Source organism: Delphinus delphis, chromosome 9, assembly GCF_949987515.2.
Source record: "Delphinus delphis chromosome 9, mDelDel1.2, whole genome shotgun sequence".
In the NCBI taxonomy this organism is placed as follows: Eukaryota; Metazoa; Chordata; class Mammalia; order Artiodactyla; family Delphinidae; genus Delphinus; species Delphinus delphis.
The window spans coordinates 35,497,558-35,569,646 of NC_082691.1; the positions used below are offsets into that span (position 1 = coordinate 35,497,558).

General features: G+C 37.5%; 1 protein-coding gene across 1 annotated transcript; it reads left to right on the forward strand.

Moving 5' to 3' along the window:
• Window positions 1-2,111: 2,111 nt before the first annotated feature.
• Window positions 2,112-24,525, forward strand: POLR1F (RNA polymerase I subunit F). The gene is made up of 4 exons (XM_060020405.1): window positions 2,112-2,379; window positions 7,472-7,613; window positions 20,297-20,505; window positions 21,809-24,525. Exons 1-4 carry the CDS (start codon window positions 2,126-2,128, stop codon window positions 22,194-22,196), a joined length of 993 nt encoding a protein of 330 aa, XP_059876388.1. The 5' UTR covers window positions 2,112-2,125; the 3' UTR covers window positions 22,197-24,525.
• Window positions 24,526-72,089: the final 47,564 nt, after the last annotated feature.

The window sequence follows — 72,089 nt, forward strand, 5'->3', positions numbered from 1 at the left end:
GTTACATTTCCCATTTATGGACTTAACAGGTTCACCATTGGGCTTTGGGAGCGGTTTCTTCCAATTCTCATCTCTTGCTAAATTTGAAGTCAATTAAAGAATACTAAAGAAGATGCTTTTTACTTATTTGAACCTTTTATCATCTCTGTAGTAGGCAGGGCAAGTATTATTATCCCTATTTTACAAGTGGAAAACAGCTATAGAGAGAGTTTTTTCACAGTACCTAGGGGACGTGGGAGGGTGTTAGTACTCATACCACTAATTGATATACATTTCTCTTGGCACTTATGCAGTCTAATACATGTTACATATTTATGTCTAGATACTACTTCCTAACTTAGACTCAAAGCTCTTTATCACCTGTTATTTTATTCATTCATTTAAGATGCATTGTTTTGACAAAAAATTTAATCAATTGTTGATCTAAGCAAGAAATGGAAAATTTTATTCGAGCCAACCTGAGGTTTATAACCTGGGAGATGGCTTTTCAGAAAGTTTTGAGAACTGTTCTGCCCGTTAGATGGCAAAGCACACTTATACAAGTTTTTGAGACAAAGCGTTATACATCACATGAGGCATCAGCAGATTATACAATCCAGATAGGCACTTAACAAAGTGAGTAGTGATCATCTTGACCCCTTACAGGATGAAGAAGGAAGGTTATCTCCTAAGGAGGTCTGCAGATGCACAATACACAGTAACGGGGAGGGAGGAGGCCCAAATCAGCAGAGAAAATTCTTACATTTAAATTTTTCTTGTCTTGCCATAAAATGTGAATTTTATTTCATCTTTATTTTATTTTTGAGTCATATGGGGGTTGCAGTGGTGAACTAGACTGATATCATGGTCCCAGCCTTAGTGACCTTGGAGTTTAGGTAAGGAAGGGGGGGAGGGGAGACAAACAGGCAATTAACATAAAATTAATATAAAACCAGTGTTTGATGGTGGTAATTTACAAAGATGGGGGAACTACCTTATCATTAGATGGGGAAGAGAAGTAGGGTGGTAGTAAACTACTCAGAGGAAAAGGGTATATATCTGAGCTAAAATTTGACACAGGAGTAGAATTTTCCCATGTGAGAGAAGCTGCCCTATTCCCAGATAGAAGGAATAGCATAAGACTGAAGAGAAAGGGAGAGGAAGATTTGGGGGGTGGGGGGAAGGGAGGGGAGGGGAGAGGGAGTGGGGAGGGGCAGAAGGTGGGCTGAGTGGCTCACTGAGCATGCTGGGGCTAGCAGCTAGTGTAAAGTGAGGAGTGGTAAATGAAAATACTGGGCGCAAATTTTAAAATGGTTTGGTAATTTAAGAGCCGGATTAAGGAGTCTGTGTCGTCCTGAGGGAAATGGGGTGCCCGTGTGAGGCTTTAAACAGGGCAAGTTCATGGAGACATGGCTGCTCCAGAGTATCTTCACCATAAAACTAAGCTTCCACAGGCAATACTGAAGTTTCGGATGCAAGGCCGGAAAGAAATGTACGAACAGAGTGATGTTTCGGCTTTGTGTCCCACAGGCCTTGGGGCTGGTGTGACGTTTGGGGGTACAAGAGAGGCCCTTGGGATGACAGACCGAGCCATTTGGAAAGTGGTGGTATGATTTCCTGAATTAGTGATACAGAATGAGAAGAGAAGCCGGGCTGGAGAGGGATGATGGTTTCGTTTTAAGAAGTGTTGGCGTCTGAGGCATCTGGGCTGTTTTTTAGGATTGGGTTCTCTGCACAAAATATATTCCATAAATATTTTAAAATTTATTTGTTGTACCGTCCAAGCTTGTAAACCTACCAAACCACCGTACTACTGGATATGATCAAAGTGTGAACGCCGAATAAATCTACATTCTAAATCCGATGAGGACGTAGCGAAAATACGGGTTTGCGGTCTCTTGAGCGACGGGTTAATGGTTGGCCTTTGAGCATGCTCAATGCTTAACCACAGGTTCCTAGCTCCACAGGCGTCCAAGTGCGAAAAAGCGGTTGCCCCCTGCTGGTCAGAATTGAGTACTTCAGCGCCAGGAGAGGAAATTTCCTAGGGGCGTGGTAGCTGGTGGATGACGTAGAAACCCGGCGTCCAGAGAGAGGCGGTTATTGACTGCGTAAGCAAGTGCGCGCCGTGGGAAACCTGACCAGCCGCATGGCTGCGGGTTGCTCAGCGTCTCCGCGGCCGAAGGCGGCCTCAGAAGGGCCGGTGGTGGGACCGGCCGGCGTCTTGCCTTGCCTAGAATTGCCTACCTACGCGGCCGCCTGTGCGCTCGTGAATAGCCGCTACTCCTGCCTGGTGGCGGGGCCGCACCGAAGACACATCGCACTGTCGCCGCGCTACCTTAACAGGAAACGCACCGGTATCCGAGAACAGCTCGATGCCGAGCTCCTGCGCTATTCCGAGAGGTACCAGTCTCTTACACTTCTCTTTCCCAGAGCGGAAAACATCATAACGTTGCTTACTGCTCCTTCTTTGGGGCACGGGAGGGGGCAGCGGGTGTACGTCTTAATGGCGCAGCAGAAAAGGGGCGAATGGGAGGTCTCACCGGCCTCAGCGAGCTTACCCCGAGGCATTCTGGAGTGGCAGTCCACCTCGAGAGGCTAGTGCCTCCCTGGTCAAGATCTGTACAGAGTCCCTTTCATAGGCAAGAAAGAAAACGTTAAGGTGACATGAATTGTGTCGGCGGAAGGGGTGAAGAAGCTCGCTCCACGAGAGGAAGAGGTAAGAATAGACCAGGGGTTTGGAGACCGGTTAGTTTTGTATGTTTTCTCATTTGATAATGAAAGTTTGGAATGCAGTACTTCAAAAGATTCTCACTTTATAGAAAATTATACATGAAGCATTAATACTTCGTTCAATCGTTTATTTATAAACCACGAAGGGCGGTTTTTATTGTTTTGGCCCTGGTACTCTCCCTGGTTTCTCTTCTCTTGGATCTGATCAGGGATGAGAGAAATACTATTACTTTGTTTCCTTTTTAAGAGTGGGAAAAGGAAAGCCTATTGCTCTTGAAGGTGAACAAAACCCTTTTGCTGCATTTAAAGTAAGATATTTGAAAATAACTTGAAAACGCTTAGAATTACAAGGGTGGAGGGTCAGGGGGAGGGGGCAGATATACCTTACTAATCCTCTAGACCACTTGGCTGGAAAGTAAGGGTTATAAAACTAGAGTGAGTGGATTCCCTGGGGATTCGTTATTGCCCTTCAGGAATTTAATGAACCCATGGAAATTGCAGTTTTCCTATGTCAGTTTTCTTGGGTAAAGCATCCAAGGTTTTCACTACTTTCTCAAGGGATCCTGAACACTACACAGGTTAAGCATCTAGAATTTGCAGCTTCCTTCAAGCACCAGCACACACTTGTGTGTCTATTTTGTATACTAGAGACTTGGGATATAAAAAAAAAAAACAAGATCCCTGTTTCAAGAAGCTTTAAGCACTAGTAAAGATACAGATGTAAGCCAGATAAATCAATGAAATGTTAAAATTTGACAGAAATCTAAATTAAGTTAAGAAGAAGTGGTGAATTGGATCTTAGGACCTTTGAGAACAACTTGGTAGGAGGAGGGTACTTTTGTATATGTGCTGCCGAAGCGAGCACGAGGAGGGTACTTTTGAGATATCAGCATTCTGGGCAAAAAGAGTGGCATAAACAAATGGATAGTAGTTGTGAAGTAGAACATTTTGCCCAGATAATTGTAAGTACTTTATAACTGAAGTAAAGTTTATATCAGGGGAAAGACATTGGGTACAGCTGGGGAGGAGGGCAGTGGCTCAAAGATGGGGTGGAGGATAATTCAGAAAGGATGGCCATTTTGCTCTTCCCCACCTGCCTTTGCCAGGTGTTTTTTGTTTGTTTGTTCTGTTTGCTTAAGCAGGAAGCAGGGTTACCACTTTGTCCTCTCAATAACCTCCAACTCTGAAACTTGGCACACTTTTGAGACAGTGGTACCTGTGATGTCTGGGACATAAGCCGATTTTGCAGTTTAAGAAACCACTTGATAGCATTATGTGATGGTTTAAGGAGGATGAGACAGTAAATATGAAGAAAAATTAAGAGCTTGTTATACCTGTCCAAGAGAAAATTGATTAGAGAGGATGCATTTGGGAGATTTAAGGATATGTAAGGTGGTCATAAAATCTGGAAACATAGATGTTTGATCTGTAACTAATTAATGCCTACACTTTGACAGGCTAGAAGAATAGGAACCATTACACCAGAGAGATGAGGAACTGACTGGATAATGATAATTTCTGTAACTGAATTGGACAGTGTGACCATGTGGCCTAAGTTGCACTCTGAACAGATCTGAACTCCCCACCCTACCCCCCATTATTTTTGGGGTGTGCTAAAAACTCCAGTTTATTCTGTGCAAAAGGGGCACCATACATTAAACTGTGCATTAATAATGAGGGACAAAACATTGAATATATCAAGAATTGTAATACTCATCCACCATTTATCATATATAGTTTATGTTTCCAGACTTTGGGGCCATCCTATACAATCAGGAGGACATGCTGCTCTTTGTTTAAGAAGTAAGGAAAAGGGGAGAATTGAGAATGGCTCTCATGTTAGTTATCTCAACAGCATCCTCTACATGACACACTGTCCACCTTTTTTTCCCCAGTGACAGAATTTTTTAAAGATAATACCATTTCAGTTTTGAAAAGTCTGCTTAGAGAAAATGAGTAGGTTTCCAAAACCACATTATAATTTCTAAGTTATATCTTTGAGAGATCATTTTCTTATCCCTTTTGTATATGACAGCTCTTGAGTTATTTGAAGGTGGCAAATGTTACCTCCCAGTAGTTCCAGAAAAGTCTTAAGTGTGCGTGCAGTCTAATCATCCCTTAAACTTGATTTAATTGTTTTCTAAGTATCTCAAGTGAGGCTGTCACTCGGCCCTGAAACCTACTTAGGATGGTTTCAGAAAAGCAAAGGTAAAAGAGGGAAAGGTATAATGTTGAGGTGTCTGTCTCTGTCTGATGATTTCTAGTAAATATTATGCAGTGAGTTGCTTCTGAAAAGGTTTGCTGGATTTACACAAATTCTTTTGGGTTTAGGCTCTATGGTCACATTCCCTAGTCAGCAGTTCTGAAACCTGCAGAGCTCAGTACGCCCTCTTATAAGAAATATTTTGCAGTACTACCTTTACTGTCATTGGAAACACACTTTAGTGTACTGAAATGAAACTTAAAGATAGTATAATCTACCTACAGAATTGAAAAAACATTCATATAGTGCTCTAATACAATATAGTAAAATGTACTTCAGCGTGATGATGCTCAAGCATGACTACCTGGACAGAATAAAGCCTCCTTAACCTTGAATCATTGTGAATGTATCAGTTGCAAATGTAGATTGGTGCAGGGATCTTGGGTTGACAGCTCACATAACATACAGTGTCTATAGTGCTAAAATGCTATCCTGAAATAATGTGTATATTCTCAGTAAAGCTCCATGCAAAACAAGCTACTCTTGAATTTATATATTAGTTACATTCCTGGAAATTTTAACTTATATTGAAACCATGCAAAGATTTTATGTTCATACACACACACACGCATATATGCATATATTTTTAGGTATTATGACCGACTGTTTATAAATGTTTATAAAATGAGGTTTGTCCACTTATTTAACTCATGTAGAGCTAGGGACAATTTTCATTGTGTAGGACTGTTTTGTACGTGGCAGAATGTTTCCCATCCCTGGCCTTTGCAGTGTGACAACTATGATTAGTACCACAAACTCCCAAATGCCCCTTAGGGGACAACAGTTTTCCCCCACTTGAAACTCTTTAATTGTTGATTAGGGGAAACAAAGTGTTAATTTTGTTTTCTTTCTCATGTGGCGGTTACTTTTTTTTTAAAACCCTCCTTTCTCTCTGTTTTCTGGGCCCCTAATATTCTCTTTGTGATGGTATAGTTCCTGCTTAGGAAAGCCACATGCAGAAATTAGTAATTCAAAAGGGTGCTTTCTGGAGTAAGTCTCTGAGTTTATGGATTTCCTAATTTGGTATTTAATTAAGTTCTGTTCCAGTGACTCCTGGCTGTTTTAAACAACTGCTACTAGGTATAAATTCTTACTTTTATTCTCTGTGAACCATTCTAGAAGTTTGAGTTCACCAAAAATATTCTCTGCTCTCAAAGGCCTTAGACTCCTGTCTGGAATCCAAACATGTAAACAAAGAGATTAGGTAAATAAGAACAGTGCTCAGAGTCCTATAGGAGTAGAGGCAGCATGATTTAAGCCTTGCCTGGGGTAGTCAGGAAAGTTTTCGGAAACATGTAGGTAGTGGCTGTGGCAGTGAAGTCACCAGCTCAGACTCCTTAGTAGCTGTAATGTTTTTTTTTTTTTTTTTTGCCTCTCACTGCTGTGGTCTCTCCCGTTGCGGAGCACAGGCTCCAGACGTGCAGGCTCAGCGGCCATGGCTCACGGGTCCAGCCGCTTCGTGGCATGTGAGATCTTCCCGGACCAGGGCACGAACCCGTGTCCCCTACATCAGCAGGCGGACTCTCAACCACTGCGCCACCAGGGAATCCCCAGTAGCTGTAATTTTTTAAGAACTTGGAAATGACATTTGGAAATAGTAGTTGTCCCCTAATCCTGTATGTTTAATCAACATACAGTTTGTTTATTTATTTATTTAGGCTGTGTTGGGTCTTCGTTTCTGTGCGTGGGCTTTCTCTAGTTGCAGTGAGCGGGGGCCACTCTTCATCGCGGTGTGCGGGCCTCTCACTGTCGCGGTCTCGTTGGGGAGCACAGGCTCCAGACGCACAGGCTCAGCAGTTGTGGCTCACGGGCCTAGTTGCTCCGCGGCATGTGGCATCTTCCCAGACCAGGGTTCACCGTGTCCCCTGCATTGGCAGGCAGATTCTCAATCACTGTGCCACCAGGGAAGCCCCGAACATACAGATTAAAGTGTCAGAATCAGTTCTCAAAAAATGAAATAGTTGTATTTGTTATCATTTTGTTATACTAGCAACAGTTGCAGTTTGGGGATTTTTCTCCATTAAGTCATTGGCTTTAATATTCAGGGGCTTCAGCTTTGACCCCAATACTTCTCTTGCTATATATGCCATCTAGTACAGAAATTCGGTAATGGTGGATAATACCAAAATTGCCTCGATTCAGTAATATTCACAGAAATAGACATTTTTCTTGCGAAGTCCCATTTTTTCTCTCATTCTAGCATGACTAGAATTCAGATGAATAGGAAATAGGGAAGAAGTGTCAACTTATTGCTCTTGCATACTTGGACATTTTGTTTCTGGCTACCTATCTTGAATAATTATTTTTAACTTAGCCATTATTTTGGAACGCTTTGACGAAATTGAACTTCTAAAGTTCTTGCAGACTAATCATATACTATTGTGCTTTTGTCATGGGTGATTATATTAGGAGATGTATACTCTGGACTCAGAATATCTAATCAATTAAAAGGGGATAAATATCATTTTTCTTTTCTTTTTTTTTTTTTTTTTTTTACAGCCTTTTAGGTGTACCCATTGCTTATGATAACATCAAAGTAGTGGGTGAATTAGGAGATATTTATGATGATCAGGGACACATTCATCTTAACATTGAAGCAGATTTTGTTATTTTCTGCCCTGAACCAGGGCAAAAACTTATGGTATGTATCTTTTTTTTCTATCTTTCTTTATATAGTTATTTAATTATGTAATTAGGAAAATTTTAAGAGACTGTACACCTTGGAATTCACAAGGATTGCTTTTGTAGGTAACAAAATCATTTTTAAGGAAACAATAAAAATTATTTTCCATCAGTTTAATCTAGGTAAGTTTTTTAATTTTTATTGAAGTATAGTTGATTTACAATGTTCTGTTAGTTTCAAGTGTACAGCAAAGTGATTCAAGTGATATATATTCATATATACATATATATATATTCTTTTTCAGACTCTTTTCCATTATAGATTATTACAAGACATTGAATATAGTTCCCTGTGCTATACAGTAGGTTCTTGTTGTTTATCTATTTTATATATAATAGTGTGTATCTGTTAACCCAACCTCCTAATTTATCCTCCTTCCCCTTCCCCTTTGGTAACCATAAGTTTGTCCTTTATGTTTGTGAATCTACTTCTGTTCTGTACATAAGTTTATTTGTATCATTTTTTAAAATTCCACGTATAATTGGTATCATATGATACTTGTTCTTCTCTGACTTACTTCACTTAGTATGATAATCTCTAGGTCCATCCATGTTGCTGCAAATGGCATTATTTCATCCTTTTTATGGCTGAGTAATATTCCATCATGAGTGTGTGTGTGTGTGTGTGTGTGTGTGTGTGTGTGTGTGTACCACATCTTCTTTATCCATTCTTCTGTCCATGGACACTTAGGTTCCTTCCATGTCTTGGCTATTGTAAATAGTGCACCTGTGAACATTGGAAGCATGTATCTTTTAGAATTAGTTTTTGTCTTTTCTGGATATATGCCCAGGAGTGCAATTGCTGGATCATACGGTGACTCTATTTAAAATTTTTTTTTTTTTTTTTGCCGTACGCGGGCCTCTCACTGTTGTGGCCTCTCCCATTGCAGAGCACAGACTCCGGACGTGCAGCCTTAGCGGCCATGGCTCACGGGCCTAGCCGCTCCGCTGCATGTGGGATCTTCCCAGACCGGGGCACGAACCCGTGTCCCCTGCATCGGCAGGCGGACTCTCAACCACTGAGCCACCAGGGAAGCCCTATTTTTAATTTTTTAAGGAACCTCCATACTGTTCTCCATAGTGGCTGCATCAGTTTACATTCCCACCAACAGTGTAGGAGGGTTCCATTTTCTCCACACCCTCTCCAGTATTTATTGTTTGTAGACTTTTTGATGATGGCTGTTCTGAAAGGTGAGGTGATACCTCATTGTGGTTCTGATGTGCATTTCTCTGGTAATTAGTGATGTTGAGTATCTTTTCATCTGTATGTCTTCTTTGGGAAAATGTCTGTTTAGGTCTTCTGCCCATTTTTTGATTGGGTTGTTTGTTTTTTTTGATGCTGAGCTCTATGAGTTCTTTGTATATATTGCAAATTAATCCCTTGTCAGTCACATTGTTTGCAAATATTTTCTCCCGGTCCATAGGTGGTCTTTTCATTTTGTTTACGGTTTCCTTTGCTGTGCAAAATATTTTAAATTTAATTAGATCCCATTTTTTTATTTTTGCTTTTATTTCCATTACTCTAGGAGATGGATTCAAAAAAATATTGCTGTGATTTATGTCAAAGAGTGTTCTGCCTATGTTTTACTCCAGGAGTTTGAGTATCTGGTCTTACATTTAGGTTTTTAATCCATTTTTAGTTTATTTTTGTATGTGGCATTAGAAAATGTGCTAATTTCATTCTTTTACATGTAGCTGTCCAGTTTTCCCAGCACTGCTTATTGAAGAGATTGTCTTTTCTCCATTGAATATTCTTGCCTCCTTTGTCGTAGATTAATTGACTGTTAAGTGCATGGGTTTATTTCTGGGCTTTCTATCCTGTTCCACTCATCTATGTGTCCATTTTTGTGCCAGTACCATGCTGTTTTGATGACTGTAGCTTTGTAGTATAGTCCGAAGTCAGGGAGCTTAATTGCTCCAGCTCCCGTATTCTTCCTGAAGATTGTTTTTGCCATTTGGGGGTTTTTGTGTTTCCATACAAATTTTAAAATTATTTGTTTTAGTTCTCTGAAACTGCCATTGGTAATTTGATAGTGATTGCATTGAATCTGTAGATTGCCTTGGGTAGTATGGTTATCTTAACAATACTGATTTTTCCAATCCAGGAACACGGTATATCTTTCCATCTGTTTATGTTGTCTTCAATTTCTTTTCAGTTTTTGGAGTGCAGGTCTTTTGCCCCCTTTGGTAGGTTTATTTGCAGGTGTTTAATTATTTTTGACAATTATTTTTGACATGATGGTTAATGGGATTGTTTCCTTAATTTCTCTTTCTGATAGTTTGTTTTTAGCGTGTAGAAATACAACTGATTTCTATATACAGTAAGTCCCCTACACATGAACCTTCAAGTTGCAAACTTTCAAAGATGGAAAGTGCCTTCCATCAACGTCAGGTGTGAGTGAAATCACAGCTTGCCTTCTGTCTCCTATTGCTGACTATCCTTCAGCTCTGCCATCTCCCACCTCCTCTCCATCCTCAAGTCAGTAACTCTTCTTGCCTCTTCACTTGATGTCAGCCCTGGTATGCCAGCTGTTGTACTGTACTACTGTACTTTTTAAGGTATTGTACTGTAAGATTAACAATGTTTTATCTTTTTGTGTTTTTTATGTATTATTTGTGTGAAAAGTATTATATACCTATTACAGTACAGTACTGTACAGCCAATTATGTTAGTTGGGTACCTAGGCTAACTTTGTTGGACTTACAAACAAATTGGACTTATAATGTGCTCTCAGAATGGAACTCGTTCATATGTAGGGGACTAACTATTAATTTTGAATCCTGCAACTTTACCAAATTCATTGATCTCTACTTGGTTTTTGGTGGCGTCTTTAGGATTTTCTATGTATAGTATCATGATCCGCAAACAGTGACAGTTTTACTTCTTCCTTTCCAATTTGGATTCCGTTTATTTCTTTTTCTTTTATAATTGCTGTGCTAAGACTTCCAAAACTGTGTTGAATAAAAGTGCTGAAAGTGCTCATCTTTGCCTTGTTCCTGAACTTAGAATACTTTCAGGTTTTCACCACTGAGCTTGATATTAGCTGTCGGTTTGTCATATATGGCCTTTACTGTGTTAACGTATGTTTCCTCTGTGCCCACTTTTCTGGAGCGTTTTTATTGTAAATAGATGTTAAATTTTATCAAAATCTTTTTCTCTTTCTATTGAGATGATCATATGGTTTTTACTCTTCACTTTGTTAATGTGTTGTATCACATTGATTGATTTCGTATTTTGAAGAATCCTTGCGTCCCTGGGATAAATCCCACTTGATCATGGTGTATGATCATTTTAATGTATTTTTGGATTTTGTTTGCTAGTATTTTGTTGAGTATTTTTGCATCTATGTTCATCAGTGATATTGGCCTGTAATTTTTCTTTTTTGGTATCTTTGTCTGGCTTTGGTATCAGGGTGATGGTGGCCTTATAGAATGAGCTTGGGAGTGTTACTTCCTCTGCAATTTTTTAGAATAGTTTCAGAAGGATAGGTGTTAACTGTTCTTTAAATGTTTGATAGAATTCACCTGTGAAGCCATCTGGTCCTGGACTTTTGTTTGGGGGAAGTTTTTAAATCACTGTTTCAATTTCAGTACTTCTGATTAGTCTGTTCATATTTTCTTTTCTTCCTGGTTCAGTTGTATCTTTCTAAGAATTTCTCCATTTCTTCTAGGTTGTCCATTTTATTGGTATATAGTTGTTTTGTTGTAGTCTCTTATTATCCTTTGTATTTCTGTGGTGTCAGTTGCAACTTCTCTTTCATTTCTAACTTTACTGATTTGAGTACTCTGCTTTTTTTCTTGATGAATCTGTCTAAACTTTTATCAATTTTCTTTATCTTTTCAAAGAAATAACTTTTAGTTTCATTGATCTTTTCAATTGTTTGTTTTTGTTTATTTCATTTATTTCTGCTCTGATCTTTTGATTTCTTTCCTTCTACTAACTTTGGGTTTTGTTTGTTATTCTTTCTTTCATTGTTTTAGGTGTAAGGTTAAGTTGTTTATTTGGGATTGTTCTTGTTTCCTGAGGTAAGATTGTATGCTGTAAACTTCCCTGTTAGAACTGCTTTTGCTGCGTCCCAAAGGTTTTGGACCATCGTGTTCTTGTTGTCATTTGTCTTTAGTTGTTTTTTGATTTCCTCTTAGATTTCCTCAGTGTTCCATTGGTTTAGTAATATATTGTTTAGCATCCATGTGTTTGTGTTTTTTACAGTTTATTTCCTGTGGTTGATTTTTAATCACATAGCGTTGTGGTCAGAAAAGATGCTTGATATGATTTCAGTTTTCTGAAATTGACCAAGGCGTTTATTGTGGCCCCAGATGTGATCTATCCTGGAGAATGTTCCATGTGCACTTGAGAAGAAAGTGTATTTTGGTGCTTTCAGATGGAATGTTCTAAAAATATCAATTAAGTCCATCTTTGTGTCATTTAAGGCCTGTGTTTCCATATTGATTTTCTGTCTGAATGATCTGCCCATTGATGAAAATGGATGATAAAGTCCCCCACTGTTATTGTGTTAATGCTGGTTTCTCCTTTTATGTCTGTTAGCATTTTGCCGTATATATTTTTTGTTGTTGTTTTTTCCGGTACCTGGGCCTCTCACTGTTGCAGCCCCTCCCGTTGCGAAGCACAGGCTGTGGACGCGCAGGCCCAGCGGCCATGGCTCATGAGCCTAGCCGCTCCACGGCATGTGGGATCTTCCTGGACCGGGGCACGAACCCGTGTCCCTTGCATCGCAGGTGGACTCTCAACCACTGCGCCACCAGGGAAGCCCTGCCTTATATATTGAGGTGCTCCTATGTTGAGTGCGTATATATTTACAATTGTTATATCTTCTTTGATTGTTCCCTTGATCATTATGTAGTTTCTTTGTCTCGTGTAACATTCTTTATTTTAAAGTCTATTTTGTTTGATATAAGTATTGCTACTCCAGCTTTATTTTGATTTCCATTTGCGTGGAATACCTTTCTCCATCCCCTCACATTCAGTCTGTATGTGTCCCTAGATGTGAAGTGGATCTCTTGTAGACAGCATATATACGGGTCTTGTTTTTGTATCCATTGAGCAAGTCTGTGTCTTTTGTCGGGAGTGTTTATTTACATTTAAGGGAATTATCGATATGAATGTTTTTATTGCCATTTTGTTAATTGTTTTGGATTTGTTTTTTAAGGTCTTTTTTCTTCCCTTCCTCTTTTGTTCTCTACTCTGGTGATTTGATGTCTATCTTTAATGACGTGTTTGGATTGCCTTTTTTATGTATCTATTATAGATTATTGGTTTGTGGTTCCCAGGAGGTTTTGATATAGAAGTCTGTATATGTACAAGATTGTTTGAAGTTGCTGATCTTTTAATTTCAAAAGCAGTTCCAATATCCTGCATTTGTACTTTCCTCTTCTCACGATTGCTGATTTGTGTGTGGACGATTTCCTGCCTTTACTTTATGTTTGCCTTTACTGGTGAGCTTCCCCATTCGTAATTTTCTTGATTCTAGTTGTGGCCTTTTCTTTTCCACCTAGAGAAGTTCCTTCAGGATTTGTTGTAACGCTGGTTTGGTGGTACTGAAATCTCTTAGTTTTTGCTTGTCTATAGTACTTGATTTCTCTGTCAAATGTGAACAAGAGCCTTGCTGGGTAGAGTATTCCTTGTTTTAAACTTTTCCTTTTCGTTAGTTTAAATGTATTGTGCCTCTCCCTTCTGGTCTGCAGAGTTTCTGTTGAAAAATCAGCTGATAAACTTATGGGGGTTCCCTTATATGTTATTTGTTACTTTTCCCTTGTTTTAATATTTTTTCTTTAATTTTTGTCAGTCTGGTTTTGGTGTGTTCCTCCTTGGGTTTATCTTGTATGGGACTCTGTGCTTCCTGGACTTGAGTGAGTGTTTCCTTCCTCACGTTAGAGAAGTTTTCAGCTATAATCTCTTCAGATATTTTCTCAGGCCCTTTCTCTCTCTTCTCCTTCTGGGACCCATATAATGCGAATGGTGGTGCATTTAATGTTGCCTCAGAGGTCTCTGAGACTGTCCTCGTTTCTTTTCATTCTTTTTTCTTTAGTCTGTTCCATGGCAGTGATTTCCACCATTCTGTCTTTGAGCTAACTTATTTGTTCTTCTGCCTCAGTTATTCTGCTATTAATTCTTTTACTGTATTTTTCATTCCAGTTATTGTATTGTTCATCTGTTTGTTCTTTAAAAACACCTCATGCAACTTCTTGGTCTGTGCTGCCAATTTTTCCCCCAAGATCTTAGATTATCTTTATTCTCATTACTTTAAATTATTTTTCAGGTAAGTTGCCTATCTCCACTTCATTTAGTTTTTGTAGGTTTTTATCTTGTTCCTTCATCTGGAACGTATTTCTTTGCCATCTCATTTTGTCTAACTTTCTGCGTTTGTGGTCTCCTTTCTGCTGGCTGGAGGATCGTAGCTCCTCTTGCTTCAGGTGTCTGCCCTCTTGTTGGTGATGCTGGTCCTGAGGCTTGTGCGGGCTTCTTGGTGGAAGGTACCAGTGCTTGCCCCCTGGTGGGTGGAGCTGGGTCTTGTCCCTCTGGTGGGCAGGGCCATGTCAAGGGGTGTGTTTTTAGGTGGCTGTGAGCTCAGTGTGGCTTTAAGTACCTTGTCTGCTGATGGGTGGGGCTGTTTTCCTATCCTGCTGGTTGTTTGGCCTGAGGCTTTTCATCACTGGAGCCTGCAGGCTGTTGGGTAGGGCCAGGTCTTGATGTCAAAATGGCAACCTTTAGGGGAGCTCACACTGATCAGTATTCTCTGGGGCCTCTGCCACCAGTGTTCTTGCCCCTGCCATGAGCCACAGCTGACCCCCACCTCCCCCCCCAGAAATCCTCCAAGACCCATAGGTAGTCCGGCCCCGGCTCCTATGGAGTTACTGCATTATGCTGGGTCCCAGTGTATGTGAAGCCTTGTGTGCACCCTCCATGAGTGGAGTCTGTGTTTCCCCCAGTCCTGTGGAGCTCCTACACTCAAGCCCCGCTGGCTTTGAAAGCCAAGTGCTTCCAAGTGCTTTTAGGGATTCCTTCTCCTGATGCCAGACCCTCTGGCTGGGGAGCCTGACATGGGGCTCACTCTTGTGGGGAGAACCTCTGCAATATAATTAATTTTCCAGTTTGTGGGTTGCCCATCTGGTGGGTATGGGATTTGATTATGTTGCGAAAATGCCCCTCCTGCCGTCTCACTTTCTTTTTTGTCTTTGAATGTAAAAATATCTCTCGGTGGGTTCCAGTCTTCTTTATCAATGATTGTTCAGCGGTTGTGATTTTGGTGTTTCTGCAAGAGGAGGTTAGCTCAAGTCCTTCTACTCTGCCATGTTTTCTGGAATTGAGAGGCTGCTTTTAGTTTGGATGCTTGCTGTCTCTTTCCTCAGTGTGTGCTTGCCATTATCCCCTTGATATGGGGTGTGTAGGTACAGCCTTCCTTACATGCTCCCTGGACAGTAGGGGCAGCACATGGCGCCTGGTGAAAGGTCTTGTGTGGGTGCCCGCGCTCCACTCCTGGGACACCGGGGGCAGGGCGTGTTGCCTGGTCGTGGGTCTCGTATGGATGGCTGTTGTCATGCCCTCCTGGGACAGCAGGGGCAGGGCCTAGCACCTGCTCATGGGTGTTCTATGGGCGACTACTCTCCACACCCTCCTGGGACACTGGGGGCTGTACTTGATGCCTGTTCATGAGTCTCGTATGGGCTGGTGCTATCTGTGCACTCCCGGGACAGCAGGGGTAGAGCTTCACGCCCGCTTGAAGGGTCTCGTATGGGTGCTGCTCTCCATGCACTCCTGGACTGGGACAGGGCAGGGCCTGGCGCCTGCTTGTGGGTCTTTTAGCAGCAGTCCATGCCAGCCTCAGGAGCCTGCTGTGGTGGCAGTGACTCAGCACACCCCTGGAGCTCCTATAGCGGTGTCCTGTTGTCTGGGAGCACTCACAGGGGAAAGAAACTCGTGGTGGGCCTAGTCCTTTCCCTGGGTCTGACCTCTGAAGCCTGAGCTTCAGCACCCAGCCCCCTCCCACACCAACAGAGGAGTGTCTCAGGCTGGGGAATGCAGTGTGGCAGTGCCGGTCTTCTGTGCATGTTATTCTCCATTTTGCCTTCCACACACCAGTTGCTGCTCTCTCCTCTTGGGCTATGAAGCTATCCCTCCATACATTCTGATCTCCTTGTTGGTGAAGAGACTTCCCAGGGTGTGGGAACCTTTCCTCCTTCACAGCTCCTTCTTTGGGGTGCAGGACCCATTGCGATTCCTTCTTTTTCATTTTCCTTTTATCCTGCGTGGCTGTGGGGAGGTTTTCTTGTGATCGGAAGTCTGAGGTCTTCTTTTGGCATTTAGTAGATGTTCTCTGTGAATCGTTCCACTAGTAGATGTATTTTTAATATTTTTGTGGGAGAAGGTGAGCTGCATATCATACTCCTCTGCCATCTTGATCTCCTCCAGCCAGTCTGTGACCTTTGGTTGGAGCATTTAGTCCATTTACATTTAAGGTAATTACCAATATGTATGTTGTTATAGGCGTTTTTAAAAATTGTTTTAGACTTGTTTTTGTAGGTCTTTTTTTCCCCTTTTTTAATTTTATTCTCCTGTGAGTGGGTGATTAGCTTTAGTGTTATGTTTGGATTCCTTTTGTCTTTCGTTTGTGTATATCTATTATAGATCTTTGGTTTGTGGTTACCATGAGGTTTTTGTAGAGCAGTCTCTCTCTCTCTCTCTATATATATAAAAAACACATATATGTATATAACATACATATATAGATATAAAACACATATGTATATATATGTGATTGTTTTTAAGGTGTTAACCTCTTAATTTCAAATGCATTTTAAGTGCTCTACATTTGTACTCTTCTCCCCTCATGATTACTATTTTTGATACCATATTTTACATCTAATTGTTTTGTTTCCCTTAATTGCTTATTGTGGATGTAGGTGATTTTTACCACTTTAATGTTTTCCCCTTCCTACTAGCTTTGCATGTGGGTGATTTCCTACCTTTACTATATTTGCTTTTACTGGTGAGTTTTTGCATTTTGTAATTTCCTTGTTTCTAGTTGTGGCATTTTCTTTTTTGCCTAGAGAAGTTCCTTTAACATTTACTGTGTAAATCTCGTGTTGTGGTGCTTAATTCTTTTAGCTGTTGCTTATCTGTGAAGGTTTTAATTTCTCCATCAAATCTTATGAGACCCTTGCTGGGTATTTATTCTTGGTTGTAGATTTTTCCCTTTCATCACTTTAAATAATCTTGCTACTCTCTTCTGGCTTATGGAATTTCTGCTGAAATATTAGCAGGTAACCTTATGGGAGTTACCTTGTAGGTTATCTATTGCTTTTCAGTGTGTCTTGGCATGTTCTTTGAGTTCATCCTGTGTGGGACTCTGCATTTCCTGGACTTGAGTGCCTCTTTCCTTTCCCAGGTTAGGGAAGTTTTCAGCTATTATCTCTTCAGATATTTTCGCAGGCCCTTTCTCTCTTAACCTTCTGTGTCCCCTATCATGTGAATCTTACTGCACTTGATATTGTCCTAGAGGTGTCTTAAACAATGTCATTTATTTTCATTCTTTTTTCTGTTCAGCGGCAGTCTAGGCAAGTTTTTAAACTCCATGATACTAAAACTGACGTGCATGTACAGAGTATATGCCCCATCCAATTTATTCTCTGTATACCATCAGAATGATTTTAAAGGTTTAAAATTTTTTTTATTATTATTTTATAACTTCTCAAATATATACAAGTATAGTTTGTTTATATAGGATTCAGATGGTATAGCAACATATAGAACTGGAGTTGCAAATCCAAATAGCTGTGGGACCAGGCAGGTAATGGAAATGAATGATAGGGGTCAGGGCATCCATACTGTGCTGTGGAAATGAAGGCCCTGTGGGGAAGGTCTTTCAGTTTTTTGTTTTTTAAGAGAAGGTGAAAATGCAGAAGTTGATGTGAAATCTACTAAAATGTGTACATTTATCCACATCACTTGCTCCTTTCCCACCAGCAGTTCTCTGTGTTCATATGTACTTATATATGTATTTTTTCCTTTAACTAAATGTCTATAGGAATTGTTTAGTCCATGAGAACTGTTAACTAGCCCTTGATACTGTTAATTAAAATGTAGGTCAGATTTCACTATAACAAAATTACAAGGCCTTTCTAATTTAAAAATGTTTTTCAATGTCATTTGAACTGCTAGAAATAGTACCCTTGCCCTCCAAACTGGGATCCTATAACCTCCATACTATTAAAGTTGGTGGTAGATTTGTACTTTAAAATTCCCAAATTAAACTGTCATCTGCTTTTTGTAAATTATCATAAATGTAAATATGTGCATGGAAATAACATTCTAATTGTACAGAAAGTGAAATGAAGTTAAATTATCCCTTTTACTCTGTCCCCTACAATAAGATCCAGTCCTCAAATACATGTGACCATTTTTTTCCATTTAATAATATGAGATATAGTTTACATACAATATAATGTATCAGGTTTAATTTACATACAGTAAAATGCAGTAGATCATCCTGTGCAGCTCAGTGAATTCTGACAAGTGCATATACCATTTTCTCTCCTTAGAAGTGACTCTCATGCCCTGTCCTGGTCAATCCCCTTTATCCTAGATACAAACACTATTTCATTATCATAAATCAGTTTCACTTGTTCTGTAATTCCTTATTAGCGGAATTTTTCGTTATACACTCACAGTCTGGCCTCTTTTGGTCATGTTTTTGAGTAATGTCCATGCTGTCGGGTATATTGGTGGATTTTGTCTTCTAATCGTTCATGGTATTCAGTTATATGAGTATATATGTACTTTGATTATCAATTTGATTATCCATCCTCATTGATGGACATTTGAGTTGTTTCCAGTCTGGACCTGTTACGAACAGAGCTATTGTAAACATGTATTTTCATTTCTCGTAAGTAGAAACTTGAAGCAGTATTGCTAGGTCAGGGTAAACGTGTGTTTAACTTTATGGAGAACTCATATCCCCTTCAGTACTTCCAGTTGCTCTGCATTCTTGCCGACAATTGGTGTTGTCTTTTGATTTTACTGGTGGGCATATGGTAGTTTTTCCTTACGGTTTTAATTTGTATTTCCCTCATGAGCTCTTTTTCATATGTTTCGGTAAGAAGGGCCTGTTCAAGTACTTTATCCCTTTTTAACTGGGGTTTTGTATTCTTTTCATAGTTTTGGTACACATCCTTTTCAGTTAACTGTATTGTGAGTATTCTTTCCCAGTCTGTGTCTTATTTATTAACTTTTAATGGTACCATTTGACAAGCAGAAGCTTTTAATTTTGATGCAGTCTAATTTATCATATTATACTTTCTAACGCCTATCTAAGAAACTTGGCTACCCCTCAGTTGCAAGGATATTCTTCTATAAGATTCTAGAATTTTTGTAGTTTTAGCTTTTCTGTGTAGGTCTGTGATCAATCTTGTTTTCTTGTGTGTACGACTTCATAGGTCCTTGAGCTCCATTCTCTTGCCCATATTCAGTGTTCTCAACCCATACATTGAAAACTTTTCTTTGCTCATTGAGTATTTTTTAATTGAAAACTTTGTAACAGTTTTAGAAAAATTGAATGTAAAGTATAGCATTCTCATATACATCACCTCCTTCCACACCCCTCCCCCCCAAAAAACCTCACATAAACATACAATTTCAGTTATTATTGACATACATACGGATGTGGTACATTTGTTACAATTGTTGAGCCAATATTGATACATTATTAAAGTCTATAGTTTACAGTAGAGTTCACTCTTTGTTCTGTACATTCTTTGAGTTTTGACAAAGGTATAATGACACGTATCGAACATTACAGTATCCTATGGAATAACTGGTCACTCTAAAAATCCTCTGTGCTCTACCTATTCATTGCTCCCTCCCTCAGAAACAATGGCAACTACTTTTTTTTTTTTTTTTTTTACACTGTCTCCATAGTTTTGCCTTTTCCGGAATGTCATATAGTGGAATCACAGAGTATGTAACCTTTTCAGATTGGCTTCTTTCACATACAAATGTGTTTAAGGTTCCTCCATGTCTTTTTCTTGGCTTGGTAGCTTCTTTTTATTGCTGAATAATATTCTAATGTATAGATGTAGCACAGATCCTTCAGACCATCCAGAAGGTATCATTCTGGACTCCTTATAAGGAGACAAGTAAGTTTTATTCTGTCACATGTGGAAGGAGGTACTGCCATTAAACAACACTGTATATGTGTTAATATTTCTTACAGTTTTATAATTCAAAATATGTGATTTTTAAAAAAATGCTTCGGGTTTTCATTCATATACTTTATATATGTTCATAACTAGGGGAACAGAAAACTAAGTTCCTTGGAAATTTTCATTTTAACCTTAAAATCATATAGTATTGTTATTATTATTTAGTTTTAAAGCTTCTAGTAATGTTATGGTTTAGTTAAAATAGCCATGCTCAAGGTGAGCTTTCTAAAAACTCTACAGTGTTCCTAAAGTGGTATTTTAGTATAATATGTGGTAAGTTTTAAATGAGGATCGACTTTTTCGATATTGAATTATACCATTATTTTGACATTTTCTATTTGAAGATCACTTTGAAGACTGTAAAGTTTGTTTCACCTTTAACTCTTTGGCTCTCTTCTTGATGTAATATTTTTTCCTTCTTCCCAGGGTACAGTTAATAAAGTGTCTTCCAGCCACATTGGCTGTTTAGTACATGGGTGCTTCAATGCCTCCATTCCTAAACCTGAGCAGATGCCAGCCGAGCAGTGGCAGACTCTGGAGATAAACATGGGTGATGAACTAGAATTTGAAGTATTTCGTTTAGACTCAGATGCTGCTGGAGTATTCTGCATTCGGGGAAAACTGAATATCACTAGGTCAGTTCCTAATCACATTATTATCATTTTGATACTTAATCGTTTCTATTAAATTCTGAATTTAGGAAACATAAATCCTGCTTTTAAAAAGTTAATTTTTTTTACTGGAATATTTGTACTTTCAAACCATAAAGTCAATGTAAATATGAATCATAAGTGCTCTGACAGTGCATTGAATATTCTGAAGCTCTGCATCTAACTGGTCTGTATTTTATTAATTCAATTTTTTATTGTCTAGTTTGTTGGTAATCTTTTTAAAAGTTGATCCCTGAACTTGAGACTACTAGAAGCTTAATCATATTGCATAACTATTACCCTTTTGTTTTTACACAGTTGAAACAAAAATAATGCTTTTATTATTGTCATTATACCAGGTAGATCATTTAATTTCTGTATTTTTCTTGTTTGGAATTCTTGTAAGAATTACTTTGATCCTGAGCCTGGGTTCATGGGAGCCAAGTTTAATGGGGGGGGGGGGGGAACTCTTCGCATCCTGTGTTAGCAACTTTTTCTAGATTCGGCCTTGATAAGGCCTTGATAAGTAACAAGAGTATGGGTTAAAGTTCTAGAGCAGCTGTCCAAAAGAACTTTCTGTGATGATAGAAATGTGCTATATTTGTGCAATATAGCTTGTTGCTCAAGCCTCACTCTTGAGCATCTGAAATGTGACTAGTGTGACTGAGGAAGTGAATTTTTTAAGTTATCTTATTGAAATTTCTTAAATTTAAATAGGTGGCTAGTGCTACTCTATGGGACAGCAGTTCTATAGAGAGAGGGCTACTTCATTGATCCTTGTTTTTATAAAATATTCACAACTTTGAAGTCATACTGCTTCAGCATAGGTTAAGAAGAACAATGAACTATTACTTGAAACAAGGATTGAGGTAGTAGATGGGGAACTCCAATACTTTGATAGATAGGAGAAGTTTTTTTTTTTTTTTTTTCCTATCAAATGTCACTGGTTTGGCTGGTAAGGCTGGGTATGGTGATGTTTAGTGTTCAGTTTGGTTTTCTGAACCAAGCTAAAATTTAGAAGGCATGTTTTTGACAAAAGTTTATGTCATTTTTATATATGAAACAGTCTAGGAAAAGTACTTGGGAGACAAAAAATTTAACATTTCCAAGACATGTCACTGTGCTGGGAGATAACAGGATAGAATATTTGAAATTTGTGTCCTAGGTATGGTATCTTGTACTACTGTCATTATTTAGAAAAATCTTAGCATGTGGGGAATATTCTTGATCTTATTTTGTTCTTTCATTTTTGCTTAATGTTCCATAAATTTTTTAAACTAATTTATAGTTTACAAACCAAGTGCTCTGCAGTTTCTGAAGAAGTAACAGAAACTGGCACTGAGGAAGCTACTGAAAAACCTCAAAAGAAGAAAAAGAAAAAGAAGAAAGACCCAGAGCCATATGAAGTGGAAAGTGGTATCACAGAGCTAGCAGATTTTGCAGATGTTACCATGAAGGAAGAGACAGATCTGCAGATTAATAACAACAATGTGAATGGCCTCTGGAAGGAAGAGCCAAAGAAGAAGAAAAAGCACCAGGACCCTGTTTTCCAAGGCAGTGACTCCAGTGGTTACCAAAGTGACCATAAAAAGAAAAAAAAGAAAAGCAAGCACAGTGAGGAGGCTGAATTTGCACCACTTTTGGAACATGCACCAAAAAAGAAAAGGGAAAAGTAATTTTCTTTAGTGCATTTTAAATATGATTTGGTTTTTTAAAAATTGATTTACACAAAACAGATGACTAAAGTTTGAACTATGAAATGTTTTGTATTCCAGTACTTTGCAAAACAGGGAACATTTGATGAGGAGTTGAGTTTTTGGTGCTAAAATTACAAAACAGATAAATTTGGGAAATGCCAGTGTTATTAAAGTGCTATTTTACTATAGACAGAATAGAAAGGTAAGAGCTGCCCTCAGTCTCAACTCCTTCATTCTTCCAGTGTATACATTCTAAATAAAATGATTTCTACAGTCTGCAAAAGGACTTTTAAAATACTGTTATTTCATATCATACAGAATGAGATTTGAGCTTGGGCTTTAGAATTTTTTTTGTTGTTACAGGTTTCACATTTAGTCATGATATTACATGACATGCTATTTTGCTTTGTTTAAATTACCAGTTTTAGGATTTCTTTTATCATGGCTACTACAGTATTTCTACTGTTTAACTTAGAATGGTTTGCCAAAGGAGTTTCTGAAGTTTCCAGAGCTCTTAAGAACCTTGCCACTACTACTGACTGTGTGGTAGGAAACAATATTCACTATTCTTTTCTTCTAGGTGCATGCATGTTGTTTTCCTTTCTCTCTCAGTCTAAGAGGTTGATGGAGAGGCTGTTTTCTGACACTTGTTCATTTGTGCCTCAACCATTCTGCTTTTGTTGTGTGTTGGAGAGGAGGAGAGTGTGCTGAAGACAGGAAAAATGTGATTCTGACTAGTGGGGAACTTCCCTACTTTTAATATTTGAGTTAAGCTACTAGAAATTATTATGAAGAGAAAACAGCTATTCACTGCTTTCACTGAGAAAATGTGGAATATGTCTTAACTATTGGAAAACAAACAGTGAAGAATGAAATGACAAGCTGGTTGAGCCTGATAATCAGTGCAAGGTTGTGTTCGTTCAGGTAACAGGTATTTGATGATCTGTGTGTAAAACACATTCTACTGAGGTCCAGGGGTATAATGGCAAACAAGGTAGAAATAATTCCTTCCCTCATGGAATGTCATAGGAAAAACAGATGCACATACACAATATAAGTAAGAAATGCAGAAAATTACTAATTGTGGTAAGTGCTGCAGAGAAAAAGAAGATTGTCTACTCACTGTTAGTTGTGATCATGGCAGCCATTTTCATTGCCATTTATCTAGTATCAGACATAGTAGTACTGGTCTTACATTGTTTAATGTTTGTTAATGTATGGGTTCCCAAAGTAGTAGATCCAATCTGTAATGATAGAATATAGAATTTGGAAAGTGGCAGTCATTCATAATGTTTGTCTACAAGCACATGTGCCAGACAGTGGAAATGTGCAGGCCAGTATCTTTCCTTATCATTAGGTTCACGTGGGTATTTAGCCCTCAAAATGTAGCTAGTCCAAATAGAGATGAGGTATCAGTATAAAATACACATCAGATGTTGAAGATGTACAGAACATGTAAAATATCTCAATTTTGTATATTGGTAGATTATAATATTTTGGTACAGTGGGGTAAATAAAATGTTACAATTAAATCAGCTTTTTTCATTTTTTTTTTTTAAAGATTAAAAATTGCATCTGAGGGGCCCACATTATCTTTGTTCTGGACAGCACTGGTTTAAAGGAAGGATGATTTGAAAAAGATTTAAAACAAGCTATACCATATTCTCAAGAGTTTAATGTAGTACCATACCCAGAAAATGTCGTATAAATACTTCCTTTAAATTTAAATACATAATTATAATGTCTGACTTAATGTGAAAAATTAATGTTTAGTGAAACAATTCTAAATCCCTTCTGGTAAATACTAAGGAAGCTGTTAAATTGATGCTATTCATGGAAAAATACTTTGTGGCTTAGCAAAATAAATTCCCACATATTTATTGTATTTTGCTTCAGTTGCTGCTTCTGTTAATCAATGTTGTATTTTAAAATAATTTGCATCTTTGAAGAAAAGCGTATGCTGAACTTGAAACTAGATTTATTCATGGTTTTTCACAATGTCAGTAGCTTTGAAAAGGCAGAGCTGGTCATTTGCCTTGCCTAGAATAAAGTGACAATGACAGTTGCTTTTATCTGATACAGAAACCTCTGATGATGGTATCTTCCATATATACTTCAAAACACTTCTCACATGCTACATTAATCTAGGTTTTTCCTTTTTATCTTGGAATTTGCTCATTAAAATCCTCTAGCCTAGACTAGACCCCTTATCCTCTCTTCAGTTCCTATTAATCATTAATCACTGGGAATAAACAGAAGTTTGAAACGTTTTCAGGGCTCTGGTCACCACACCACCAATCATACCCTCTATCAATCAAGGGGATAACGGCCAGCACATACTGAGGAAAAATGTGGCAGGCATCCATACTGAAAACAGCCCTCCAAAATACAGGCTACACAGGGATGCTCCCACATAAAAACAACCCTTCACAGTAGGTAAGTTTCTCCTAAATTCACAGAGAAATGTAAGTAAAATGAAGAAGCAGAGGAGCCAGTCCCAATAAAAGAACAAGAGAAAGCCCCTGAAAGAAATAATAATGAAACAGACCTCTCCAGTCTACCAGATCGTGAATTTAAAAAGGAGGTAATAAAAATAATGAAGAAATTAAAGGCTATCGATAGAAATGCACTAGAACTAGAAACTGTAAAGAGGAGCCCATTAAAATTAGAAAACTCATTTGCCAAGATGAAAGCTGAGCTAAAGGCAATTAATAGCAAACTAAATAATGCAGAAGAATTAATACGTGATCTAAAAGATATAATAATGGAAATCAATCAGAACAGCAGAACAACAAATAAAAAAAAATGAAAGCAATATGTGAGGTCTATGGGATAATATAAAGTCGGCCAATCTACACATAATTGGCATGCCAGAAGGAGAAGGAAGAGAAACAGGAATGGAAAATGTATTTGAAGAAATTAGCTGAAAACTTCTCACAGTTAAAGAGATACCCAGGTACAGGAAGCACAGAGGGTCTCAAACAAGATGAACCCAAACAGACCTACACCAAGACATATAATTAAAATGGCAAAAGTTAAAGAAGATTCTAAAGGCAGCAAGAGAAAAAGAGCCAGTTAAAAGGGAACCACCTTAAGGCTATCAGCTAGTTTCTCTACAGAAACATTGCAAGTCAGAAGGGAGTCTCAAGATACATTCAAAGTCCTGAAAAGGAAAAACCTGACATCTAGGATACTCTACTCAGCAAGATTATAATTTAAAATAGAGATAAAGAATTTCTCAGACAAGCAAATTTTAAAAAATAAAGCAATACTAAACTTATCCTGAAAGAAACATTGAAAGGTCTTCTCTAAATAGAAAAGAAGCAAAAAGAAGCAAAAATCTACAGGAAAGAAATCACAATTGTAAATTACTTAAGACAGTACATAGATTTTTTTAAAAATCAAAATTTGTGAAAGTGAAAATAAAATGAATAGCAAAAGGATAAACAAAAATGTAAAGAGGACAGAAAAATCGTAAAATATGGGGAAGGGGAGTAAGACAATGTAGCTTTTGGGGGTATTTTTTAGAATATGTTTGATCCTATATGATTGCAAGTCTAAAGCAAGTAGATATATTAATGGGTTAGCATACATGAAAAGCTGGGTAACCACAGATCAAAAACATACAGTAGATTCACAAAAAGCAAAAAGGAGAGAACTCAGGCATAATATTAAAAAAAGCCATCAAACCACAAAAGGAAAAACAAGGAAGAAAGAAGAAATACAAAATCAACTGGAAAACTAGGTTTAAAATGGCAATAAATTCATGTCTATAAATAACTACCTTAAATGTCAATAGAGTAAATGCTCCAAACAAAAGACAGAGTGGCAGATTAGATGATAAAAGAAGAGCATACAATATGCTGCCTACAAGAGACCCACATTAGGGCAAAGGACACACACAAACTGAAAGAGAGGAGATGGAAAAAGATACTTCATGCAAATGGAAATGAAAGCAGTGGTAGCAACAATCATATCAGACAAAATAGACTTTAAAACAAAGGCTACAAAGAAAGATAAAGAAAGGACACTAGAGGGCTTCCCTGGTGGTGCAGTGGTTGAGTGTCCACCTGCCAATGCAGGGGATATGGGTTCATGCCCTGATACGGGAAGATCCCACATGCCACGGAGCGGCTGGGCACATGAGTCGTGGCCGCTGGGCCTGCGCATCCAGAGCCTGTGCTCCGCAAAGGGAGAGGCCACAACGGTGAGAGGCTTGCGTACCGCAAAAAAAAAAAAAAAAAAAAAAAAAACCATAAACCACAGTCAAGTTGGATTCATCCCAGGGTCATCAGGAATGGTTCAACATACACAAGTCAATCAATGTGATACAAAAGAAAACATCAACAAAAGAAAAGATAAAAACCATGTGATGATATCAATAGATGTAAGAAAAGCGTTCGATAAAATTCAACATCCATTCGTGTTAAAAGCTTATCAAAGTGGGTAGAGAGGGAACATATCTCAACATCATAAAACCTATTTATGACAAACCCACAGCCAGTGTAATACACACAGTGAAAAGCTGAAAGCCATCCCACTAAAATCTGGAACAAGACAAGGATGCCCAGTCTCACCACTTTTCAGCATAGTATTGGAAGTCCTAGCTATAGCAATCAGACAAGGAAAAGAAATGAAAGGTATCCAAATAGGAAGGGAAGAGGTAAAATTGTCATTATATGCAGATGAAATGATACACTATGTAGAAAATTCTACACTCCACACAAAAACTACTAGAACTGATAAATTCAGCAAAGTAGCAGGATACAAGAATAACATACAGAAATCTGTTGCCTTTTTTTTTTACACTAATGATGAAATGTCAGAAAGGGAAAATTTTTTTTTTAAATGTCTCTTAAAATTGCATCAAGAAAATAAAAAACTTTAGAACAAACCTGACCAAGGAGGTGAAAGACATATTATATATGCTCAGAACTATAAAACACTGATAAAGAAAATTTTAGGTCATTTAAAGAAATGGCAAGAATATCTCATGCTCTTGGATTGGAAGAATTAATGTTGTTAAAACAGCCACGCTACCCAAAGCAATCTACAAACTTAATGTGATCCTTATCAAATTACCCATGACATTTTTCACAAAACTGGAATAACCCTAAAATTTGTATGGACCCATAAAAGACCCAGGATTGCCAAAGCAATCCTGAGGAAAAAGAACAAAGCTGGATGCATAACCCTCCAAACTTCAGACATACTACAAAGCTACAGTAATCAAAAGAGCATGATATTGGCACAGAAACAGACATATGGATCAATGGAAAGATTAGAGAGCCCAGAAATAAAATCACACACCTATGGTCACCTAATCTAAGACAAAGTGGGCAAGAATATATAATGGAGAAGATTGTCTCTTCAGCAATCAGTGTTTGGGAAAGCTGGACAGCTGTATGTCAATGAAGTTAAAATACTCCCTCACTCCTACACAAAAATAAAGTCAAAATGGTTTAAAGACTCAAAATATAAGACTTGACACTAGATGACAACATTGGCAAAACATTCTCTGACATAAATTGTAGCAATGTTTTCTTAGGTCAGTATCTGAAGGCAATAGAAATAAAAGCAAAAATAAACAAATGGGACCTAATCAAACCTATAAGCTTTTTGCACAGCAAAGGAAAACATAAAGAAAATGAAAAGACAACTGACGGACTGGGAGGAAATATTTGCAAATGATGTGACTGACAAGGGACTAATTTCCAATCTATACAAAGAGCTCATACAGCTCAACATAAAAAAAACCCAAACAGGGACTTCCCTGGTGGCACAATGGTTAAGAATCTGCCTGCCAATGCAGGGGACACAGGTTCGATCCTGGTCCAGGAAGATCCTACATGCCGCGGAGCAGCTAAGCCCGTGCGCCACAACTACTGAAGCCCACGCACCACAACTACTGAGCACACATGCCGCAACTACTGAAGCCCACATGCTCTAGGGTCCATAACTGCTGAGCCCATGTGCTGCAACTACCAAAGCCTGAAGCCTACCGAAGCTCTAGTGCCTAGAGCCTGTGCTCTGCAACAAGAGAAACCACTGCAATGAGAAGCCCACAGGCCGTAACTAGAGAAAGCCCGGGAGCAGCAACAAAGACCCAATGCAGCTGCCGTAACTAGAGAAAGCCAGTGAGCAGCAACAAAGACCCAATGCAGCTGTAAATAAATAAATAAATTTAATCACTAAAACAAACAACGCAATCAAAAAATGGGGCAGAAGACCTAAAAGACATTTCTCCAAAGAAGACATACAGATGACCAACAGGCCCATGAAAAGATGCTCAACATCGCTATTAGAGAAATGCAAATGAAAACCACAGTGAAGTATCACCTCACAAAGGTCAGAATGGCCATCGTTAAAAAGTCTACAAATAATAAATGCTGGAGAGGGTGTGGAGAGAAGGGAACCCTCCTACACTGTTGGTGGGAATATAAATTGATACAGCCACTATGGAGAACAGTATGGAGGTTCCATAAAAAACTAAAACTAGAACTGCCATATGATCCAGCAATCCCATTCTTGGGCATATATCTGGAGAAAACCATAATTCAAAAAGATACATGCACCCCAGTGTTCACTGCAGCACTATTTACAATAGCCAAGGCATGGAAGCAACCTGAGTATCCATCGATAGATGAATGGATAAAGAGGATGTGGTACATATACATAATGGGATACTACTCAGCAATAAAAAGAATGCAATAATGCCATTTGCATCAACATGGAAGGACTTAGAGATTATCATAAGTGAAGTAAGTCAGACAGAGGAAAACACATATAAGATATCACTTATATGTGGAATCTAAAATACAATACAAATGAAATTATTTACAAAGCAGAAACAGACTTATAGACATAGAAAACAAACATGGTTACCAAAGGGGAAGGAGGGGAGGGATAAATTAGGAGTTTGGGATTAGCAGATACAAACTACTATATTAAATAAACAAGGTCCTACTGTATAGCACAGGGAACTACATTCAATATCTTAAACTATAATGGGAAAGAATATGTAAAAGAATATATCTATCTGAATACATATATATATATATATATATATATATATCTGAATCACTTTGCTGTACACCAGAAGCTAACCCAACATTGTAAATCTACTATACTTCAGTTAAAATTTTTTTTAGCAAAAGTAAGTGTTGGTGAGAATGTGGAGAAATTTTACCGATGGGAATGTAAAATGGTATAGCCAGAGCTCCTCAAAAAGTTAAACATAGTTACCGTAAGTCCCAGCAATTCTACTCTTAGATATTGAATACATACCCAAGAAAAGTGAAAACATATGTCCATACAAAAAATGTACGTGAATGCTAATAGCAATGTTCACAATAGCCAAAAAGTGGAGACCACCCAAACGTCTATGGACTGATGAGTTGTGTATGCATACAATGAAATATTACTCAGCCATGGAAAGGAATGATGTACTGATTCATGCTACAACATGGATGAACCTTAAAAACATGCTAAGAGAAAGAAGCCAGACACAAAAGACTACATGTTGTATGGTTCCATTTACACAAAATGTTCCCAATAGGCAAATCCATAGAGACAGAAAAGCAACTTAGTGGTTGCCAGGGAGTGGGAAGAGGAAGGAATTGGAACTGATAGCTAATGGGTGCAAAATTTCTTTTTTGGGGTGATAGAAATGTTTTAGACCAGGTCATGGTTACACAAAATCTGAACATACAAAAAAACTTATTTTTTAAGTGATGAATTTAGTTATGTGAATTTTATCTCTAAAATGTTTTTAAATAAAATAAACACTAAAAAAAAAAAGCTCAGATATTTGGTCTAAACTGTTTTATCTCTCAGACCTTTGCCTTGGCAACAGTAAATAACTTCTTGGTATTGTTTTGTCTACTTCTTTCAAATAAATATTTAGTACACTGGATCATCTTAAAGCCCAGTTGCCTTTCCTCAGACATTAGACTGATAAACTTGTTCCTACTTATGTTAATTTGGTAACTTGCCCTGAACTTATTTGCAAGTTTCTGTAAGGCAAAAATTTAGTAAATTACAAAATGCAGTAATTAAGAATAGAAGCAAAATCAGCAAATATATGTGCAACCAGGATTTCAATAGCAAATAAGCTGCAGTCTCAGCAGTTTTAAGTAATTAGTTCCACATTTATTGGACATAATCAGAAAATGCTCTGGTACTTGTTGACTCAAGGAGAAACCAGGACAAATGAAATGCCAATGCTTGCCTTAGTAAAGAGAGATACAAGGTAATACATCCATTAAAAAGGACCATAATTTAGAATTTAAAATTAGAATATTAGTAAATATAATGATCTACAAATTTATGAGATTATGATCAGGAAAGGAAAGAAATTTAAATACCATGTGTCTAATACATGAAAGAAGTCCCTGCTAATCCTTCGTCCCACCATATTATGTTACAGTCTAATGTCTTTCAGATTTGGTTGTCTGTAGCCCAGATCACCAATTAAGGAAGATTCTTATATCAAAAAACATATTTTGTGTGAGTATTCATGCATATGTGCAAGGAAGCCTGAAAGAATACTAATCCTCCAAAATGAATGATTATATAAAAATATTTCAATACCTCATGTTCTAAGATATTTATACCCACTTTTTATTCATTGCTTTTAAATAACCTTTGCATATTAAATGACAGTGTTTTAACCTCATGAGGGTTGAGTAAAGCAAACTTGAACCTGAATCAGTTCCTGATTCTTATCTATTTGTTACTTTGAACAATTTCACTTACTTCCCTAGGGTGTGGTCCTTTACCTGTAAAATAGGAACACTGAATTGGGAGCTAGATGATCTATAGGTTCCTTTCAGTTATAACGTCCTGAATGACACTGATAATGCTGTCTTTGTAAATAGTTTATGTACTTGAAATCTCATCTACTTACTTGCATCTATTAAGAACTATAAAGAGTCTGAGATTTTAACCTATTTGCAAGCTAACAAGTTAGTCTGCCACAGTCTCATGGATGCTGACATAAGACGTCAGAGACACAGGGATTTTATTACTCGTGGCACATCAAGAAGCATAATATTATAAATGGAATGGATAAATGACAAGGTCCTACTGTACAGCACAGAGAACTATATTCAGTATCCTATGATACACCATAATAGAAAAGGATATATAAAAAAGAAATATGCATATATGTGTAACTGAATCACTTTGCTGTACAGCAGAAATTGACACAACATTGTAAATCAACTATACTTCAATAACAAGAATAAAATTTTTTTAAAAAGCTGCATGAGCTTCTTGTTCGTGTCAGTTCCCCTTGCCCAGCAAGTTCCCTGGGGACAGTGCTGAGGGCCCTATTTGGATGCTGTATGTGAAGAAAGCTTGTGTCACAGCTAAGAAATGCTATGCTTAGTGACTAGTCATTTATAAGGATTGCAAGCAAACCTGCCCAACTTTTGCTGCAGTGGGAGACGTTATCTTTATCACACTGGACGATAAACAAACCTGGCCTTTGCTGTTGAGGGAGACACTGTTTTTATTTTCTAAGGCTTTAGCTATTTAAACATCCTTGAAAAGCTAGTCTGGAGCAAAAGCTGTGAGTGCCACTTGTTCACAAGATGTGCAGAAATGCAAGAGACTTGTGGAAAACTGTCTTCTGCTACCAGCTCATCCCAAAAGATAAGGTCAATTATTATCTTCTAATTTAATGTATACTATATATCATTACAGATTGATACAATTTATGCAAATATATATTATATACTCAATAATAGAATCCACGGTTTCAACTTTAATATGAAACTAATCACTGATTCTTTTTATTTAATGGATTTATCTTTCGAAAACAAAGTGCTTACTCTTAATGTATTTTTGTCTTACTTTAAAACTAATGCATGTCAAAATGCTAACATCTTGGTGCATTACACACACTTATATACATATATGCACTCACACATACTAGTGGATATATGCTAATTTTTCTAGCAGTCCCATTAAATTAGCATTTTCCACCTTTTTAGAAACCACCTCACCTCTACATGGATTCACAGAGGGTTGTGAAATCATGGGACCCAGTACTGGGGCCCCATCTGACCCCATCCCATGAATCATGGGCTCTGAAATAATGATGTGATTATGCAAACAGCAGGGGAGATTTGGGAGTACTAATTTTGATCCTGTAGGAGAGAAGGTTGTGTTCTTATCTCCGGGATCATTCAACCTCCATGGAAATATACCTTACAGACCTCCTGAACAGGAAGCTTAATTAGCTATGTGCCCTTACTGCTTCACTGTGAAATCCAAATCCATCACACATGCATCAAGACTGTGCTCTCTACTGCTGCTCTCAGCCAAAGGTAGCTTGTGACGTGCATATGAAGGCAGGCTCATTCCCTGGAGACACTGACTTCTCCTACAAGCAACTTTGACTTGAAAACAACCCGGTGGCCCTTCCCTGAACCCTCTTTAGATTACACAGCAACCTAGAACCCTTCTGCCTAACCATCCGTCCCTCTCTCTTTCCTTTTGGCTCAGAGTTACACTGTGGCCTGACAGCTTACCCTGTCTTCCCCAGTTCCCTCCTCATTTTCTCTCACAGGCATTTTTCCTAACAAAATCCTTGCATATTCAATTATATTTAGGTGTCTTTTTCTTGGAAGACCTAACTAGATCACTAGCTGTTAGTAGGATCTAAAGGTGATGGTGACTATTTTGACTGTCACGTGGAATAAGCCTATTGAGAATCAGGAAAACACAGAGCCAGAGAGATGGAGAGAAGTGATAATGTTCTTTCAGTTCCTACAACGAGTCAATCTGAAGCCATAACTGTCTTCTTGGATTTATGTAGTCTATAAACCAGGAAGTCCCCTCCCTCTCCTTTCTCTCTCCTTTTCCATGAGAGCAGGAACGTTACCTGTTTCCCTCCAAGAGAGCAAAAACATGGTTGTCTCAGACTGCCTCTGAATTCTGAGTACTAGTATTTTGCTGGTCACCTGGTAGGAATCCAATACATATTTGTTGAATGAATGAAAAAATTACACTCTAATTTCTCTCTTTGTAATCTCTAGCCACTTTAAGGCTGGATTATTATGGAAATACAGTGGACAGCCATGGAACCAAGTGTACTTTAGTTCAGGAGATCCACTGAGCAGAATCTTTGTTCTATTCTACTTTGAATGCAGAAAAGGGTCTGAGTAATCCACCCTCAGGAAAGAAGAGCACTTATAAAGTCTACTTTAATATCATATATTCCAGGCTTTACTCTCTAGAGCTACATGCCCATAATAACTTTTTTGTTGTGCTGTTTTTTAGAGCCACACTGTCTTGTCCCATTAAATTAGCATTGTCCACCTTGACAGGCTCTGTTGGAGCAAACAAGAATTTCACAAACAATATGTTGACTGCTCTCCTCATAATCCTATATTATAATTTATAATTATTTTTTTCCCGAGCAAATGAAAACTACTAGAATTTACATAAGCTTCAAGAAAAGTGGGAATGAACGAGAGCTGCTATAATAATTCAGGGGTGCCACTGAAATTCCAGGATAAGAATGCCACAAGACTTCAAGAAAGATTAGATGAAGTTACTGGAAAGTACCAAGAGTTTCTCTTGATCTTTCATAGGCAATCCCTACATTTTGCAGTCCCAACCATATGGAGAGTGATTCCTTGGCTGTCAGTCCCAATGGCAAATTCCTAAAAGAAGGAATCTGGCCCACTTTAGGGATGATGTCCTACTACTCCTGGTAGTACTAACATGGTTGCCTGGCTCCCAGACTTGTGAGAATTTGTAGGGATTTATGAGGGCTTTTAAGAACAAGCCCTCCCAAAAGGGGGATCATTATTATCTGGCAGATACTCCAAAGGGTGACTTCCCCACATGGTATCCAATAAACATTTTCATCTTAATAAGCATTTTGAAATGGTGAAATTTTTTTTCTTTTTCTTTCCCCATGAAGTTCTTAACAGAACTGCATCTTCTTCTCAGTGAAAAAGACATGAGATAGAAGTAGCAACATTATAGAGTCATGGAGAATCATTCTAATCCATATGTTATTAGCATCTGAGTCTACCAGAAAATTGCAGGCTCAGGCTCTTGCTAACTGAATCAGTCAAGTTGGGAACATACAGCTATGAGAAGAGGTATGCTCTGTTTTTATAACCCAGAGGTAATATGCCTGTGTCATCACAAGGGGTCATAGTGGTGGGAGGATTGAGAGAGGCATTTATAAATCTATTAAGCTATAGTACTGGAAGTTTGTATTTTATTATATAAAATACACGGCTCATCCATTTCCTTTCAAAAATAATAAAACTTTTAAAATGGGAAAGAAGCTATTTATTATTTTTTGTTTGTTTTGTTTTTGCGGTACTTGGGCCTCTCACTGTTGTGGCCTCTCCCGTTGCGGAGCACAGGCTCCGGACGCACAGGCTCAGCGGCCATGGCTCACGGGCCCAGCCGCTCCGCGGCATGTGGGATCTTCCCGGACCGGGGCACAAACCTGCATCCCCTGCATCGGCAGGCGGACTCTCAACCACTGCGCCACCAGGGAAGCCCCGAAGCTATTTATTTTTAAAATCACTCATTAGTTAGAGCCAGTTCTGGGGCAGAACAGTTTGTTCATCCTCCCATTCAACTGTTTGAATCTGCCTTCATTGCCCTGGAGGCTGTGGTTTGCGATGCTGGCACACTTTTTATTGCTCTGTGCAAGGAAAAAAAATGAAAACATAAAGAGGGCTGCCAAAGTGCCTTTGTGTGTGTATCAGCAGATTAAAGAAAAGCCAAGAGAGGTATTGTTTTCATCCAGCCAAATGCTGGAGACTGTATATTTTACGAATCCACATGTGACAGGGAGAGAGAAATAATATGTGCACAACAGCCTAGATCTGTGTTCCTTTGTTAACTGTCTCTACAAGTTTGATTTATTTCAAAATGTGGAAAACCTGTACTGCCAACACATTTAAAAAGCAAATGATGAAAACTTCTCCTTGCTCGCCAAAATGTCCAAAGAACACTTCAGAGGCAGACGTGGACTAGATATGACTAAAGCTCAAAAAAAAAAAAGAGAAAAGACAAGAAAGAAAGACTACGACCAACTTTATTTTTGGACTCCTTTTTTTTTTTTTTAATGTAGCAAGACAAATTTTTTAAATGTATTTTCTATGCATATATTTCTTTCTCAATCTATTCCACTGGCTATAAGAACATCACTTATGATTTAAAGAGAAGAAAGAAGACTGGAGTAATAAGTAAGACTCCTCCACCTACATTCTAAAGTAGACTTCAAGTTTTTTCCAAATAGAGTTTATAGACCAAAAAAGTTCAAATCATAAAAGTGACAGCTCTAATCTCCAATAGAGATCAGTATGGTTCTACAAACCACAACAGAGGAGTTTCTGTCAATTTTTCTTAGAATTATATTTATAATCCCAATAAAACTGAAGAGTTTTACATTTAACTTATCATGTAAATATATATTATTTAAAATAATTTTTATTTTGTTAATTTCAGTCTGCATATCCTATTTACCACATGATGTTGTACCTCAAGGCCTAGACTTCGTAGTCTCTGGGGGCCCCAAGTTATTTGATGAGGGTGAATGTGAATATATTCTCACCTGAAAAGGCCATTTGCTTTGTTATATTCTGATCATTTTTGCTTTTTTGTTTTTTTCCTCTGAGCCATTCGTCCATGCAACCAATATTTAGTGTATGCCTACTATGTGATAGACTCTGATTTAGGCACTGGAATTATATCAGAGAACAAAACAGACAAAATCACCTGTCATTGGAGGGCATATTTTAGTTGTCCTCCATTGACAGGTAAATAGGTAGTTATTTCAGATAATGATAAATACTATGGAGAAAAATAAGGCAGAAAGACATGTCAGTGTGGTGAGGATTACAATGACAATTTTAAATAGCATAGTGAATACAGGCCTCATTAGAAGGTGAAATTAGAGCAAATACTGATGGAGATGGATTCTGGAGGTAGAGAATTTCAGAGTTAGGGCATAGTCAGTGAAGAGGCCCAAAGATGGGATAAGTGTCTTGAGTTTCAGATTTCTGAAAGATTTCCAAATCGAGGATGCCTGTGTGGCTATCACAAAGTGAACAAGGCAGAGAATGAGATGTGATGAGTTCAGAGAAAGATAATTTTTCATTTTAAGTCTTTGTATTTATGACATCATTTTACCTTGGCCAATAATTTAAAGAAACTACTTTGAAGGAATTAATAGTGTTTGCTTAATAATTAGTCTAATATCCATTATATCAAAGATAACTAAAAACCTGAAATTGGAAAAATATATTTTAACTTGTTACATGAAATATACCTTATATGTTTTGATTTCAAATTAAAAAAAATATATTCATGGGTTTTCAATTTCTTTATCTTAATTAGATCAAATAGCATTACTCCTGTGTAACAAATGATGCAGTAGCTTCCAGATGTCAAATTTTGGCTATTTTATCTTTCACTAAGTTTAGATTATTGATTCAGGTATGCTTTCTTCATATGTTTGGACATATATAATACCTAAAAATATGTAAAAATACCTAGTCTGATAGAGAGTATTGCAATGTACCCATATGACTTAATAGCCTAAAGAAGTGAGTATGTAATTTAATACTGTTATCACAAGTAAGTGTTGCGAGAAATACACTTCCAGGTATAACTGGAAATGAAGTTCCTCTCTTTCCATGTACACCCTCTTTAACCCCAATAAGGGCAGCCTTTGTATCATACAGCTAGTTTTCTAGCCTTGTTAATTTCATCAACAATGGATGAACAGTGATCCAAGCTGAAATAATCATGTTCTCTTTCTAAAGAACTTTGGATAGAGAAACAGAGACTGAATCAACATATTATATGGAGATTAGAGTTGTAAATTCATGGAGAGTAGAGGATAAGGTCAGGAAAATAACCAGCTAGATTCTGGTGCAAGCTAAAATTACTGACAAGCAAAAATTAGGACCTTGCAAAGAGAGCTGGGTTTCTGTGAGAAGAAGATACTATGTCCCCAAAAGGATAGCGTTTAAGAGACTGGCTGCCAGCCAAATTTCTACTTCAGGTAAGGCCTGGCTATATTTACTGCTGTTGGCTTTCCATGAGAATATTCTCTTTATGATAAACATCCTTTTAATCTGAACTCTTTTGAGGGGGTTCTGTTTCCTGCAACCAAAGAGCCTTTACTATTGTTAGGGTCTGCTTATTGTAAGGACTGAATTTAAGTTAATTAAGTAAGCGTGTTGCATTGTTTAACCAGGCCTTTAAAATATTAAGTATGATAGTGAGACAGGCTGGGACCTGGGACCCTTTGCTACAGTGCTCGCACCTGGACAAATGTCTCATCAAGCAACAAAATACAAAGAAACTATAAGGGACTAAAAATAGCTACGTGCATGTGCAGCTGTGGCAAATTATGGACAAGATAAAAAAAGACCAAAAAACCCCCAAAAAACCCACTGCCACTTCTGAAGAGCCAAGAGCAAAAACAGGGTGTTGGGAGCAAAAGCAGGGTACTGCACATGTCCTCTACACACACCACCATCAAAGGGGTGGGCAGACCACCTAAGTCACCCCTCCAGCCCAACCCCTGGACACACCCCTAGCCTCACCCCATATACGGAACCAGCTTGCGCCCTCCCCCACCCCCCAGGGAGCCAGCAAGGGAACCTATTGCTTATTTTCGTGCCCACCCCCGCTGCAGCAGGGGCCCCAGTAAAGCCTTGCCTGAACTTCTTGTCTGGCCTCTTATCAATTTCTATTGATTAAGGAAGGCCAAGAACCCTGGTTGGTAATAGATTTATGGCACCCAACATAGGGCTTACAATGCCCTCGTCCGCCTTTGCAATGTAACTATTCTGCCTGTGCTCTCAGAAACTACATGATCCATCTGTAGTTCTCCAGACTGAGGAAAAAAAAGAGGCCTTTTTTTTTTTTTTTTTTTGCGGTACGCGGGCCTCTCACTGTTGTGGCCTCTCCCGTTGTGGAGCACAGGCTCCGGACGTGCAGGCTCAGTGGCCATGGCTCACGGGCCCAGCCACTCCGCGGCATGTGGGATCTTCCCGGACCGGGGCACAAACCCACGTCCCCTGCATCGGCAGGCGGACTCTCAACCACTGCGCCATCAGGGAAGCCCCAAAAGAGGCCTTGTTAAATTCAAGTGGGAAAACTATGAGATCTCTAGTTCTGTCTTTAAGTAAAAATTAACTTGTAAATGAGCTGTCTTTAATTTGCTTAAAGGAAACTGAGCACTTATATACATTCTCAGAAATATAAAAGGAAATTTGGCAGAATACATTTCAGGTTCATGTGATCTGGGAAATACTCAATATTTAATTACTATCTGGTATTAGAGCTAACTTGAGCTTGTGGGTTTAACCAATACAGACCTGTCTTTACAGTCATCAACATTAAGTATAATACTTTTATTATACCTAGGGTTACTGGAAGTCAATAAATGCATTTGTTTCTGTTATAAAATCTGTCAACAGGGAAAAACACCTGATATGTTTAAATTTTTAAGTAAATATAACTGAGATAAAAGCTTTTTGGTAAACACTATAGGAATAATTATGTTTTGGAAATGGCCATCTAAAATACTCTCTCCAGATTTTGGTGACTTGAAACTAAATTAAGTCAAATGAGCGGAATCCATTGAGTATCTAGGCCATTTCAAATAAAATATTGGAACATTACTTGCTAAACAGGACTAAGTGTACTTACTTTTGTCTTCTTAGGAGAGGGAAACTAAAGATGTTTGGGTTTATTAGACACATGTCTTGCTCCACATTAACGAAACAGATTGTGCTTTGGGAAGGCACATGTTTCTAGAGGTTACAGTATATTCCAATCAGAGAATACTAATGTAGAAGATAGTTCATGGCTGCATAAGGAAAGTAGGATGTGTGTTTTCAGAAAAGAAGGTATGAGAAATGGAAATATATTTTGTTAAAGAAAAAAGGGAAATTTTGCCCTAAAGCTGGTTGTTTATGAATGTGAAAAGAATCTGGGGCAAAATAATATGGCTACAGAAAGTTGCAGAAGGTCTGTGGAAAAGGAACACTGGGAAAAGAGTTTTGTATGTGGTCAGGACTTTCTAAGGTCAGATTAAATTTAATTAGGTAAGTGGATTTTATCAATAGTAGGCTGATGAAAGACTGGATTTGATTTCTCTCTCTCATAAGAGAAAACAAAGTTTTCCTGGCATGCTGCTTTTGATAACAGATTGTGTGAGTTTCTGTGCCTTTAAGTGACCTGTATTTACTTTTGAAATGTTTTTTTCACTTTAGCTTGAGGAATAAGTATGGTTTCACAGCAACCTATTATCCTATCTGATCAGGTGTTTTAAAACTTTTTGAAATTTTTGACAGACTTCCCAAATATCAAATTCTGATTAAAATTCTTTTGACCTCCAGCTAACTTTGCGATGCTTCAGAGGGCCCCTGGAGCATCCCGAAGAGAGATCCTAAACTAATTGGGTTCACTGGGCATGTTAAGTTACATGGGAAATGTTCAGACTTGCTGTTGCCTGTGTCAGATGGAATCATTAGGCTCTCCTCAGTTTTATCATAGCCGCTAAACAGATGGGGGGAAAGGGTTTTGGGTTCTTCTACTGTCTAGTCTCTCACCTCACTCTATGTCCAAAAATCCCCCATGGAAATACTCCCACCTCTAGGCCCTCAGGTCCTGAACCCGTGGCATTTTCCTTTGTGCCCAACTCCAATTCCTCCAGGAGTTCCTTTTTGCGCTTCTAGGACCCCCTTCACTCCAGGCCTTGGCAGCTTATATATTGTTCCAGACTACCTATTGGGCTGGTTACTTCCAAGCAGCCCATATCCTAGGCTTTAAAGATGCTCAATCTTGAGGAATACACCCCAGTACAGGGAAACTTATTATAGGACATAAGCTTTATAGACAACAGATCCCCCTCAAGGAGAGTCCTGCCAACGCACTGGCATAAAGGGGTCCCACCTGGGGACCCCTTGCACAAAGGACTGGGCCGATCACAGTCATCTGGTTAGGTGATGGGAAAGTAGAGGATGCTCAAAATCCCATTAGGTAAGAAGGGAATATGGAGGACACTCCGACCCCCTTCCGACAAAAGCCTCCTGGTAAATGTCTCCGGAAGGCCGAACTTCATTTCTAGGAGTGCTTTCTCCGTTGCAGGTTACTCAACATGGGAGGATCCCCTTCTAAGCCAAAAGAAACACTTCTGGAGTGTACCCTTAAATATTGGAAAAATTTTTAAATTGAGGGGCTGAAAAGGGAAAAACTTAAACTCTACTGTAACACCGCCTGGCCTTTATATATAAGTTGGGGAATGGAGAAAGATGGCCTGAAAATGGGTCTCTAAATTAAATACCCTCTTGCAATTGGATCTTTACAGTCGCAGGATGGGAAAAGGGACTGCGGTTCCCTATATTCAAGCCTTCACAGTCCTTTACCAAAATCCTGCTCTGTGCAGCTCCTGTAATCAAAAGCCTGGGGAATCAGAAAACACTCCTGACATTTTAGATGACCCCCTTTTAACCTTCCCTAACTCTCAGCAGGGAAACCAAGCCTCCCCTGCTTCTCTGGAGCCACCAGCCTCTCCAGAGCCACCTACTTCCCTGGAGGCAGCTATTTCTCCAGATGACTCTGACAGATCCCAAACTCTGCCTCCCATGTCCCTTTATGTTCTCCGTTGCCCCAGAAGGGAAGACTAGTCCCTCCAGGGTAACTCATAGTGAACTCCCTATCACCCAGGATCAGGGAAAATATGCCCTCTTAGGGAAGTGGCAAACTGTGAAGGGACAATTAGAGTACATGTGCCCTTCTCTTTAACTGGTTTAGCCCAATGCAAACAGAGACTGGGCCGATTTTCTGAAGACCCTAGTAAGTTTGCTGAAGGGTCTCAGGCCCTAACTCTGGCCTTTGATTTAACTTGGAAGGATGTCCAAATAGTCCTATCTACATGCTGTACCCCTGAGAAAAACAGAGAATTTGGGCAGCAACCCAGGGGCATGGCAACCAGCTTGCCAGGGATGAAACCCAATGTTCTGTTATGGGTGGAGACAGTCCCAGATCAGAGGCTCCTTGGAATTATAATTCCCAGGAGGGAACAGAATCCAGGAACCACATGATCAAATATGTACTAGAAAGGATGAGAAAGTGTAACGAAAAGCCAGTTAACTATGAAAAGGTTAAAGGAGAGACCCAAGAAGAAAAAGAAAACCCAGCCCTCTTTCAGGGATGGCTTGTGGAGGCTTTGAGAAAATTTACTAACATTGATCCCTCTCCCCATGAGGGTCAACCCCTGCTGGGACAACATTTTATCAGGCAGTCCACCCTGATATTAGGCGGAAACTCCAAAAGTTACAATTAGGCCCACAAACCCCTATGCCCCACCCAACTCCCAGAGGTGGCCTTTGGGGTATTTAATAATCAAGATCAAGCTGAGGAGGAAGAAAGAACCCGACACGAAAGCGGGCAGGCCAGGGCTCATGCAAAACTGATGGTCATTGCTGTCAGCCATGCCTTGCAACCTCAGGACAACCCAAGGGAGCCAAGAAGCTTCACCATTTACTGGAGGTAAGACCAACAAGGGGGAATGCTTCAAATGTACGTCAACGAGCCACGGGGCCCAAAGTGCCAGAAAGAGCCCCCTGGTCCATGCGCAGTCTGCAAACAAACAGATCATTGTAAGTAGCACTGTCCCCAGTCCCAAAGGGGAAGGGGGACTCCCGCTCCTGAGACGGCCATGCTAGCTGACTGAGGCGGCCCGGGGATTCTGGCAGCTCCCCGCCACAGGATGTCTGTCTCCATCAAGGAGCTCCACGTGGTCCTTGAGGTGGCAGGTAAGAAAATCAATTTTTTAACTGATACGGGAGCCACTTACTCAGTCCTGATCTTTCACACTGGGCCTCTTTCCTCCAAAAGCTGTACAGTGACTGGTGTCGACAGAAAGCTTCACACCCATTACTTCACTGGGCCTCTCACTTGCCTATCTGAACAGCATTTGATCTCACGTGCCTCTTTAGTTGTGCCTGAGTGTCCGACCCACTAGTGGGGAGAGACCTTCTGGGCTCCCTTGAAACCATATTACCATTAGAAGGCCCTGAGCAACCCCTCTTCTTGACTCTAAGACAAATCAGCTGGAAGAACAAGGGCTTATTCCCAACCGTATTCTACACGCAGTTAACTCTGCAATTTGGGACAAAGGAATCCCTGGGAAGGCTATAAATGCCCGACCTGTAAAAATTAGCCTTAAGCCAGACGCCGCTTGCCCTAACAAGAGACAGTACCCCATAAAGCTGGAAGCAAAAAAGGATTTGCAACCCCTCATAGATAAATTCTTAAAGCATGGCCTCTTAGTGACCTGTCAGTCTCTGTACAATACCCCTAATTCTGCCAGTTGTTAAGCCCAATTGGGAATATTGAATGGTACAAGGCCTCAGAGCAGTAAATGATGCAGTGGTCCCTATACATCCCCTTGTGGCCAATCCTTATATAAATATAGTTCAGGTGCCTGGCGATGCCAAATTGTTTACTGTGCTTGACCTCAAGGATGCCTTCTTTTGCATCCCAGTTCACCCCTCATCACAGGATCTGTTTGCCTTCAACTGGACTAACCCCCACGTGAGCCAAATGCAGCAATATACCTGGACAGTATCACCTCAGGGGTTCTGGGAAAGCCCATACTTGTTCGCCCAGGCCCTAGGAAAAGAACTAAGGGAAATACACCTAAAATAAGGGGCTATTCTACAGTATGTGGATGATATATTAATACGTAGCCCCACCATGGAGGACTCAGATCAGATCACCACTGAAGTGCTTAATTTCCTTGGGCCCAGGGCTATAGTGTCTCCCAGAAAAAGGCACAAATCTCAAAACAAGAAGTTAAATATCAGGGATATACTGTAAAATCTGGAAGTAGACAGTTATCTCCAGATAGAAAACAAGCTATTTTAGGCCTAAGTGCCCCAAAGACAAAGAAACATCTTCGTACCTTCTTAGGCATAGCAGGATTTTGCAGAATTTAGTTTCCAGGATTCAGACTAATGGCTAAGCCTCTATATGAAGCCCAGATATAGAACCACTACTTTGGACTGGGAGACAAGAAAAGGCTTTTAATAATATCAAACAGGCCCTCACCAGAGCTCCTTGCTCTGGGTCTCCCCAACTTAAAAAAGCCATTCATCTTGTATGTCGCTGAAAAGCAGAGGACAGCTCTGGCGGTCCTTGTACAAAAGCTAGGAGAAGTTTCTCAGCCTATAGGCTATTTTTCCAAACAACTACATTCTGTGGCCCGAGGTTGGCCTGGCTGCCTCTAGGCAGCTGCCACCGTGTTATTAGTGGAAGAAGCTAACAAGCTTACCTTTGGAGAGCCATTGGAAGTCCAGACCCCCTATCAAGTGCAAGGGATTCTAGAGATTAAAGGCCACCGTTGGCTAAGTGGAGGCCCCTTACTAAATGCCAGGCTTTACTCCATGACTCCCCAGAGGTAACCTCAAAACTTGCCACACCCTTAATGCAGCTACACTGATGCCCGCTGAGAGCCCAGAACTAGTACATTCCTGCCTCAAAACTCTTGACCAGGTTTATGCCTGTAGGCCTGATATAACAGACCAGGCCATAGCAAACCCTGAGGAGCAGTGGTTTACTGATGGCAGTAGTTTCGTTAAAGATGGAGTCAGGAGGGCAGGGTGTGCTATTGTGAGTGCTCATAGCATCACAGAAGCAAAACCTTTGCCACCCAACCCTTCAGCCCAGAGGGCTGAACAGGTAGCCCTAACCCGAGCTTTAACCTTAAGGGAAGGAAAAATTCTAAATATATACACAGACTCAAAATATTCTTTCCTTGTTTTACATGCCTACACAGCTATTTGGAAAGAATGAGGACTTTTAAATGCAAAAAAAATCCCCTGTAAAATATGGGGCTGAGATTTTATACCTCATAGGAGCAGCTGAAAAATCAAAACAAGTCTAGATTCCCTGGCCAAAGTGGTACTTAACAACTGACTGGCCCTTGATCATCTACTGACAAAATAGGGAGGGCTATGTGCAATTACCAATGCTGCTTGTTGCACATATGTCAAACCTCCTCCCAGGGAGAAACCAACATGGAGAAAATTCGACCACAAACCACCTGGTTTCAGCACACAATTAACCACCAATCCTTGTTATTCAATATGGGCGGGGAAATTGAAAACTGCTTCTCTAGTTTACCCTCTTGGATTCCCAAAAGGTATAAAGACTTTCTGGCAGGAAGTTTTCACTTTCTAATAGTCCTTCTCTTTTCTGTCATACTGATTTACGTTATATTTCGCCTAGTGCTCCGTTGTCTTCCCTGCTGTTGTAAATCTGTGACGAGAGCTTTTCCGCCCAAAAAGGAGACCTGGGACCAACAGGTCCAGACCTTCCATTCTAAAAATAGAGAAACGTGTTAAACTTTAACCCTGAGACTAAGAAAAATATATACCCAAGCAGAATGGCTTCTTGGCAGGGGCGACATCACCTCCCCTGTCTGGTCGGCAGTTAAGGAAGCCCTTCCGAAGTTAACCTGGTTCCTTCCCTTTCTAGGCCCTTTAAAGGCTATTGTTCTTCTGCTTTAGCTCTTGTTTGTTTAACCCTCTGGTCAAGGGTGTGTCTTCTATGCCCCAACAGTTTGAAGTAAGGCTCAGGATGGTTCAAGGAATTCAGTCCATTCCAGTGGAGGATGGCCCAGGTCCCTACAGGTCCTTGGAACAGTCAGTGAGGGGCTTCTTGCACCTCTGGGGTAGGCTAGAGTCTGCAGCCCCTGTCCAGCAGGAAGAAGTTTCAGAAGAAGAAACCTTTGGCTCCTTACCCCTTAAGGATAAGGGGTATAGAATCTCTTGGGGGGCAATGAGACAGGCTGGGACCTGGGATCCTTTGCTGCAATGCTTGCACCTGGACAAACACCTCCTCCAGATTTCTCCTCAGATTTCTAATAGATATCCGTAACTGAAATAAGTAAGGCATCTCTCTTCCCCTTCCTCATCTGAATAAAGTTGAGTTTAATGACTACCTTGCTACATTTGGGCACTGCAAAGTTACACTTGTGAGTGTGTAGTACATTCACTATTTAGGGGAAATACCTAGACTTGTAACTACCCTCATCTGGATGTGCATGCGTTTCATTTCTTCAGTAATTTGAAAATATAAGAACTTGCCTTCTAACTACCTCCTTTTTCCACTTTCCTCCCATTCTATGATAACAGAGAGGCCAAAGTTTATGGAGAACATTGATGAGAGAAGAACCTTTGTACTACATTTTATTTTTTAAACTTTAAAAATAGTGTATTAAAAGCTTACTATTTTCAGGTTTATGTTAAGTACAAAGAGGGCTACAAATGTGATTAACTGGTGGTATCCACATTGTTTCTTCACTTATCGAGTACTTCTAAACTAAAGAAAATCTTTTGAAAGGGAACGGTCCATGTTCTGGTTTGTGTGCCTATAATTCAGACTTTGTTCACTATGATGGCCAAATAATGCAGATCAGTTAGCATTCTCTTATGGTGGCGACCCACCTTTAGAAAGCTAATTATGCCACCTTTCTCACAAAATGGACAGGATGTATGTATGGGGTAAATTTGAAAGTCATATTATTTTTATAAAACATTTAATAAATTTCTCGAAGAACCTGAGAACCTCTTCACCCAACAGCAAGATTTAGGTTAGTCTTTTAGAGAACAAAACCAAGAAGACAGATAAAACATGTGCGTGGGTTGGGGGGGAGATTAACAATGTTCTTAATCATCAATCAACTACTGGATTAGTAAATGATATTGCAGAAATACTATGTTTTCTGAAGTGCAGGATAAATGAGTTACTTTGTAAGATGAAACAATGTTTACAGTCCTATTTACCCTCACTTTTTACTACCTGTAACATTATTAAATTTCAGTCCTAAATTTTTGTTGCTCAGGTTGCAAATCTATGATAAGGTGAACATGCGAGAGGAAGATATTTTGACCCACATTTTGGCAATTGCAGTGCCCCCGGAATACGCGAGGGATTAGCTCCAGGCTTCCCTGCAGATGGAAAAATCTGGGAATGTTCAAGTCCCTTATATAAAATGGCATGGAAGAGTCTGCCCTCCAGATCCACAGGTTCTCCCTGGATCACAGAATGACAGGTTCTGGGGATGAATTTACAGTTGGATGGAGCCAGTGGGCCATACTGTATATTTCTATGACTGTTTTTTTCCATTATAAACTATGTCCAACCTTAAAAATCAATATGAAAAGGATCTTAAATCCCAACAAACTAAAGTCCAGGACCAGATGGCTTCAGAGGTGAATTCTATCAAACATTTAGAGAAAACTTAACACCCATCCTTCTGAAACTATTCCAAAAAATTGAAGAGGAAGGAACACTTCTGACCTCATCCTAAGAAGCCACCAGCATGTATACCTGATGCCAAAACCAGACAAAGATATCACAAAAAACAAAAGTATAGGCTAATATCACTGATGAACATAGACACAAAATTCCTTAACAAAATACTAGCAAACCAAATCCAACAATATATTAAACAGGATCATACACCATGATCAAGTAGAATTTATCCCAGGGATGCAAGAATTTTTCAAGATCCACAAATCAATCAATGTGATACACCATATTAACAAACTGAAGAATAAAAACCATTTGATCATCTCAATAGATGTAAAAAATCTTTTCATAACATTCAGCATCCATTTATGGTAAAAAAAAAAAAAAAAAAAAAAAAAAAAAGCTCCAGAAACTGGGAATAGAGGGAACATAACCCAACATAATAAAGGCCATATATGACAAACCCACAGTTAACATCATACTCAATGGTGAAAAGCTGAAAGCATTCCCTCTAAGATCAGGAACAAGGCAAGGATGCCCACTCTCACCAGTTTCATTCAACATAGTTTTGGAAGTCCTAACCACAGCAATCAGAAAGAAAAAGAAATAAAAGAAATCCAAGTTACAAAGGAAGAAGTTAAACGGTCACTGTTTGCAGATGACACAATACTATACATAGAAAATCCTAAATATGCCATCAGAAAACTATTAGTGCTCATCAATGAATTTGGTAAAGTTGCAGGACTCAAAATTAATATACAGAAATTGGTTGCATTTCTATACACTAACAACAAAATATCAGAAAGAAAAGTAAGGGAACAATCCATTAACCAACACATCTAAAGGAATAAAGTACCTAGGAATAAACCTGCCTAAGGAGGCAAAACTTTTTGTATACCAAAAACTGTAAGATGCTGATGAAAGAAATTAAAGATGACACAAACAGATGGAAAGATATACCATGTTCTTGGATTGGAAGAGTCAATATCGTTAACATGACCGTATTACCAAAGGCAATCTACAGATCCAATGCAATCCCTATAGAATTACCAACGGCATTTTTCACAGAACTAGAACAAATATTTTTAAAATTTGTATGGAAACACAAAAAAACCCAAAGAGCCAAAACAATCTTGAGAAAGAAGAACGGAGCTGAAGGAATCAAGCTCCCTGACTTCAGACTATACTACAAAGCTACAGTCATCAAAACAGTATGACACTGGCACAAAAACAGACACATTGATCAATGGAACAGGGCAGAAAGCCCAGCAATAAACCCATTCACTTATGGTCAACTAATCTACAACAAAGCAGGTAAGATATACAATTGAGAAAAGATAATTTCTTCAATAAGTTGTGCTGGGAAAACTGGGCAGCTACATTAAAAGAATGAAAATATAAATTCTCTAACACCATATACAAAAATAAACTCAAAATGGATTAAAGACCTAACTTTAAGAAAAGAGACTATAAAACTCCAAGAGGAAAACACAGGCAGAACACTCTTTGACATAAATTGCAGCAATATCTTTTTGGATCCATCTCCTAGAGTAATAGAAATAAAAACAAAAATAAACAAATGGATCTAACTAAACTGAAAAGCTTTTGCATAGCTAAGGAAACCGTAAACAAAATGAAAAGACAACCTATGAAATGCAAGAAAATATTTGCAAACCATGTGATCAACAAAGGCTTAATTTCCAAAAGACACAAATAGCTCATACAAATAGCTCATACAAATAGCTCAATATCAAAATAACAAACAACCCATTCAGAAAATGGGCAGAAGACCTAAATAGACATTTCTCCAAAGACGACATACAAATGGCCAGAAAGCCTGTGAAAAGATGCTCAACACTGCTAATTATTAGAGAAATGCAAGCCAAAACTACAATGAGGTATCATCTCACACTGGTCAAAATGGCCATCATTTAAAATAACAAATGTTAGGGTGAAGAGAAAAGAGAACCCTCCTACACTGTTGGTGGGAATGTAAATTGGTGCAGCCACTGTGGAGAACAGTATGCAGATTGCTTAAAAAGTTAAAAACAGTCACCATATGATCCAGCAATCCCACTCCTGGGCATATATCTGGAAAAGACAAAAAACTCTATTTTGAAAATATACATGCGTCCCAATGTTCAAAGTGCCACTATTTACAACAGCCAAGACATGGAAGCAATTCAACACCCATTTATGATAAAAACCCTCCACAAAGTAGGCATAGAGGGAACTTACCTCAACATAATAAAGGCCATATATGACAAACCCACAGCCAACATCATTCTCAGTGATGAAAAACTGAAACCATTTCCTTTAAGATGAGGAACAAGACAAGGTTGTCCACTCTCACCACTCTTATTCAACATAGTTTTGGAAGTTTTAGCCACAACAATCAGAGAAGAAAAAGAAATAAAAGGAATCCAAATCCAAACAGAAGAAGTAAAGCTGTCACTGTTTGCAGATGACATGATACTATACATAGAGAATCCTAAAGATGCTACCAGAAAACTACTAGAGCTAATCAATGATTCTGGTAAAGTAGCAGGATACAAAATTAGTGCACAGAAATCTCTGGCATTCCTATACACTAATGATGAAAAATCTGAAATAGAAATTAAGGAAACACTCCCATTTACCACTGCAACAAAAAGAATAAAGTACATAGGAATAAGCCTATCAAAGGAGACAAAAGATCTGTACGCAGAAAACTATAAGACACTGATGAAAGAAATTAAAGATGATACAAACAGATAGAGAAATATACCATGTTTTTGGACTGAGGAATCAACACTGTGAAAATGACTATACTACCCAAAGCAATCCCTATCAAACTTTCAATGGCATTTTTCACAGAACTAGAACAAAAAATTTCAAAACTTGTATGGAACACAAAAAGTCCCGAATAGCCAAAGCAATCTTGAGAAAGAAAAACGGAGCTGGAGGAATCAGGCTCCTGGACATCAGACTATACTACAAAGCTACAGTAATCAAGACAGTATGGTACTGGCACAAAAACAGAAATATAGATCAATGGAATAGGATAGAAATCCCGGAGATAAACCCACATACATATGGTCACTTTATTTATTTATTTATTTTTGCAGTATGTGGGCCTCTCACTGTTGTGGCCTCTCCCGTTGCGGAGCACAGGCTCTGGACGCGCAGGCTCAGCGGCCATGGCTCACGGGCCTAGCAGCTCCATGGCATGTAGGGTCTTCCCAGACCGGGGCACAAACCCGTGTACCCTGCATCAGCAGGCGGACTCTCAACCACTGCGCCACCAGGGAAGCCCAGTCAATTTGTTTTTGATAAAGGACACAAGAATATACAATGGAGAAAAGACAGCCAAAATGGTGCTAGGAAAACTGGACAGCTACATGTAAAAGAATGAAATTAGAACACTCCCTAACACCATACACAAAAATAAACTCAAAATGGATTAAAGACCTAAATGTAAGGCCTGACACTCTAAAACTCTTAGAGGAAAACATAGGCAGAACACTCTATGACATAAGTCACAAAAGATCCTTTTGGACCCACCTCCTAGAGACAGGGAAATAATAACAAAAATAAACAAATGGGACCTAATGAAACTTAAAAGCTTTTGCACAGCAAAGGAAACCATAAAAAAGACAAAAAGCCAATCTTCAGAATGGGAGAAAATATTTGCAAATGTAGCAACAGACAAAGGATCAATCTCCAAAATTTACAAGCAGCTCATGCAGCTCAATATCAAAAAAACAAATAACCCGATCCAAAAATGGGCAGAAGATCTAAATAGACATTTTTCCAAAGAAGATATACAGACTGCCAACAAACACATGAAAGGAAGCTCAACATCACTAATCATTAGAGAAATGCAAGTCAAAACTACAATGAGGTTTCACCTCACACCGGTCAGAATGGTCATCATCAAAAAATCTGCAAACAATAAATGCTGGAGAGGCTGTGGTGAAAAGGGAACCCTCTTGCACTGTTGGTGGGAATGTAAACTGATACAGCCACTATGGAGAACAGAATGGAGGTTCCTTAAAAAACTAAAAATAAAACTACCATACGACCCAGCAATCCCACTACTGGGCATATACCCTGAGAAAACCGAAATTCAAAAAGAGTCATGTACCACAATGTTCGTTGCAGCTGTATTTACAATAGCCAGGACATGGAAGCAACCTACATGTTCATCAACAGATGAATGGGTAAAGAAGATGTGGCACGTATGTACAATGGAATATTACTCAGCCATAAAAAGAAATGAAATTGAGTTATTTGTAGTGAGGTGGATGGACCTAGAGACTGTCACTCTGTCATACAGAGTGAAGTTAAGTCAGAAAGAGAAAAATAAATACCGTATGCTAACACATATATATGGAATGTAAAAAAAAAAAAAAGGTTCTGAAGAACATAGGGGCAGGACAGGAATAAAGACGCAGATGTAGAGAACAGAACTGAGGACATGGGGAGGGGGAAGGGTAAGCTGGGACGAAGTGAGAGAGTGGCATGGACATATATACACTACCAAATGTAAAATAGTAGCTAGTGGGAAGCAGCCACATAGCACAGGGAAATCAGCTTAGTGCGTTGTGACCACCTAGAGGGGTGGGATAGGGAGGGTGGGAGGGAGACACAAGAGGGAGGAGATATGGGGATGTATGTATATGTATAGCTGATTCACTTTGTTATAAAGCAGAAACTAACACACCATTGTAAAGCTATTATACTCTGATAAAGGTGTTAAAAAAAAAGATATAGAAGCAACCTAAATATCCACTGACAGAGGGATGGATATAGAAGATGTGGTACAAATACACAATGGAATATTACTCAACCATAAAAAAGAATGACATAATGCCACTTGCACACATGATGGACCTAGAGATTATCATACTAAGTAAGCCAGGCAAAGACAAATATATAATATCAACTCTATGTGGAATCTTAAAAAAAATGATGCAAATGAACTTATTTACAAAATAGAAATAGACTCACAGACATAGAAAACAAACTTCCAGTTACCAAACGGGAAAGAGGGAGAGGGGTAAATTAGGAATTGGGGATTAACAGATACACACTACTGTATATAAAACAGGTAAACACTATACTGTATAGCACACAGAACTATATGCAATGTGTTGTAATAACCTATAATGGAAAATAATCTGAAAAAGAATATATATTTTTATATATATATATGAGAAATATGTATATATATATATACACACACAGATGCACACATATATAAATGAATCACTTTGCTAAACATTAGCACACACCTAAAACATTGTAAATCAACTATATTTCAATAAAAAAAAATGATTCCTCAGGATGGGGTCCAAAAAAAACCCATACGTATTATGATATGCTACATATCAAAGATTTGGACACAGCTAACAAACAACGTTATTTTGAGAAGAATAGAAGTAATTAAGGATGAGAGAGATTTATACAAGATTAAGATAATAACTCAAAAATAGTAATTAATTACAGTTAAGTGATGGCAAAATAATCACTAAAATAACTTGAACATAAAAAAATTAAGGCAGAAGTAAACTGATTATAATAGTATAAATTTGCACAAGAAGCTTAAATGAAACATTAGGTAAAAACATAATGATAAATATAACTAGACTGATAATCATCTTTCAGAAGAAGTGATTTTATTCATGCAAAGTCTATTGCATTTTTATCATTTTTAAGATCTGAAATAAACTTAATAAACATCATTTAATTTTTCTTGATGGTAACCAGGAAACAAATCCTAATAAGCTCAGGTTTTCTGTGAACAGAATGAGCCCAAGGAAGGAGAAGTATATCTTAAGCCCTCCCAACAATATCAGTAAGTGAAGATGAGAGAACATTAATCAAGATGTTTCTCATATTTGCACTTGAGAGAATGCATCCCGTTATTTTTGCTTTAATTTTTTGCTTAGGTACAAAATTTATATAAACACTCCAATTTCACAGTTCCCAGAATAAAATAATAACACCTTTCTCATTGTTCTTGTCTCTTAACTCCTCTTTCTCATATCCTTCCACTGATACTTGCTTTTATCATATCAACATCTTCTTCACCCCTCCCCATATTTTCCTTCATTTTTCCTCACTTGAATCTTTGTATATTGGAAGTAATTATTTGCTACAGATTATCCCTTGAAATCTCCTCCATTTACTAAATCTACAATATAATTATTTTTTTCATATTACCCTCCCATTAATTTACTCCTCATAAATGTACCAAAATTATGAGAAACTTAAATAATCAAAAGAATCTTAAAAATCAGTAAACACATGGAGGACTTCCAGTTTCTGGTTCCACATATGAGGAGCTTGGAAGTCACCACTCCATGCTAACAATAATTAAAAAGCTGAAAACACTGAGAAATCAATGACTTTTCTTGGATTCATAAGGGAGGGTAGAACACCAGGCAAACTGTTGCCCCCAAGACTGGAGAGACAGACAGTGGAATACAGAGCTTCCTAGAGCTTAAACTCACAAATGGAAACTACCGGGGTGGGGAGGGGAACTAGTGCCAGAGTAAGAAAATCTAAACTGTAATTGACAAATCACTGGAAGTTTAATGCGTACAAGTCTGAAAGTTAAAAACTCCAGGGGGACCCAGTCATGGGGAGGGGTGCCCCATAAAATTGTAAGACTTACCTTCAGGAGTTTGACCACGTTCCCATAGAAAATATTGGAGAAAAATCTCCTTACGCTTCTGACGGGGAAGGAAGCAGGAGCCATTTTGAAACAGACCAGAGCACCTTTGTTCTCTTAACAAGGCCTGACCTCAGGGGAAACTAATTAACCTGCTGGGGTATAATCAGAGCCCAATTGACTCAGGTAAAGGAAAGTAACCAACAGTAGTCAGCTTTAGACTTCCATGTGTGAAAAGGGAAACACCCAACTCCAGTCCATTCTAGCCATCCTGTCCCATGTAAGGGGGGTGGAGGGAGGGAGGGAGAGAAAGAGAGAGAGAGGGAAACTTGTAAGGTTCACAGAGGCATAGACTGACCAAAACTGAGACCTAATCATAAAACTATATAATAGTTCCCCTCCCCCCATATCAGCACATAACTAAAGGCCTATTTACTTAGTTCTTTTCACCTGGTACATCATGTTTAGCTACCAAGAAAAAGTTTCAAGGCATACTAAAAGGAAAAATACAATTTAGAGGGACAGAGCAAGCATCAGAACCAGACATAGCAGGGATGTTAGAATTACGTGATTGGGATTTAAAACAACTATATGAATATGCTAAGAGTTTCAATGGATAATGCAGATAGCATGCAAGAACCTAAGGGCAATGTGAGCAGAGAGAGAGAAACCCAAACAACCAAAAAAAAAAAAAAAATGCTCCAGATGATAAACACTGTAACAAAAATGAAGAATGCCTTTTGATGGGCTTATTAGAGACTAGGCATGGAAGAAAAAAGAAGCTCTGAACTTGAGGATCTCACAATAGAAACTCCCAAAACTGAAAAGCAAAGGGAACAAAGACTGAAAAAAAAAGAACACAGTATCTAAGGACTTGTGGGACAGCTACCAAAGGTGTACCATACACATAATGGTAATACCAGAAGAAGAAGAAAAGAAAGGAAGAAAAGAAATATTTGAAACAATAATGACTGAGAATTTGCCCAAATTAATACCAGACACCAACCCACAGATCCAGGAAGGTCAGAGAACACAAAGCAGGATAAGTGCCAAAAAACACCACCTATGCCTATCATTGTAAAATTACAGAAAATCAAAAAAAAAGAAAGAATCCTGAAAGAATCCAGGGGAAAAAAAACACCTTATCTGTAGAGGAACAAATATAAGAATTACATTCAATTTCTCCTCAGAAACCATGCAAGTAAGAAGAGAATGGAGTTAAATATTTGAAGTGTTGAGAGAAAAATATCACCAACGTAGAACCTGTACCCTGTTGAATTATTTTTCAAAAGTAAAGGAGACATAATGACTTTCTCAGACAAAAGTTTGGAAAATTTATTGTCAGTAGACCTGCCTTATAAGAAATGTGAAAAGAAGTTTTTCAGAGAAAAGGAAAATAATATATATCAGATACACAGCTATCCATGAATAAATGAAGAGAACTGAAGAAGGAATAAGTGAGAGTAAAATGAAACTTTTATTTTACTTATTTGATCTAACAGATAACAGTTTGTTCAAAATAATAGCAACAATGTATCTGATTAGGTATTCTTATTGCATTTTATATATTTATATTTATATATAATACAAGCATATATATGTTTAAGTATTATATATAATACATAAGAATACCTAATCAAATACATTGTTGCTATTTTATTATTTTATATATAAATATAGATATACACATATGCTTATATACAAGTAAAATGAATGAAAACAATGATACAAGAGATAGGAAGTAGAAATTAGAATTATTTTGTTATTATAAGGTACTCACCTGTCCATATGACTGTCCAGTGTCACTTGAAAGTGGACTTCAATTAGCTGTAAGTGTATATTGCAAACTCTGGAGTAGCCACTAAAAAAAAAGGAAAAAAAGAAGTTTATCTGATATCTGAGAAAGAAGAGAAAATGAAATCATATAAATGTTCAGTTACAAGCCCAAAAGGCATAAAAAGAGTAGAAGACAAACATATCAACAAAGAACAAGGGCAATAAATATAAAACAGTAACAAATATTGTAGATATTAATTCAACTACATCACCAATCACTTTGAATGCCAATGGTTTAAAAGTACCAATTAAGCGGCTTCCCTGGTGGTACAATAGTTAAGAATACACCTGCCAATGCAGGGGACACAGGATCGAGCCCTGGTCCAGAAAGATCCCACATGCCGCAGAGCAACTAAGCCCATGTGCCACAACTACTGAAGCCTGCACGCCTAGAGCCCATGCTCCCCAAGAGGAGCCACTGCAATGAGAAACCCGTGCACCACAACAAAGAGTAGCCCCCACTCGCCGCAACTAGAGAAAGCTGCATGCAGCAACAAAGACCCAACGCAGCCAAAAATAGTTATTTTTTTAAGAGTACCAATTCTGTTATAAAGCAGAAACCAACACACCATTGTAAAGCAATTATATTCCAATAAAGATGTTAAAAAAAAGTACCAATTAAAAGACAGAGATTGTTAGGGTGTATCAAAAACAAGACCTAACTATCTGTTGTTTGTAACAAACCCACTTAAATATAGACACATAACAATTAAAAGTAGATGGATGGAGAAAAATATACCATGCTATTAACACTAATCAAAAAAAGTAGAATTTGCTAAATTAATTTCAGACAGAGCTGACTTCAAAGCAAGTAAAGTTATCAGAAATAAAGAAGGGAATTATATTATGATAAAGGGGTGAATCCTCCAAGAAGATATAACTTAATGTGTATGTGCCTAACAACAGAGCATGAAAATACATAAGGCAAAAACTGATAGAACTCCAAAGAGAAATAGATGACTCCACTATCGTAGTTGGGGACTTCAACATGCCTCTATTTGAAATGGACAAACGAGCTGGCAGAAAATTAGTAAGGACATTGTTGAACTCAACATTGCCTTTAATCAACTGGATATAATGGGCATCCATAGACTACTTCATCCAAAAACAGCAAAATACCCATTTTCCTCAGGCTCACATAGAATATTCACCAAGATAGACCACATTCTGGGCCATAAAACACACGTTAACAAATTTAAAAGAATGCAAATCATACAATGTCTGCTCTCAGACCACAATGGAATTAAACTAGAAATCAATAACAGATAACTGGAAGATCCCCAAAAATGCAGAGATTAAACAACACCCTTCTAAATAACACATGGGTCAAAGAAGAAATGTCAAGAGAAATTTTTAAATATTTTAAACTAAATGAAAACAAAAACACAACTTAGCAAAAGTTGTGCGATACAGTAAAAGGCATTCTTTTTTTTTTTTTTTTTTTTTTTTTTGCGGTACGCGGGCCTCTCACTGTTGCCATGGCCTCTCCCACAGGCTCCGGACGCGCAGGCTCAGCGGCCATGGCTCACGGACCGGGGCACGAACCCGTGTCCCCTGCATCAGCAGGGGGACTCTCAACCACTGGGCCACCACGGAAGCCCATTCTTAAAGGGAAATTTAAAGCATGGAATGAACAAACTAGAAAAGAAGATTTCTTATTAAACTAAACATGCTCTTACAATATGGTATAGCACTCATGCTCCATGGTACTTACCCAAAGGAGCTGAAAGTTATACCCACACAAAAACCTGCACATGGATATTTATAGTAGCTTTACTCATAACTGTCAAAACACGGAGGAAACCAAGATGTATTTATTATTCAGTACTAAAAAGAAATGAACTATTAAACCATCGAAAGACACAGAGGAACCTTAAATGCATATTACTAAGTTAAAGAATCCAATATGAAAAGTCCACATTTTTTTTGATTCCAGCTATATGACATTTTGAAAAAGGAAAAACTATGGAGACAGTAATAAGATCGGTGGTTGACAGGGTTTTAGATGGGAGCAGAGGAGGAGAGATGACTAGGCAGAGCAGAAAGAATTTTTAGGGCAGTGAAAATACTTTGTGTGATACTATGATGATGGATATATGTTATTATACATTTGTCCAAAACCACAGAATGTACAATACCAAAAGTGAACTCTAAGGTAAGCTATGGACTCTGGGTGATGATGATGTGTCAATGTACGTTCATCAGTTTTAACAAAAGTTAAAGTCTTAGTAGGAGATGTAGATAATGGGGGAGGCTATGCATGTGTGGGGGGGTGGGCAATATACGGGAAATCTCTGTACCTTCCCCTAAATTTTGCTGTGAACCTAAAACTTCTCTAGGAAAATAAAATCTTTTAAAAAATTAAAAATTAAATATTTATAAAGGAAGAAAGTCAATAAAGACAAATGATAATATGTTTGATGAGAGTGCTCTACCTTCCTCTCCTGGTGTCACTTGGAGAATTTAAACACAAATCAGATATTCATTTCTTTTTTTTGCGGTACGCGGGCCTCTCACTGTCGTGGCCTCTCCCGTTGCGGAGCACAGGCTCTGGACGCGCAGGCTCCATGGCCACGGCTCACGGGCCTAGGCGCTCCGCGGCATGTGGAATCTTCCCGGACCGGGGCAAGAACCCGCGTCCCCTGCATCGGCAGGCAGACTCTCAACCACTGCACCACCAGGGAAGCCCTCTTCATTTTTTGATATTATTTTGTTTGGATGAGTCTCTCCACCTACAAATCATAGCTGAATGAACTTATCATTGCTTTGTTTTTTAATGTTTCAGACGAGATGGGGGGGTTAAGGGTGGTATGGCTGTAGACTATTAATGTTTCATTACTAAGTCCTTAATACATGTGGAAGTTTAATATAATTTTGCTGAGAAATGATCCCTTCTACTTTGTCTGTTTCATTCTTTTCTCTCCTTAGAATTATTAGACAGAAAAAAAAACCAAAACAAAACCTAGCTCTTGAAGTACATTCTAAATGTTCAGGAATATATCTTAACCAAAAGCTGCCACGTTAAAAAATAATTTTATTAAAAAAAAATTTAGAGGTGGTTCTGGTTACTGTCAAGATTGAATAAGCAATATTTACCCTGTCTGAATTCAATTAAACACCTTGGAAAAAATGCATAGAGCAACTATCTGAGGACTTTGGAGAGTAATGGCAGTTGGTGGATTGAGGAAGGAAAGCAGAAAGTAATATCTCATGGAACTGGTAGTAAGTTTCTCATTTCTTTTCCCCTGACTGTTCCTGAATTCAGTGAAACCAAGAACTGTGCACTAGATGCTGATAGAAAGAGTTCCAGGAGAAAATTTCTATTTCTAGTCCATCCAAAGCATAGGAAAAGAGGGCCCTGTGAGATAGTAAAGTAAATCCTTTTCTAACAAATTCCCTGTGGCTCTGACTTCTAAGCAAGCCTGTGGTACCAGTGGCAGCAATAGCATCAATGGCTGGATGAGGGCCTAAAACTCAAAGGGAGAGGAATTTTTCCCTTTGACCAGAGGAAGTGTGGTCTCAACAGCATGGGGAGAATGCCCATTGCTTTATTTTCTCTCTATACCCTCTCACCACTTAGCTCTGGAGGCAGACACACTTTCAGGAATGCATGGCACTGTAGGGAAATTAAAGCCACAGCTTTTTATAAAGAGGACCAGAAAAGGGGATGGGGGCTCTGAGAGTCAGAAAACAGTTGGGAGCATACAGAGAGAAGCGAGGTCAAGAAAGCAATACCCTAAAGTTTTGTATTAGCTCTTTCACTTACCCTCGAACTACTAATGCACGGATCCAACCCTAAACAGCATATGAAAGCGCTGGAGAACTGAACTATGCATTTAGACCACCACCCTGGTCTCATACTGGCTATTGGGTAGCACTTTGAAACTGAACTGACATTGAAATTACAGCCCACGGAAGGCACGTAGGGACTTTCTGCTTGAATCTAACAAATGCTACCAAACACTTAAAGAAGAAATAATACTATTTTATTTTACAGTTTCTTCCAGAAAATAGGAGGCAACACGTTCCAATTCATCTTATGAAGCTAACTTTAATACCAAAACTAGAGAAAGTACAAGAAAGTGAAACTACGGATCAATGTTTCTCATGAAAATAGATACAAAATCCTCAACAAAATATAAACAAATTGACTCAAGCAACATATAAAAAGTCTTAATCCATGATCAAGTGGGGTTAATACCAGCAATGTAAGGTGATTTAAATATTCAAAAAGTGAACAACGTAATTCATCCTATTAACTAAGAAAAGCCACATGATCCTATCAGTTGATGCAGAAAAATCATTTGACAAAAATTCAACATCCATTCATGATTTAAAAAAAAAAAAATCGCTCAGCTAACTAGGAAGAGAGAGTTTCCTTTTCCTGATAAACAGAACCTACAAGATACCCATAGCTAACATCTTATATAACGATGAAGGACAGAAAGCTTCTCTCCGAATCTTGGGAAAAAAAGAAAAGATATCTACTCAGACCACTCGTAATCAATACAGTACTGGAAGTCCAAGTCAGTGCAATAACAATGCAAGGAAGAGAAATATACCCACATCCAGTTTCTCCTATTATTAACACCTTATGGTATATTCGTCACAATTAATGAACCAACATTAATACATTATTGTTAACTAAAGTCCACACTTTCTTCAGATTTTCTTAGTTTTTATGTAACATCCTTTTTCTGTTCCAGGATTCCATTCAGGATAGTGATCATATCCCTTTATGCTCCTCTTGGTTGTGAGTTTTTCACACTTTTCCTTATTTTTGATGACCTTGACAGTTTTGAGTACTGGCTAGAGAGTTTATGCAATTACCCTCAGTTGGGATTTTTTCACAGTTGGACCAGGGCTTATGGGTTTTTCTAGGAAGACTAAAAAGCAAAGTGCCATTCTCATCATCATATCAAGGGTACATACTGTCAACATGACTTATCATTGTTGAACTATGATTACTCCATTATAATTTCAATTTGTCTTCAATTACATATGTGTTTTGCAAATATTTTCTCCCAATTTGTGGCTTACATTTTCATTGTCTTAAGTGCTTATCACAGAGCAGAAATTTTTAGCTTTAAGAAAGTCTAACTTCTTCTTTTTCACGATCATTCTTTTGGTAATACATCTAAAATCTCATCACCAAATTGAAGCTCAAATGTTTTCTTCTGTGTTTTATTTTCTATAGGTTTTATACTTTTGTGTTTTATCTTTCTGTCAATGATCCATTTTGAGTTAGTTTTGTGTAAGGTATAATCTAGGTATATATTTTTTGCTTATGGACATTCAATTTTTTCAGCACCATTTGTTGAAAAAATTTACCTTTTCCCTTTTGGATTGCTTTGCACATTTGCCAAAAATTACTTGACTCTATAGGTGTGCACCTATTTCTGAGCACTTCAGCACTATGCTTGGGGGCTGTTTTAAACAGTGACATTACCCAAAAATTGGCAAAAATGAAAAAATGTGGCACTTAATAGACTGAGAAAAGGACAATTTTTATAGTATGAGGGCTGACATAAGAAGGCAGAGTATTGCCTTGTTTGACCTCAGCTCAGAATGTGCATGTCAGGCAATTCAAATTTTTCACCATTGTGCATGTCTGTAAATGACCACAGGAAGATGGCTTGTATTGATTTGGGAGTTACAAATTAAGTTTTATCAAGAAGGCAAATGTGCAAATAATGAGGATTGATTGTATTTTTAAATCACATATCCACGGAAAGACTTATATCCCAAATATAGAAGGAACTCTCAAACTCAAAAGCAAAAAATCAAAATTTTAATTAAAAGGGCGGGGGAGGGGCAAAAGTTCTGAACAGACATTTTGTCAAAGGAGACACAGGAATGGCAAATAAGCACATGAAAAGACACTCAACATTATATTAGTACTAGAGAAATGCCAATTAAAAGCACAATGAGCTAGCAGAACACACCTATTAGAACAGTTAAAACAAACAAACAATACAAAACAGACAATACCAAATGTTCTGAAGAATGTAGACAACTAAATATCTCATATTGCTGGTGGAAATGAAAAACATGCAGCTACTCTGGAAAACAGGTTGTCAGTTTCCTATAAACTTAAAAATGTACTTACAACATGACTCAGTAATCCCATTCCTAGTTATTTATCCTAGAGATATTAAAACTTAGGTAAAAAATAAGTATAGCAGCTCTACCATAATCACCAGAAACTGAATAGTCCAAATGTACCTCAACGAGTAAGTGAATCAAACAAAATGCAGTACATTCATACAATGGAATAATACTACTCGGGCATAAAAAGAAATGAATCATTAGAACGTGCAACAATATGGATGAATGTCAAAGGCAGTTGACAAAGGTGTGCTGAGTGAAAAAAGGCAGTCTCAACAGTTACATACTGTGTGATTTCATTTATATAACACTCTCAAAAGGTAAAACGATAGAGACAAAAACAGATCAGTGGTTGCCAGGGCTGAGCCATGAGGAGACAGTTTGACTACAAATAGACAGCAAGAAAAAATTTGGGGGGAGGGGTGGTTATAGAATGGTTCTGTATTCTGATAGTGGAACTACTTATGCAAATCTCTGTATGTATTAAAATTAAAAACCGTGCATCAAAAAAGTCAATTTACCAGTATTTAATTTAAAAATATTAGGATCATAAAAATTCTATGGTTGGAAACATTACAATTCAATACATCATTCTTGTAAGTTTTATTCTCTTTCTCTTTGCATGAACTATTTTAAATAAGGAAAATACACAGTGTTTTAACACATCCAAATTCTCTATCAGTGACAGAATTAATTAACTAACATATTGTTTGTGTATAAAATATATAAAATTTGGTAACTTCTCCCAATTCTTGTGACCTTCTTCTGCACCACTGTGCACTCAAAGAAATATGGTTAAAATCTACCACCTAATTTTATCGGTCCAAGCCCTGAAATCACTTCTTAAATAGTACAATCTAGTATTAAATTTATCCAGATTTAGGAGAACTGTCACTCTTGAGTTAAAAAAATTTTTTAAACAAACTTTCAAAACAATCAATATTTCTTTCCTTATGTTTAATTTGAACTCTTAACAAAATGACATTTACATTTTCTTTCATTTTGAATTTTAAAAGTCGACTTTTATGCTATTAATCCAAGTGGCTTGTGGGTATGGATGATTTTCCTAATAAAATGCCACTGCTACTATATTCTACACAAATGCATTGTTAATTAAAAGAGGGGTTAGGACACCAGCTCTTTGAGGGAGAACCAAGAAGACCCCAAGATTGCTGACTGTAACCTTCCTCATTTATAAGAGGATTCTTTCTATTGGGAAAAGCTCCTTTAAAGCAGAGACGGCACATAAATTTGGATGGCTTTTTACAAACTGTTTACAACTTCTCCAAAACACTTTTCTTTAGGTTTTCCTAAAAGTAACCACTTTGGGGAAATCAAAGAATCTTGATGCTTTCCCCAAAGGAGATATTCCTTACTCCATATAATACTTTAGATATGTTTCACAATTTTGATAAAAATGTTATTAGCCTCTTTCCTAATATTATCATTTCTAATGTTATGTCTCCACCCTTCAGCTTTTCCTAGTAAGTGCTTTCAAGAAGCACCTATCAGTTAACTCAGGATGTAATAACAAAGTATTTTCAGTCCATGAATAAATCCTATTGGATCTCCCACAATTTATTCACCTTGGTTGTCATCATGATACTTAAAAACAGACCTTACATTTTAATAAAGGCTAATTTATCCTGACCAAAGGTGAAATCTGTCTTCTAACCCTTGCATTGTTAACTTATACATACATTCAGGTTAGACTCATTCATCCTCTAACATATCATTATATACGTATGAATATAGCCCAAGTTTTTTTTAAAACTTCTTTGACAATAGCAATATATTCGTAACCATTTATATTATATAAATTTAATTCTATTTTTCATTTGTAAAGAAAAAGTTAGCTTTTCTCACATAATTTGTGAAATTTTCTTTGTTTCATAAACGAACACTTTGCCCTTGCCATGCAACAGAAAGGCTATTCGGGGCAGTGTAAGGGCTTGAACGCTGGCAGAATTAGGTCCAAATCTTTGGATAGATTACTTAACTGAACTTCTGTTTCCTCATCTCTCAAATGGGGAATATAAGATTTGTCTTGCAGGGATGTTATAGGAAAAGGACTCGGTCCATTTGTTGGCGGTGGTTGGCCACAATTAATGGCAACTATTTGAAACATCAATTACTTCTGCTGCCTACATTTTTTTTTTTTCCAAAAGAGAACTTAGGTCTCTTAATATATGTTCTTTGGTATATAATCAAAGAAAACTTTGCTCTTGCAATAAGTATTTACATACTTTAGAGATTTTCTTCCTTAAAAAGCAAAAACAACAAAGAAATTGCCATATTGAAAAGAATACACCCTTAAAAATCTCAAGATAAAATACTTCTGCTAAATGTCAAAATGATTACAATCAGATTTTAAATTAAAAACTGTATTGACTTTAAAGATTTCAAGCTAATTATTTTTTTTGCAGTGTTCTTTAAACATTGGGCTTCTTTTCACCATAAACAATGCTTTTGATATTGAGTATGCTTTTTCTTATGGTGTAACCATGATTTATAAAATCATTTATGTTATAAATGAATAGAATATGTACAGGTATTAATTTTAGTTTTTAATTGTGACTCTTCTAAGATTTTAAAAATCCTCTGCCTTGTTTCACCATTAGAGAAAACTAACCTAGCACTTCTATTTTAAACTTAAATGTATTTTTTATCAATATATGTGTATTAAAATTAGTCAATAATATCACTTAGTGTTTTCTTCTCTAAGGTCTGTTTTCTCAGAGTTAAATGGAAATTCTGCTTTTGAGTGACATTTTTTGAGAAATCATTTTTTAAAAAACCTATACATCTTCTGGCATTTTCTCAAAGAGAAAAAGCCAAGAAAAAGAAAAGGCTTATTTCAGAGTCAGTGAATTTATAATCATTTCTTTGTTGTTGAAACACTGTCTATGCATTTTTCATACTCTACCACAGGGTGGAGTATTGCTTTAAATATAGGACCGTTTTTACACCATGCATTCCTAACTAGATTCATTGTTATGTAAACTGTGAAATAAGGTTTTAGTGAATGGTGACAAAATTGGGGTTCCGGAATTTTGAACACTATCAGACTCATTTGAAACACTACTCAGGTATAATTATGAAGAAATATTAAACATTCAATGGCCCCCAACAGAAGAAAGCAATCTATTCTAATTCTGGGTAGATTTTATGACATAGGGTCTTGAAATGGTATTTAATTTTCATGTAATTTTGTATGTTTTTCTTCAAAGGCAGGAGTCATGGCATAGTGTACTCTTTTGATGATTGATTAATTTATGTTTTGTATTTATGTATCAATTGTGATAATGTAGTTTGTGTTGAAAGTATTTACTGAATTACACTGTACTATTTTGAAAGTATGGCTGTCCTATTAAATTGCTTTAGAATCATTATGCTACAGTCTTAATTTTTTAAAACAAAGTTAATTTATTGACATTAAATAACTCCTAGCTGAGGTACAGTCAAAGCAGTCTCCTTTCAATTACTCAATGCTGCTTTTAACTCAGAGCAAGCACAAAGGCTCTAATGGAAGCACAAAGGCTACTCAGACAATCTTTATGGATTTGGCAGTCATGAAATTACATCTCTAGGACATCTCTCTTCCTGACCCCCCTTGTTTCTTACTCAATTGACTAATAGCAGGAGCTATGATTGGGCAGCAACATAGATACAATACAAATGACACTTGTGCATGAAAATGAAGAAAGCATGCTTAAATAATATTCAGTGGCTCACATCTCAGACCTCCAGGAGACAACCTGAAATGATGAGCACTGTTTGTGACTTACACTTACACTTGTGAAATACTTCAGAACTCCCCACTGAGACATATCCATATTTTTAAAATATTTCAACTTTTGAGCATTGGATAAAGCAAATAAAAAAGAAAAACACTTTCCTTAGCTCCCCACCTCACTCTCAGCATGTATACGGAGCCAAGATTAAGACAGTAATGGAAGACAAATTCAAATCCGGAAAGAGAAAGACGATATTAAAAGCAATTATTTCAGAACTGAAGAGTTGTTTTTCTTTTTATAATTGCAGAGTGGTAAGAAACCAAACATTTTTATGTTTAGTCCAACAGATTTACTGTTATAGAGTTGTAATTCATGTAAGATAAATTACCCATTTTAAATTCAGTGGCACTTTACAATGTTGTGCAACTACCATCTCTCTTTCAAAAATTTGATCACAGAACACCCTGTACCTATTAAGTAATCACTCCCCATTCTCTGCTCCCACTGTTCCTTAAAAGTCACTGATCTACTTTCTATGTCTATGGATTTGCCTATTATGCGTATTTCATATGCATCATTCAGTATGTGACCTTTTGTGTCTGGCTTCTTTTACTTAGCATTATGTTTTCAAGGTTCATGCATTGCAGCATGTATCAGAATATCATTCTTTTTATGGCTGAATAATATTCCATTGTATTTATAGACCACCTTTAATTTATGTATTATATCCATTGATGTACACTTGAATTGTTTCTACCTTTTAGCTACTGCAAACAATGTTGCAATGGAAATTAGCATACAAGAATCTAAGCCCTTGTTTTCAATTGTTTTAGGTATAAACCTAAAAATGGAATTGCTGGGTCACATGTAATGCTATATTTGGCTTTTTGAGGAACTGCCAAAATGTTCTGTGTAGCAGTTTTCATTTCCCCCAGCAATGCAGGATGGTCCCAATCTCTCTACATCCTTGTCAATACTTGTTATCTTTTTTTTTTAATTATAGCCATCTTAGTAGTTGTGAAGTGGTATCACTGTGGCTTTGATTTGCATTTTCCTAATTTCTAGTGATGTTGAAAATCTCTTTCATATGCTAGTGGCCATTTGTATATCTTCATTGGATAAACGTCTATTTAAGTCATTTGTTCATTTATTAATTAGACTGTCTTTACGTTGTGAAGTTTTAGGGGTTCTTTATATATTCTGGATATTAAAACCTTAGCAGATTCATAATTTGCAAATGTTTTCTCCCATCCTGTAGGTTGTCTTTTCACTTTCCTGATTAATATCCTTTAATGCACAAAGGTTTTTAATGTTTATGAAGTCCAGTAAATCTACTCGGTTGTTGTTGTTCCTTGCACTTTTGGTGTCAAATCTAAGAATCCATTGCCAATTATGAGAGCATCAAGAATTACCCCTATTTTTTCTTCTAATACTTTTATAGTTTTAGTTCTTGTATTTAGGCTATTGATTCATTCTGAGTTAATTTTTGCAGTGAGGTAGAAGTCCAACTTAATTCTTTTGTATATGATTACCCAGTTGTCCCAGCACATATGTTAAAATACTATTCTTTCCCCATTGAATGATCTTGGCACCCTAGTTAAAAATCAATTGTCCATTGATGTTGGGCTTATTTCTGGGCTCTCAATTTTATTCCATTTTTCTGTTTGTTTGTATCCTTATGCCAGTACCACACTCTTTTAAATACTCTAACTTTGTACTAAGTTTTGAGATCAGGAAATGTGAATCCTTCAACATTCTCTCTTTCAAGGTTGTTTGGCTTTTTGGGACCTCGTGAAATTTAATGTGAATTTTTGTATCAGTTTGTATACATTTCTGTAAAAAAGGCAAGAGGAATTTTTATAGGGATTGCATTGAATCTGTAGATCACTTTGAGAAATACTGCCATCTTAACAATATTAAGCCTTCCAATCCATGAACATGGAATGTCTTTGCATTTATTTAGATCTTCTTTCTTTCAGCAATATTTTATAGTTTTCAGTATGCAAGTCTTTCACCTCCTTGGTTAAATTTATTCCCAGGTATGTTATTATTTTGGATGCCATTGTAAATGGAAGTGTTTTCTTTATTTCATTTCATGTTGTTTATTACTGGTCTAAGAAACATAACTGATATTTGCATGTTCATTTTGTAACCTGCAACTTCACTGAATTTATTATCTCCAGTAGGGTTTTGCTTTGTTTGTTTCTTTGGGATTTTCTATATATTGAGTCTTGTCATCTGTAAATAAAAATAGTTTTATTTCTTCCCTTCCGTTTGGATACTTTATATTTCTTTTTCTTACATAATTACTCTTCCTAGGACTTTCAACACAATAATGAATAGCACTGGTGAAGGAAGGCATCCTTCTCTTATTCCTGATCTAAGAGGGAAAGTTTTTAGTCATTCACCATTGAGTGTGATGCTTGCTGTGAGTTCTTCTATAAATGCCCTTTATTATGTTGCGGAATTTCCTTTCTATTCCTAGTTTGCTGAGTGTTTCTGCCATGAAAAGTAGTTGTTGGATTTCGTCAAATGTTTTTTTCTGTATCTATTGAGATGATCATTTTGTTGTTATTGTTCCTTTGTTCTATAAATGTGGTATAGTTCACTGATTTTTTTTAATGTTGAACCATTATTTCATTCCTGGGATAAATCTAACTTGATCATGGTGTACAAACATTTTAATGTGCTGTTGGATTTTGTTTGCCAGTATTCTGTTGCGGATTTTTGCATTTATTTTAACAAGGGATATTGATCTTTTTTGCTTGTCAGTTTTTTTGTTTGCTTTGTAGTGTCTTTGTCTGGCTTTAGTTATCAGTGTTAACGCTGGCTTCATAGAATGTGTTAGGAAGTGTTTCTTCAAATTTTTGGAGGAGTTTGAGTAGAATAGATGTTAATTTTTCTCTAAATGTTTGGTAGAATTCATTGGTGAAGTCATCTATTATGAACTTTTCTTTTTTGGAAGGTTTTTACTTACTGATTCAATATCTTTACTTGTTACAGGTATGTTGAGATTTTCTATTTCTTCTTGAGTTAGTATTGGTGAATTGTGTGTTTCTAGAAATTTGTCCATTTCAACAGCATTTAAATCTTTCTTCTTCTTTTAGGCATTTATAGTCACAAATTTCCCTTTGAGCATTGTTTTTGCTGCATCCCATGTTTGGTAATTTGAGTTTTAATTTTCATTCATATCCAAGTATTTTCTAATTTCCCTAATGATTTCTTCTTTGTCTTATTGATTGTTTAAGAGTGTGTTGTTTAATTTCCATGTCTTTGCAATTTTTAGTTTTCCTTCTGTTACTGATTTCCAGCTTCATTTCATTGTAGTTGGAAACGCTTAATATGGTTTCAATCTTTTAAAATATATAAAGAATTGTTTTATGGCCTAACATACCTTCTAAAGTGGAGAAAGTTCTGTGTGTACTCTACTCTGCTATTGTTGTCTGAAGTGTTTTGCATATGACTATTAGGTCATGTATGCATGTTTTAGGTCATACATGCATATGACTCTTAGGTCATGTATGCATATTTTAGGTCATACATGCATACGACTCTTAGGTCATATATGACTGTTAGGTCTAGTTGTTTTTTAGTATTGTCCAAACCCTCTATTTCTTTATTGATTTTCTTAGTAAATGTTCCACCCATTATTGAGATTGGATTATTGGAGTCTCCAACTATAATTGCTGAATTGCCTATTTTTTATTCAATTCTGTTCATGCTTGCTTAATATATTTTGGGGTTCTGTTGGTGTGTATTTTTGTTTACAATTGTATATCTTTCTGATAAATTAACCCTTTTATTAATGTATAATTTGTAACAATGTATAAATTGTAACAATTTTTGACTTTAAATGTATTTTGTCTGATGTTAGTATAGCTATACTAGTTCTCTTTTGGTAACTATTTCCATGGAATATTTTTTTCCATCCTTTCACCAACTATTTGTGTCTTTGGATCTATCCTGAGTCTCTTGCAAGCAGCATATCATTGGATCATGTTTTGTTTTGTTTTTCCATTCTGGAAATCTCTGTCCTTGAACTGATAAGTTTTATTTATTTACATTTAAATCAATGAAAGGCTGATAATGAAAGGCTAACTTCTGCCATTTTACTATTTTTTTTCTATATGTCTTACATCTCCTTTGTTTCTCATCTCCTCCAATACTGTCTTCTTTGTGTTTGATATATTTTTTTTCCTAGTAAACCATTTGGAGTCCCTCATCATTTCTGTATATATATTTAAATCAGGTTTATTGAGATATAATTCATATACTGTAAAATTCACTCCTTTTCGTGTACAATTATATGAATTTTGACAAATGTATGCAGTAATGTTAACTACCACCACAATCAAGATATAAAGCAGTTTCCTCCTCCCACCCTAAATATTCACTTGTGTCTTTTTTAGATGGCCCTCTCCACAACCCCAGTTCTTCACAATTACTGATCTAGTCTCTGTTTTTATACATTAACCCTATATAATAATACACTATGTAGTTTTTTGTGAATAAGAACACTTAATATAAGATATACCTGCTTGGCAAAATTTTAAGTATATAATACAGGCAATATGCTGGACAGTAGAACTCTAGGACTTCTTCATTTTGCATAACTGAAACCCTGTACCCTTTGACTAGTAACTCCCTGTTTCTCCTTCTCCCCACTCCCTGGCATCCATCATTCAACTCTACTTCTATGAATTTGACTATTTTAGAATTCTCATATGAGTGGTATAATGCAGTGTTTGTCTTTCTGTGTCTGGCTTATTCCACTTAGCATAGTGTCCTCAAGGTTCACCCATGTTGTCACAAATGGCAGAATTTCCTTCTTTTTTTAAGGTTGAATAATATTCCATTATAAGTATATACTGGCTTTTCTTTGTCCATTCTTTTGTTGATGGACGTTTATGTTGCTTTCATGTCTTAGCTATTATGAATAATGCTGCAATAAACATGGGAGTACAGGTATCGCTTTGAGATCCTGATTTCAATTCTTTTGGACATACACCTAGAAGAAGGATTGCTAGATCTTACGGTAGTTCTACTTTTAATTTTTTGAGGAACCTCCCTAGTGTTTTCCATAGTGGCTGCAGCAACCAACAGTGTTCAAGGGTTCACTTTTCTCTACATCCTCACCAGCATTTATCTTTTTTAGGGGGTCGGTGGTGGGTAACAGCCATCATAACTGATTTGAGGTAATTTCACATTGTGGTTTTGATTTACATTTCCTTGTTGATTAGTGACATTGAGCACCTTTTCATATATATGCTGACCATTTGTATGTCTTCTTTGGAAAAATGTCTATTCAGGTCGTTTGTCCATTTTTAAGTTTTTTTTTTCTTTTGCTATTGACTTGTATGAGTTCATTATATATTTTGAATACTTACCTCACCAGATATATGATTTGCAATTATTTTCTCCCTTTCCATTGGTTTCATTTTCATTTTCTTCTTTGTTTCCTTTGCTGTAAAGGGAAGCTTTTTAGTTCGATACCATGCAATTTTTCTATTTTTGCTTTTGTTTCCTGTGCTTTTAGTCTCATATCTAAGAAATTATTACCAAGGCCAATTTCAAGAAGATCTTTCCCTGTTTTTTTCTGGCAGTTTTATGGTTTTAGGTTTTACATTTAAGTCCTTAATGTAGTTTGAGGTTTTTTCTGTGTATTTAGTGCCAGATAAGGGTCCAGTTTCATTCTTTTGCATATGGATATCCAGTTTTCTCAATACTTGAACAGTCAGACAGAAAACTAATAAGGAACATCAAACGTGAATAACAATGTAGTCTAAATGGGTGTAACAGACACATATACAACATGCTGTCCAACCACAGCATAATACACATTGTTCTCAAGTACCCACAGAACATTCTCCAGAATAGATCATATGTTAGGCCACAAAGCAAGTCTTAACAAGTTTCAGAAGACTGAAATCATACTAAGCACGTTTTCTGATCACAATGATATGAAACTGGAAATCAATAACAGGAGGAAAACTGAAAAAAAATCACAAATATGTGGAAATCAAACACACTACTAAACAATCAGTGAGTCAAAGAAGATATCAAAAGGGAAATCAGAAAGTATCTCGAGACAAACAAAAATAGACACAACATACCAAACCCTATGGGATGCAGAAAAAACAGTTTTAAAAGGGGAGTTTATAGCAATTAATACCTATGTAAGAAAAAAGAAAGATCTTGACAACCTAACTTTACACCTTAAGGAATTAGAAAAAGAACAAACTAAACCCAAAATTAGCAGAAGGGAGGACATAATAAAGATTGGAGATGAAATAAATGAACTACAGACTAAGAAGACAACAGGAAAATATCAGTGAAACTAGTGTGGGTTTTTTTCTTTTCTTTGGAAAAGATAAGCAAAATTGACACACCTTTAGTTATACTAAACAAGAAAAAAGAGTACTCAAACAAAATTATAAATGAAAAGGAAACATTATAGCTGATATCAATACAAAGAAATCATAAAAGGCTACTAAGAATAACAATACTCCAACAAATTTGATAACGTAGGAGAAAGGGATAAATTCCTAGGAATATACAATCAGCCAAGGCTGAATAATGAAGAAATAGAAAATCTGAACAGACCAATTATTATTAAGAGATCTAATCAGTAATCAAGAAATCTCCTAACAAAGAAAATTCCAGAACCAGGTGGCTTTACTGACAAATTCTATAAAACATTTAAAGAATAATTAATACCAATCTTTCTTGAACTATTCCAAAAAATCAAAGTGGAGGGAACACTTCCAAAGTCACTTTATGAGAGAAGCATTACTCTGACACCAAAGCCAGACAAGTACACTATGAGAAAAGAAAACTGCAGGTGAATATTCTTGATGAACATAGATGCAACAATCCTCAACAAAATATTAGTAAACAAAATTCTACATCAAATTAAAAGGATCATATATAACAATCCAGTGGGATTTATTTTGGGGCTTAGAGAATGGTTCAACATAAATCAAATCAATAAATGTAATATACAACGTTAATAAAACGAAGCATAAAAACCATACAATCACCTAAATAGGTACAGAAAAAGCATCTGACAAAATTCAACACCCTTTGATAATAAAAACTCTCAACAAACTGGGTATAGAAGAAATTTACCATATATTATGCCACATATGGCATAATAAAGGCCATTTGTGACAAGCTCACAGCTAACATCATACTCAATGTTTAAAT

Coding starts and splice junctions, on each gene's coding strand:
- POLR1F (XM_060020405.1), top strand. CDS start 2,126: ATGGCTGCGGGTTGCTCAGCGTCTCCGCGGCCGAAGGCGGCCTCAGAA. Junction 2,380..7,471: donor CTCCTGCGCTATTCCGAGAG/GTACCAGTCTCT, acceptor TTTTTTTTACAG/CCTTTTAGGTGTACCCATTG. Junction 20,506..21,808: donor GGAAAACTGAATATCACTAG/GTCAGTTCCTAA, acceptor ACTAATTTATAG/TTTACAAACCAAGTGCTCTG.